This window comes from Triticum aestivum, chromosome 7D (assembly GCF_018294505.1).
Source record: "Triticum aestivum cultivar Chinese Spring chromosome 7D, IWGSC CS RefSeq v2.1, whole genome shotgun sequence".
Classification (NCBI taxonomy): domain Eukaryota; kingdom Viridiplantae; phylum Streptophyta; class Magnoliopsida; order Poales; family Poaceae; genus Triticum; species Triticum aestivum.
The window spans coordinates 30,905,966-30,978,054 of NC_057814.1; the positions used below are offsets into that span (position 1 = coordinate 30,905,966).

General features: G+C 44.6%; 1 long non-coding RNA gene and 1 pseudogene across 2 annotated transcripts; one reads left to right on the forward strand and one right to left on the reverse strand.

Annotated features, from left to right (window-relative positions):
• Positions 1-3,490: 3,490 nt before the first annotated feature.
• On the reverse strand, positions 3,491-6,094 carry LOC123166544 (uncharacterized). Of its 2 annotated transcripts, none has more exons than XR_006483580.1 (5): positions 5,658-6,085; positions 4,954-5,555; positions 4,781-4,869; positions 4,568-4,685; positions 3,491-3,653 (listed from the first exon to the last, which is right to left on the reverse strand). It is a non-coding gene; the product is annotated as an uncharacterized lncRNA (long non-coding RNA). The 2 variants fall into 2 exon arrangements; XR_006483579.1 differs by having other exon boundaries at positions 3,516-3,653; positions 4,283-4,685; positions 5,658-6,094.
• Positions 6,095-12,406: 6,312 nt separating this feature from the next.
• LOC123170687 (sucrose:sucrose 1-fructosyltransferase-like) lies at positions 12,407-33,748 on the forward strand (annotated as a pseudogene).
• The last annotated feature ends 38,341 nt before the right edge of the window (positions 33,749-72,089 follow it).

The following is a 72,089-nucleotide window of genomic DNA, read 5'->3' on the forward strand; positions in this document are numbered from 1 at the left end:
TTCCAACACAAGAATTCCACCCTACACCCTTCCCACTCGCTTTCTCTATAGCGTGACATTTTTTGCTGGAACCTGTCCATTAAAACCAAATGACGCATGTAGAAGATTATAGGATGCAACTCAATTGTATTCATGGGAGTCTGTTACAATATATAGAGGGGATGTCCCGCGAGCCAGGGAGGCGTCGGCGCTGTGGCAGACGCGGCGGCCGGGGCGGCGGCATGTTATGGTGTGGAACTCGGGCCAGGGGGAAATAGTGCATAAGCTAGAACACCACTCACTATTACCTATACCATATCCTCCATTAAGGAAGAACTCACTAAATGAAGGGGGGAGCACCACATCATACCAGAAAGCACGAAACTCTTGTTAGTGTAAAAAGGAAAATAACATATATACACACAGAAGAAATGACTTGAGAAAACTAACCAGATGAGTAGCCTACTGATCTGTAACTAATTATGCGTATTCTGTAGCATAATAGCTGATGTGTATTCTGTAGCATAATAGTACAACTCAGCAGGAAAACTTATAATCTGTATGCATTTTCTGTCAAAGTCGATGACCTGGTCATACCAATGCACTTGTCCATTATCTTCCTTGAATCGGATGCAACTATATATACACACATGTTGATGATTTAAGGAGTCAGTCAGAAGACAAGGGGGAAGTAAACGAGGATATGTCGAATCTGCCTGTGAACGAAAGTACTATTACCTTTTTTTCTTCTCAGATCCCATACTCCATTTACATAATCATAAACTCTGTAATTGAACGGATTAAAGAATAGGCTGCCATACAAACATTACAACAATGTTAGTAATGTAGCTCCTGTGACATTTCACAAAAACAGCATTTTTCTACACTATGAGAACAAGATTTCCTACAGAAGATTTGTGCTGAAGCTTGAAACCCGTAAAACAAAAGACAAGACAAGCAAATAAGGGTTAGAACTTAGAAACCAAAGCTCTAAGAACCAGAATTCAAGATGTGACAATCCTATGATGTTGAGCTGCACATCTTAGCACATTGGAAAGTGTCTCTCACTTGATGAATATAATTTCAAAACACGATTTTAGTCTACAAAACAATCAGAATCAGGTCAATGGAACAATGGCATCTGAGATTTTTTTTCGAGAATGCAGTGGCTCGAGACGGCATCTCAGTTCGGCCTAGGAAGCATGCGAGGCAGTGAACCTTGGTGAGGCGCAAATGCGCGAGCATCCGATCTAGGGTGTTCTCCCTCTCTATGTCAGTTGAGGCCGGCAGGCGGCCAATGATTCCACCATTTAGTACACAGTATATATAGTGTATTTAAAAGAATTTTTATCCACCATAACATATACTCCCTCCGTTCTAAATATAAGTCTTTCTATGGATTTCAATACAAACTACATACGAATGTATATAGACATATTTTAGAGTGTAGATTCACTCATTTTGCTTCGTATGTAGTCCGCAGTGGAATATCTAAAAAAGACTTATATTTAGAAACAGAGGGAGTAGTACTAATTATATTACCAGAAATTCAGTTAACAAATTTTAACACATCTACACATATTTATATTGAGCATTTTCGGCAGAATTTGAAACATCCTAGATGTCTCCTTACTAATCAACTCCCCTTTTTCGGTTTGATTATTCACGCCTCTATACAAATCAATTTGGTTTACTGTCCTTAACAGTATAAAGTTCAAATCACTTTCCTCCCAAATTATTTACTTTTTGCAATATTGGTATCTTCAGACCCAAATAACAAAATACTATTACTAAGTAAATTCAAGAGAGATAATGCACGTAGAAATACTAAGAAATTAAGTGCACCTTCATGCGTGGACTGGTAGTAGGTTTTTACAAAATAAAAATTACACTACATACATAGATATCAGAGAATTTAAATCTGACATGCATCCTAACAAGAGAAAAAATATCCCCAAACTCACATGGGTAAGCAAATTAATTGTGGATACGTAGATCCTTTTACGTGTGGATAGAAATAGCAATATAAATGAATCAACCAAGCCCCAACATGCTGACCTTATAGATGACTGCAAGGAATTGTTTCTCTTGTTTCATTGTGATAGTGGATAGGATCGTCTCCTTTCTAGTGCCTACAAAGCAAAGACCAATTGACATAAGATTGGAAAAAGGCTATGCCGCTGAAAAAGTGAGCTAGACGGGGTTGCTGACGGCAGAGACATGCTATATGTACCAAGTATGTAGACTGTAGTGAAGAAATGCATCATCTTTAACATCAGGACATGCTATGTATTAAGTTGACATTAATAATTTCCAGGCAGGCAAAATTTAAGAAAAATGCTGCGTGAATCTGAATTGCACACTAAATGATTCAGAATTGAATCTAAGAACAAAACTAAGAGTGCTCCTCCATCTAAACTATCCACAAGTACTCGTTAAACTGGAATTATTTATCACCTTCACTTAAACATAGTAATTCTGAAGACTGAATTTCAGAAACAACAATTCTAATAATCATTACAAGGGAAATTACCCATATTCTTGTTTGATGCTATCTGTAGTAAGACTGGCGGGTTTTCCTCTGTTTTCATTTCTTGGTGAAATCCGACAATCAACTCTCGATGAGGATAACTGGAAGTAGCTGACCAGCAGACTCGTAGCAACAACAATGTGAAGTTTATGGATATATGATATTTCACATTGCAATTAATGCCACTAAATTTATTGATCCATCAAAATCATGCATAAGTACAAAATAAAATGAATCTGAGTTGAGGGGAATAAGGATCAAACGAAAGAATGAATGGATCACGCACATACCATTCATAAGTTCTTCTCTTGTTGGAAATGGAACCCAGTACGTGTCGCTGCAGCATCCTTCTCTTCGGTGCCGAGGAACCCCATTTGGCCATTAACTCCGGTGCCACCCTCAACATCTTCTATAACATGTCCGTTTCCACCACTGACATTTTATTCGCCAGCTCAGTCACGAAGCCCTGTCCACCATGTTTCATTTGTATTACATTACTCTCACATATCACACATAGTACTATTCAACCATGCATATCAGTGAAAATATAGGAATGGATCTCTATTACAACAATAACAACACACTTTTTCCAGAGTGACTTATATATATGCTTGCTACAACTATCTTCTACGCACCACCCTTGCTGCAGAATCGGCTGCGGTATAAGGTTCCTTCTCCCACTAACCACCCGTGTCACAATTTTGGTGTGGTTATTCTGAATAGCTGTCGTTGTCTCCCTCTGAGACTTGTGCGTGAGAAGAGGCGACCCATTGAACACACATTGTTATACGCCAGGCAAGAAATCACCGCACTGCACCACGCACCGCCGACCACAATGTCAAGTCCGTGATCAAAATTAAGAGGTGTTCTTGGCTTCCAACCTTGGCCAAAAACTGCCACCAGAATGCCATGTGGTCTCTCAAGAGGCGGGAAAGATTCTGGGGAAGCACCAGGACATACCTTCTACATCTCAGTGGTCGTGATGGGTGGCGTTGATCTCATCGCCCCCTAGCAATGGCTCCATGGAGGGTTAGGGATTCTTCGGAGCGTGCTTTTATATTGGATGAGATGTGTGCCTCCCTCCTGTGAGCTTGCGACAATGCGCTCGTGACCGTCGTCCTCCACGCGTCATTGAAACACGAAACTGAATGAAGAAACAGTAAGCATATTGCTTCATGAAAAATCAAATACTATTGCAACTAAATATATAACACAGTAATGAGAGTGTCGAGGTTCTTGTGTGTATAGTCAGCCGGCAATACGGTACAAATATGTTCTTCTTTCATCAGTTTTATGTTTGTAGCAATGACAATACTTTTAAGCCACTGACTACTATAATCTATGAAAGAATGCTCCTGAGCAAACAAACTCGGGCCATATGAGTCTTTTTTTTGCAAGAAACCATGTAAAGTCCACTGATATTTGATAGTTGAAAAATTGGAAACTAAACATTAGCATATTCTAGGGGACCAGCACAAGTGAGATATGTGGCCAGCGGTAAGGAATATTGACCACTCACAACATAAACAAAATTGTTCAACCTGATGTACCAGGAAATTATCGGCGTGGACGAGGTCTATTCAAATTTTCCTAAAGCACAAATTCAAAGTCCCAGTTAAGTATATAGTATACTGCTTACTGGAGAAATCATAATATTAGATTATTCTATAATTAAGGCATGTAAAGGTTGGAACACGCTGAATAAATGTCACTTTAAAAATAGCCTTGAATTTTTCTATAGTTAATTGCCCGTGCGATGCAACAGAGACATACATATTTGAGTGGCTCAACGACAATCGTCCTGTAAATCTCCCCTCCCTCTCTGATCTTCCTCTCTCTACATATATGCCCATCTCCCTTCCTCCTATCTCCCTCTCTACATATATCCCCATCTTCCTTCCTCCGCTCTCCCTTCCTTCCACCCTCTCTCGCTCATTGTAGGCATCATAGGGGACAGACATTTTGTAGAGTACTAATAATTTCCAAGGACCATTGTTCGCCTACATCTATAGCACAGGCCTCTCTTCCTCCCACCCGCTCTTCCTAAGGTCTTCCTACCTTCCTAAGGTCTTCCCACGACAAATGAAAGGGAACAGAGAAGTAGCGGAGGTTTGCTTCGGATATTCTTCCATTGAGATACCATGCTGAACGGAAGCTTCTTCATCGATTCCTTCACCTATATAACAATCATTAAGCATATCAAATAGGGCTTGGTGTTCAGTAAGCAGCTGGAAAGGATTAAATGGAGTCCGCCTTTCACGAAGTCCCTACCAATGTATCCCGTCGGATGTCTCTGGCGTCAACTCTATAAAACACTTGTAACAAACTTCTTCCCTGCTCAATATATTGGAGCAACTATGCTGCATTTGTAGAAGAAAATGACTCACAAGGAACAATCATTTTCTCTAAATAAAACATAAGAAACAAGTTGTATGTTGACTTACTCCTTTTAATCAAACATGCTCCATGGCATGGCACAAGTCTTCATGTTCCTATCAAAACCGCAACCGAGTTGCAGAAGCACTTGGTCTTATCTCGTAATCTAGCAAACAATCAGAACTACCACCAAATGTGACTACCACGGTACCACATATGCTATGTCATGGTATCACATATCAATCTGTCACGAGTCATAAGACAAGAATAATACTATAGCCAAGATCTAAATGGGGCTTCACTGCAATCTACAACTGGATTTTCAAAGAAGCATAACTGAAGCATGTTGAATAAGTAAATATATTGTACAAACAGATTCTAATGGTGTATATCTGTATATGCAGCAAGTTGAAAAGTAAGAGATGCAGACAGCAAGCAATTGTCAGAGCACTTCAAAATATCATGATTAACCGGTGGCAAATAAATCATGAAACATGGGCTGTAACTTTCAACAAATAAACCAAACATCATAATGTCAGCACCCATCGGCATTGCAGGTGACGACCATGTTGCTGCCCTTGCCATTGTGGTTACGGTCATCCAAATCTTCCTCCTCGTCCTTCGATATAAATAATGCCCAGCATTGTGAACACCGCGACTCGGTTTTGACCTGCATCCATGCGAGTGAGATGGATCAGAGACTGATCTTGCATGAAAAGAAGAGGAAAACTATGGGAAAATAGAGGAACCCCAATGAATCTTGTTCACATACATTTGGTGTGTAGATGGATGGTTGCGACAGTGCAACAACAACACATGCCGGCATCACACGGAATATTTCTTACGACGATCGCTTGCAAGACTCGGTAGGGCAGAGGAGCCTTGGTGTAGATGGCTACGGTCTGTGTCAGCTACGTACTTTCCGTTAGAGCACGTACGTACGCAGTGGTCGCTAAATGTGCACATTCAGCTCAGAATTCAAGAATCAAGAAACAGTACACATTCCAATGGTGAACTACAAGGATGCTACTACAACAGAATCGCTATTAAATCGGAATTACAAAATACTGAAGAAATTACTGTTATAAGCACTCTTCGAAAGTTCAGAACCAGATACTTGCTAAACTTTGTAAGTTCTTAAACTGTATAAATCTAGGGTCCTAAATCTTTTTTCGTTGGCCAACACAAACAATCTGCAAACTTAATAGAAAAGAATGCAAAGAGAAGAAAAAAGGCAAACCTTATGTGTGAATCAATGGATTGTGTGCCCGGCGGCCAAGCCACAACCATCCACGCAGATGAGCCTCGTCCAAATTCTTATACCGTACATTATACGTCCGTTCCATCACGATTGGAACACCCAGACATCAAATAAACGCCAGCCTGCGAGATCCCTAGCCGCCGCCGAGCCAACTGTATCATCACTGTGATCCAGCCCAGGAGCCGCCATGCTTTGCAGGGGAAGGACGACGCCGACGCCATCGACGCAGATGAGCAGCGCGCGACCTGCCCCCACGGGTCCCATCGCAGAAGATGCCAACGGAAACAGGGAACTGGCCGACATCACCTCCATCATCCCGGACACGGTGTGCCCGGATGGCCGCCATGGGGAGTGGCTGCCACAACAGCGATTCATGCAGAGACGGAAGACGGGGCGCGACAGCGGAGTTGGGAGAGATAGAAGACCATGGGGCAGCCGGGGGAGGGGGCGGCAGCGACGATTATGCGTATCCCGGAGTTCGTCGACAGGGTTTGAAACCGCCCTGCCCTGGAGACTTGGCGCCGGCGATTCCCGGAGTTCGGTGGCGGTGGGATTGAAACCGCCCTGCCTTGCAGAGGCGGGGCGGGATTCAAACCGCCATACCTTGCAGCGGTGGCGGCGACGTCTCCCCCTTGGACGGCGGCGGCGGCGGCGGTGGCAACGATCGATGGGAGTGGGCAAGCAAGGATGGGGTTCGATGGAGTTTTTTCGCTCGGCGGCGGCGGAAACGATAGATGGGATCGGTGGGAGTGGGCAACGCATGATGGGGTCGATGGTTTTTTTTTGGGTGTGGGTTTTTTTGGATGGCTGCGTGGGAAGGGGTGGGGTGGGGGAGGTGACGAAAAAAAACCAGCGAAAAAAACCGTGCAGACTATTCACCAACTGCTCCATTAGGAGTAGAGATTTGTATCTGTACATAAATAGAAGTAGAAGCATTTTCACGATGAAATCGTCCTTTCAAAATACATCTGTGTATGATGTCTATCTTTTTTTTTGCGGAAAGTGTATGATGTCTATCAGTATACAAGGTCAAGGACAAACAATTATTTAGTTGGTTTTTATTTGTTTAATCATTATGGCATACTGATTCTGAACTGCAAGATTTTTACTGCTTGCATTTCAACCGTATTTGGCCTGCCGACAGGCTTCAGCATCATGGATGGCCGAACGAGTAAATTTTTCCGGAGCGTATGCATGAGCTCGAGTTCACTCACATTATAAATTTATTCCTAAATAGTTTCGTGGTTAGTTCCACTTTTTGATTTTTTTTCCTCAGATTTGTTCTTCTCCTCATAGCCTATCCCCTGTATTTATAATCTCATCTCTATATGGCTTCAAACCAGTATGATTGCTTTGCTTCCAGGATTGTTCTGGCCCTGTCTTGGCTCTCACTTAGTCTGCCACGAGTCGGTTCTTCAGCGAGATGCCCAGCTGCAGGTGGTTGTTTCACCAGTTATGAGGCAGAAGAGCACACCTTCTCTTTGGAAAAAGATCATCGACCATCCGCCAAATCAATACAGGGAAGAATTTAAATTGTTCTTATAAATATCACAGGGAAGATTTGACAAGAGAAGAATAGCCATGATATTATGGTGGAGATTAGAAGCGCCCTAGACCAATGGCGTATAGCTGACGCAAGTTGCATAGAAAGATAGTGAAGAATCTTTACCAACTGTTGTTCCAATATGGTGCAAATAAGGCCATGTAATATGTATGTAAGCATGAAAGAAAAAATTTCATCTAAGAGTATCAATGATTTCTGATTTATTATAGATTTTTGCCTTGATGTTTGACATAAGTTTGGTGGTCAAATAACATCCGAGGAGTTCTGTAAAAGATATTACTCAAAATGTATGTGCACTGTTTGAGCAGAATTTGTATTTTTTGTTGAACAGAACTCCTTGGATGTTTTTCGACCACCAAAATTTGCAAGCATCCATAATATTTGTTCATAATCATTCCTACGAAGTTTCGGATATTTTTCAAAATCGTTTGCTCTGTTTTTTTTTTGCGTGGGTGCATCGTGCTGGGGTTCTATGATTATGAACAAATAACTCACATGGCCTTGGTGATTTAACATTAACCACTTATTTCTATTGTAATGTGTATATAAAAAAGTTTTATGATTCTAGGAATACTTTTTGAGTGCATATGATTTTACATTTCTAATCTCAATAAAATAATAATTCACAGTCAAAGTTTAAGAAGTTCGATTGAAGGCGCATGCATAACACCACTTATTATGATACGATGGGAGTATTTTTCTTAACACACTAACACCAACAAGAGTGTGAACATTCTGAGATAGTTACTGTACATGAATGTTCAAATCCATATATACATATATTGGCATAAGCAATGTATTCAGCCACTACACATGTTCCTAAAACAAGGAAAACAAATTATGCATAAGGTTACCAACCATACATTAAATGATGTCGTGATTTCTAATTCCTGTTGTTCATATAGTGGAAACAGAAACAATCTAAAGACAGGTCAGCATGCTATCTTAAGATATATAGTTTTTTCCAATTTGCTTTATGATTAGTCAAACGTACCCACAAGTTATTCATAGAAATATATTCCCTTACAAATTAGTCCTGATGTCTCAGCTTCTGCAGGTTCTGATGGTATGTTGGTTCAATTTGGTCCTTCACAACATTGGTATAGGATTCTAAGATAATATATTTTTGGAAACTAGCCCGTGCGAATGCACGGGTTCACGACTAGTTGTACCTAAATTTCTAATAAAATAATGATTTATGTCATTTTTGGGCTTATTTTTGAGATTTCTGGACATATGTGCTAGTATTTATATAAATCAAAATATGTTCAAAATGTTCAGTGTTATCTGAAAAAATGATTAACATGCATTCAAAAAATGTTAAATGTGTGTCTGAAAAATGTTTTAAAATGTATTAAAAAAACTAAAGTGTATTAACAATTGTTCATACACAAAAAAAGCTCACCATGCATTAAAAATGGTAATGTAATGTAAAACAATTGTCCACGTAACTTTTAGAAAAAATGATATCATTCAAAAAAATGGTGCATCACACCTAAAAAATGTTCACTTGTTTCAAAAGTATGGTTGTGAATTTTTTTCCAAAAAATTATAAAATGTAATAAAAATCATATAATTTTGTGGAAAATGCTTTGTATCATTCAAAAAGTTGTGGCATTTAAAAATTTGTTTGTAACGCTTTAAAATGGTTTTGCAATTTTTTAAATAATCTTCAAGACATTTATTGAAATGGTCAATTGTGTCAAAAAAATATGCTCACCACGTATTTTAGAAGGTGAGTACTACGCGCCGGCAAACCGGCGCAAGGGTTTGGCCGGTCGTGCGCAGGTCGTCAGATTTGGCCTCCCGTAGCCACTCGATCTCCTGACCCCATGACATCCTATCTTCTTCCCCAAACCGTTTCATCCTGAATCAAAACAAGGCCTTTGTGAGTCCCGTGACTCGCCGCAGCTGCCACTGCCCTCTACTCATCGCGTGCAACCAACGCCGCGAGCAGGACCGCCGCTCCCGCAGCAGGTGGCGGTTGAAACATATCCTTCTTGGGTTTGCAAAAAAAGCTTTTCCTGCCAAGATTGCAACTCTGCTGTTGCTTGGTTCCAGCACGCAGGAACGGTGATAGCAGCGGCCCCGGTCCCAAAACTCCCCACACACCGATGGTCACAGACACCATGGATCAGCCTGTCGCAGCTCAGTGTCACAGTTGTAGCATCGCCAAAACAGTTGCAACTCTGGCATACGAGTATGTAGCTTGGGAAATGCTACACTTATGGGCTGTTTTGGCACGGAAGGAGTTACGGACTGAAGTGTAAATCTATCATTGGTTAGTGGTGGGGCCCTCAACGAAATTCTAGGGGGCGGGGGATTAATAAGGAGCGGGCACGTTGGTCCATAGCCTCTCTCCCGTGGCACATGCCCCGTAAGTGTAGGATTATTGATGTAGCTTCTGCGGTGTGAGGTTGAAGCATTTTGCGATGACGGCGTCCCCGGTTGCACCTCCGGCAACACGGTTATGGCATCACCACAAAATGGTTGCAACTCTAGCACACATGGATGTGGCTTCTTCAGTACACAGTTGAAGCCTTTTGTGATGACGGCGTCACGGTTACAGCTCCGGCGACATGGTTGTAGCATCGCCAAAACAGTTGTAGCTTTGACGCACGTTGATGTAGCTTATGTCGTACACGGTTGAAGCATTTGGCCGACAACGGCGTAGCCGGTTGTAGCTCGCGTGTGCATGGTTGTAGGCTTGTAGCATCGCCGAGAGCTGGTTGTAGCTCCCATGGTACACGGTTATAACATTTTCACCGATGACGACATCGGCGTGGTGTAGCCCCTGCTTGTACGGCAACGAAAAAAATAGCGCGCTACAAAATATAGCGAGGCCATTCTTCAAATGCTACACAAGTTATAGCGTGCTATATTTCAAAATAGCGTTTGCAAAAAATTTCAAATATATCTAGAAATAAAGTATTTAAGCAACTAAATTTTTGCTAGGAGCAAGCAATATATGCATAAGGGCCAAATCTAGGACATAAAAATTGTAAGTCTCAAACAGTTTCAAGATAAAAAGAGTGAGAAAGGTAGTGGTCGTGGGTTGGTTTTGGCCTGCTGGGCCTGCTGGGCTATGGTTGTTTAAATTTTGCATGGTCTGCACGTTAAAACGTGTAACGCTACAACGTTATAGCGTGTGTAGCGCGCTAATTACGCAATTAGCGCTGTAGCGGCCGATTTTGCCAAAACGTAACGTCTCCCTTCCGAATATGCTATAACCGCGCTATAACGGCGAAATAGCGTGCTATTTTTTTCGTTGTTGTACGGGTGTAGCTCCCGGTGCGCAAGGTTCCAGCATGCGGTCACCGCGGTTGCAGCTCCCAGTGTGCATGGTTCCAGCACGTGGTGATTGTGGTCGCAGCTCCGCCGTCGGGTGGTTTCAGCATACGGTCACCATGGTCGTAGCTTTTCCCATCACCACTTGTAGCTTTCTCTACGTCGGTTGCAGCTTCTGTCGGTGCCGGTTGTAGGCTTGTAGCTTCCGCCGTAGCCGTCGTAGCATTGGCCAACCCCCGTTCACGGTGCAGGCGGTCCGGCGAGGCGCGTTCTCCTGCGGTGAGGCCGTGCAACGCTAGCTTTGCCAGCACCGGTCCCTTGCGCGCAGCACTCCTCTTGTTTGCAGCAGCGGCGCCAACGCCTTGAGAGCTCATCCCATGGCGTCTCTTGGTTCTCAACACCGGCCCCTGCAGTAGGCTATGAGGAAGGTCTCACCGGTTGAGAAAGGCGGGGCAGGAGGTGTTCATCCATGGGCGCGGGAAAGAGAAAGCAAGAGAAAGATGTGCATGGATGGAGCGTTCCGATGGATTAAGGAAGACGATGATTGAGTGGCTAGGAGCGGCTGGGGAAAAGATAAGATTGGGTGTATTGTGGCCGCATGATTTCCCTTCATCGAACGAAGCGCGAGGGACGGGCGCAAGCTTCAGCCGGTCGTCCGGGTCAAAACGTTTCCCATCTTAGAATGGTCAATGTGCATTGGACAAAATGTTCAGCAAGTATTCAGCAAAATGTTCCACATGCATTTAACAAATGTTCCACGTGTATCTAAAAAATATTCGAACTAGAAAAAATTCTCAACGTGCAAATGTTCAACGTGCAATAGTTCATCCTATTATGCTTTGAGACAGTCTCTGGTCTGAAAATTAACTTCTCCAAAAGTGAGGTCCTGGTTGCTGGTGTTGATGATGCGGAGGCCTTGAGAGTGGCTAGGCTGCTTAATTATTCCCTGGGCTCCTTCCCTTTCAAATATCTGGGCCTTCCCATCTCTCCTGTTCTGTTACATTCAAAGGATTTTGCTCCGGCTGTTTCTAAGGTGGGAAACAGGGTTCTCCCCTGGAGAGATAGATATAACACCAATGCTGGCAAAGTTGCTTTGATTAACGCTTGCCTCTCCTCCCTCCCTATGTTCCTAATGGGCTTTTATCTTCTATCGGCTGGCATTCATGCCGGTTTTGACAAGCACAAGGGTGCGTTCTATTGGAATGCTGCTGACAACAAACGGAAATATAGGCTGGTTAAATGGAAGCTCATGTGCAGGCCTAAAAATCTTTGGGGGTTAGGGATTATTAACACGATGGTCATGAACAAATGTCTTTTAATCAAATGGTGGTGGAAAATCATGACCAGTGGGGCTGGTTCCTTGTGGTACTCTATTCTTAAAGCTAAATATTTCCCACACTCTAGCCCGATGTTTGCAGTGGCCCGGCGTGGTTCCCGATTCTGGAAAGACCTTATTAAAGTCAGACCTGTGTTCCTGGAACATGTTAAGTTCAATGTTGGTAACGGTACCTCGGTTCAGTTTTGGCATGATTGGTGGTGTGGTGATACTCCTCTGGCTGTTAGCTTTCCGGTTCTTTATTCGTATGGTCCTTAACCGGATATCTCCATCGCGGAGGTGGCGGCTAATAATTGGGATCTGGCTTTTCACCGCTCCTTGTCTCCTGAAGAGTTGGATGATTGGCAAAGCTCTCTGCCTTCTTCCCCTTGCTCTCGGAGACGCCGGATACGGTGGTCTGGCCTCATTCTTCCTCTGGCCGGTTTTCAGTTAAATCTTTGTACTCTAGGCTCATCGGAGGTGCCCCTTCGAATAGATTCTCTTGCATTTGGCGGTCCAGAGTTCCTCCTAAGATTAAAATCTTCCTCTGGCAGGCCTTCAGAGGCCGTCTTCCTGCGGCCGACCAAATTGGTAAGCGGAATGGGCCGGGCTCGGAATTCTGTGCTCTATGCGGTGCTGTGGAAAATACGAATCATATCTTTTTTTCATTGTGTGCTGGCTAAGTTGGTCTGGAGTTGTGTCCGTTCCTGGCTCCAGGTTACTTGGAATCCCTCCTCCTTTCCTGAGCTGAGAAACCTTGCCAACTCGCTGGTTGGGGTGACTAAGAGGGTTTTCTGGGTTGGCCTGGGTGCGATTTGCTGGTCTTTGTGGACGATTAGGAACAAATTTACGATCGAGCACGTCTTCTCATCTAAGGCTGCTGACGCTCTTTTTAAATCTTGTATCTTCTTGCAGCAGTGGAGATCATTGACTAAGGAGGACGACCGGGGAGCGCTGGACCTGCTCATTTCTAAAATTTGGGCCTCGGCGTCTTCTATTTCTGGGCAGGACCCTGGAGCCTGACCTTCCATGTCGATGTTTCTTCGTCTTCGATGCTGGCGATGTCTTTTCTCTTCCGGCCTGCGTGCCGTGTCTGGTAGGTTGCCATGTACCCCTAATACTTTCGTGATCCTGGTCCCTAGTACTGTTTTCGTGAATTATTGCTGGCTTCGCCTTATGTTCGTGTTTGGGCTTGTGACTCTGCCTTGTGGCTTTATTTATAAAGTTGGGCTATGGTCTTTTCTCTAAAAATAACAATTTGAACACATTATTTACCTGCAAAAAGGTTCAACATGTATTTGAAAAATGTTCAAAGAGAAAAAGCTTCAACGTGTATATGGGTCGACATGTCTTTGACAAAAAGAAGAAAAAAATAATAAAAGAGCAAACAAAAATACCAAAAAAAATCTGAATAAAGTTGATGCAGAAACACAAAGAACAAAAGAAAAAACGTGGAAATTTCAAAAATCGTTCCAGACCAGTCCATAGAAGCTTTCCCAAATCTGCTTGTAGGAAGTGATGGTACGCATGTTATTTGGCAGGCCTTCTTGTGGGCGCACTAGAGGAGAGTTGTCTTTCAGGGAGCTCCCCTTTAGCGCTTCGGGTGCCGCTGCCGTGCATTGCTCGCGCGGACGTTCTTAGGCCAAAGCCCTAATGGGAGTTCACCGCACACTGGTCGACGTACGGTCACTCGCTTGATCTTTTCCTTTGTCGCTCATTGGTTTAGAAGGAACAGCTACTATTTTCTAATGAATTTGAATCAATCACGAATTTTAGAAAATTCTTCACTGGTTTGAAGAATGTTTATGGATTCAAAAAACAATAAAAAATAAAATACTTACAAAATACCAAAAAATGATGAAATTAGAAAAATGACGAATTGGAAAATTTGTTCATAAATTTAAAAAGGTTCACATATTTGAAAAATGACCGTGAATTAAATATATATTCATGAATTTCTCAATAACATTCGTGGATTTGAATAATGTTCATGCATTTACAAAAAATGTTCACATCAAAGAAAAGAATTGCAGATTTTCGAAAAAAAAGTTGGTTCAATTTATTTCAGCCCTAAACTTGAACCCACTACTTAGCTATACCACTAATTTCAAAGACTGCTCAAATTTACCCCTCTACCATTTGGTTCCATTATATAAATGCCCTTCCGTGACATTTCCATCTGGCCAAAGGGGTTTGATTGTCTATGAGACGTTTTGTGCATAATTTCCCCCCTCCGTGTACGGGTCTATCTGTCTCTATGTGCTTTACCTTTTTTTTATTGAGAAATCTCTATGTGCTTAACTGGAACACAAACATGCATGCAGCTCCATGTACTACCGTGGACGGTGCCACTGCTTCTACCAGTACAACCCCACCAGAGTCATCTGGGGCAACATCACGTGGGGCCATGATGCATCGCGGGACATGGTCCACTGGCGCCACCTCCCGCTCGCCATGGTGCCCGACCAGTGGTACGACATCCACGGTGTCTTAACCGGCTCCGCCACGATACTCCCCAACGGCACGGTCATCGTGCTCTACACGGGCAAAACTGACACCTCTGCTCAAGTCCAGTGCCTCGCCCTTCCTGCCGACCCAGATAACCCCCTCCTTGTCAACTGGACCAAGCATCCTGCCAAACCGGTCATCCTCCCACCCCGGGATCGGCCTCCAGGACTTCCATGACCCCACCACCGCCTGGTTTGACCAGTCTGGCTAGACATGGCACACCCTCATCCGCTCCATGGACAACGGCCACGCCGGCATCGCCTTGATGTACAAGACCAAGGACTTCCTCAGGTACGAGCTCATCCCGGGGGTGCTCCACCGCGTCGAGGGCACTGACATGTGGGAGTATGTCGACTTCTACCTGGTCGGCGGGAGCAACAACTCCTCGGAGGAGGCGTTGTACGTGTTGAAGGCGAGCATGGACGATGAACGATGTTAGAATAAATCCGAGATACGCGGTCGATCCACCGAGGAACAAGCAATCACATCACATGACGACACCGAGATTTGTTAACGAGGTTCGGCGAACTCGCCTACTCCCCGGGGCAATGACTACGGGTGCTCCTCCCCGAGATACTGCAACACCGGCCACCCGGGCGCCGGCACAAGCCGCCAGCACCCCCTTGCGAACCTGTCGCTATCTAGTTGTCATAGGTTACAACGTGGGGTGCCTCCACATATATAAGAGGCCAAGGGTACAACGTGTCCGACTCCTATGCTACAAGTATCCTACCGACACTACTGCTGAAATTTGAGATGGGCTCTAGGCCCATATAGCAATTTCTGAAAAATCTCTAAGGGCCCATGTGGGTTATATGGCACTAGGTGTAGTGTGAAGTTTAGTCCCACCCCGGAAGTGGAAGAGGAGTTGGACCTCCTTATAAGGGTTTCTCTTCTACATGCTAATGGAGCTTGAGAAGAGAAGAGGCCCTCGCGCACTCCTCATCCGCCGCCCGCCTCACCACGCCACGCCACGCCACGCCGCGGGTTGCGGGATTGAGCCGAGCCGAGCTCACACCTATGCGCTTATTTTTGCCAGTCACTAATGGAGAGTTCTCTGACAGCTGGGGCACGATCTGAGACGTCGGATCGTGGGCTGTCACGGACTCGGACGTGGGTCGAGCCCACGTCTCTCCACGCGGCTGCGCCTATATAAGTGTGCGATGTCTTCTAACCCTAGACGCCATGAACAGATCACATCTGCTCCACGCGCACGGCCACCGTCGTTCCCTTGCTGCTGCTGCTGCGGCCGGTGACTCCATCCCGTCCGCCGCGTACACGGTCGACGCGAGAGCAGGTCTCCGAAACCACGCCCTTCTGGTTCCTGTACGGGGTGAGGGGCGAATAGGTTTTTGGGCAGCGATTACGCGACTGCTCACTTCCGATCGTCTACTTCCTCTACGTCTGCGTCGCCTTCATCATCACCATGTCCACCGACGCCGAACGTGCCATCGCCGAGAAAGCTGAAGCTGACAAGAAGGCCGCCAAGGACGCCGCTGGTGCCACCAAAGCCGCGGCCTCTGCATGGCCTACTGGAGGGTATAACTCGTTTATCCCGCTCCTACTGTTTTCTGTTTTAGTCATGCTAGCGTTATGCGTAGATCTTTCTGCAATTAGCGTAGTATGTGCTAGTTTGACTGAATATCAGTATGCGTTTATATGTGTCAATGCCATGCTAGTGATTTACTGGTGGATTAATTAATTGAGAAATTGCCTATTTACTCAACAATCCAAAAACATATTATGTGAGGGAATTTTTCGGCAAGTGGCTTTGCCGCTGCACTGAAACCGGATAAGTTTACCGGTACATACTTTAAGCGTTGGCAGACTAAGACAACGTTATGGCTCACAGCTATGAACGTGTTCTGGGTCACCGATGTCTCCACGGGAACGATTTCTCCTGAACAGGAGAAGGTGTTCAAGGAGGCTACCGTTGTGTTTCTCGGAGCAGTTCTTAGCGTGATCGGAGATAAACTGGTTGACGCATATTTACATGTGCATGTCGCCAAGGACTTGTGGGAGGCGCTCGAATCTAAGTTCGGGGCAGCCGATGCCGGAAGCGAGATGTATATTATAGAGCAGTTCCACGATTACAAGATGGTTGAAAACTGTCCTGTATTGGAGCAGGCTCATGAGATAATATGCATTGTTAAGGAGCTTGAACTTCTTAAGTGCGAGTTACCGGGCAAGTTTGTCGCGGGCTGCATAATCGCTAAGCTCCCTAATTCCTGGAGGAACTTTGCCACCACTCTGAAACATCAGAGGCGTGAATTCTCTGTGGAGGATGTCATTGGCCATCTGAGTGTTGAGCAGAATTCAAGGGCAAAGGACTCGCACGGAAAAGGTTCCGAAGGGACTTCTGTCGCCAACATGGTGAACCAGAAGAACTTCAACTCCCACAAGCCCAAGGGAAAGAACGGTGTCCAACACAATACCGACTTTAAGAAGAAGGGTAAGAAGACCTTCAAGAAGAACAAGAAGGACGAGGGCTGCTTTACTTGTGGTTCGGTTGAACATTGGGCCAACAAGTGCCCAAACAAGTACAAGAAGTCAGGACAGGACTCCAAGTCCGTCAACATGATTGTGGACAACAATGAGAATGGTGCACCTAGGTACGATAATTTATTTACTGTTTTTTCAGTGTTTCAGCCCACCGATTGGTGGGTGGACACAGGTGCAGGTGTACATGTGTGTGCTGACATGTCATTGTTCACTTCTTACCAGGTCACAGGCCACGGGTCCGTATTGATGGGGAATGGCGCGAGTGCTTCTGTTCATGGTGTTGGCACAGTCGATCTGAAGTTTACTTCGGGAAGGATCGTGCAGCTGAAGAACGTGCAGCATGCCCCCGCCATCAAGAAGAACCTCGTTAGTGGCTCCCTTCTATGTAGAGAAGGGTTTAGGTTGGTTTTTGAGTCTAATAAATTAGTTGTTATGAAATATGGACTCTTTGTTGGAAAAGGTTATGAGAGCGGAGGGATGTTCCGCCTTTCCCTCGCAGATTTTTGTAATAAAGTCGTGAACCATGTTCATTCGAATGATAATGAATCTGAAGTTTGGCATTCACGTCTTTGTCACATTAGTTTCGGTGTTATGACGCGGCTAGCCAAGTTGGATTTAATCCCGAGTTTTACTTTAGCCAAAGGTTCTAAGTGCCTTTCATGTGTGCAAGCTAAGCAACCTCGCAAGCCTCACAAGGCCGCGGAGGAGAGACACTTGGCACCATTAGAACTCATACATTCTGATCTTTGTGAGATGAATGGTGTGTTGACTAAAGGTGGAAAGAAATACTTCATGACATTGATAGATGATTCCACTAATATTGCTATGTGTATCTGTTAAATACTAAAGATGAGGCTCTACACTACTTTAAAATCTATAAGGCAGAAGTTGAGAATCAACTTGAAAAGAAAATTAAACGAGTCCGGTCAGATCGTGGTGGAGAGTACTTCTCGAGTGAGTTTGATTCCTTCTATGCGGAACACGGCATTTTTCATGAGAGGACGCCTACCTATTCACCCCAGTCAAACGGGGTTGCCGAGCCGAAAAACCGTACTCTAACTGATTTGGTTAACGCCATGTTAGATACATCGGGTTTATCCAAGGCATGGTGGGGGTGGCTGTAGGAGATATGCCCTAGAGGCAATAATAAATGTTATTGATTATCTCCTTGTTCATAATTATGTTTATGTTCCATGCTATAACTGCTGTGGTTCCCGAGCCCGTATATCCATAAAGGCTCTGGGGAGAACCCATATGCACGTGTGGAATAATAAACGGTAAAATGTATTCCTAGTCATGCCTCTAAGACTAGCTCAAGTGTTGCATGATGATTATGTTTTCCCAATCATGGGCATGTCTATGCCAAGCAACATTGAGGGCACAATGTCAGGAAGGACATTTGTGTTGAATCGACCCGAATTGATGTTATGCTATGAGATTCATTCGTCACAAGTTTATTGGTACATAACACAGAGATGGTTAACGTTTGCATGATTCCTTAGACCATGAGAGTATCGAGTTTCTTCATGCTTGCTTCATGAACTTTGGGGTTTGTTAAACGTCATCCGTAAATGGGTGGCTATTACGGCGGCTTACGGGTTCATGGAAAAGTGTGTCAAGTAACTTGATAGCTCAAGATTGGGATTTGCTCCTCCGACGATGGAGAGATATCTCTGGGCCCTCTCGGTGTTACGGTATCCATCATCGTCTGGCCAGACACTTTGTGATTTGATCACGGGGATGCCGGAATACGATAACGAGAAAAGAGAACAATACCGGTAACGAGGTAACTAGCATAGTGGACAAGTTGTTGATCCACGGGAATGCCAACATGTCTCACCTCGGGTATTTGTAACATATCACGAAGCAACAGGAATAGCACACGGCAACTGGAGGTTCACTCGAATATTTATTCGTGTGGGTATAGGGGTCAATATGGGTGTCCACGGCTCCGATGTTGATCATTGATCGGAAGGGGTTCCGGGTCATGTCTATACTTCACCGAACCTATAGGGTCACACGCTTAAGGGTCATCTATCTGCTGAATACTAGATAGGGAGTCTGAGAGAAAATCACCGAAAAATTTTCGGACACCGAAAAGTTTCGGACAGCGGAATCGTACCGCAGAGAGAGGTCATCGGATAAGTTTCGATGATACCGAAAAGTTGTTTCGGGATACACCATTAAGTCAAATTGGTTTCGGCACATGCCTGATAATTCTTGGAGGATGCCAGAATCATTCTGGAAGCTTTTTGGAATTTTCTGAGATAAAAACCGGAAATGTTCCGGAGCTGCCGGAGCCACTTCAGATGCGTTTCGCAGATGAAAATCACTAAAACCGGAATTGTTTCGGAACGCGTTGAAAATCATTTTAGTGGGTACTGGAAATGTTCTTAGCCCACATAAATATTTTCAGTTCGATCAGACGCTGAAAAATGTCGTCGTGAATAGTGAAAATCAGCTTTATGGTTACTTTATGAAAAGCCACCTTTTGGGGCTTTGCTCCAAAATATCTTGGGGATGACATGGATGGATAGGAGCCATTTTTTGGGCCCCTCATGGGGGTGTGGCCGGCCACATGGGGTATCCCCCCTTGGGGACCCTCTTGTTCCTTGGTTTCACTCCTAGGTCCTTGTGGAAGGACTTCATTCATGTGCATTTTGGGTTTTTTGTGAAACTACACTACCCCCTTGGGATTTCCTATAAATAGAGGTGGAGGGGCAGCCCTCCACACTCATCCCTTGCTCTCATACACATGCCATGCATTATCTGGCTTCTTCTCTCCCTCCCACGAAAAGAGTTTCGTAGAGCCGTAAGGCTGTCTGGGTTCCGGCAGGAACTAGTTCTGGACGGCGAAGCCCTGCCGGATAGATGACACCGTATGTGTGCAACTCTGTAGAGAGATCGTAGTTTCGGTCTTAGTTCGTGAGTGCCTCCCGAAGGGCTGTCCGTGTGACCGTCCGAGTTTCGAAGGTCCTCCCGAAGGGCTGTCAGAGTGACCGTTTGAGTTTCGAAGGTCCTCCCGAAGGGCTGTCCGCGACACCGTCCGGGGGGCTGTTCGACCGCCTCCCGGGGGGCTGTCTGAGGAGCAGATGAGGGTATACATCCTCGCGGTTGGGAGGTTGTAAATCCTAGCTGCGGGGATCTGCACCGCCGATCGTCATCGACTCTACTTCCCGCTGCGCTACGAGTCGGTAACGAAAAAGATCAAACCATGTATGCAGTCTCCATAGTGGTCCTGGGCTGGTGCGTAGGTCGGAAAATTTTTGTTTTCTGTCGCGTTCCCCTACAGTGGCATCAAGAGCCATGCTATGCGTAGATGCAGGTTTCGATCTAGAATACATGGAGATGTATGGTTATTGCATAATATAATTAGGTAGTAGATGAGATCTATTGCTGAAAATTATTTATGCGGGTGACAGATGAAATCTGTTACCCGAGGTTCTTGTTGCTTCCCTAGAATTTGCGTTTGCTCAATCTCGAGACAGCATGGTGGAATTTGACAAAGTTCTGGCAATCCGTGATCCTGATTTATCATGGAAGTGCTATCAGTTCTTTGGGTTCTGCCGTAGTCAAAAGAAAGATGAAATTCACAGATGAAAGGGCATTGCAGATATGATCTGCACGGGGGTCATGCGTATGACGAAGTTTAGTATGGGGCTCGAGATTTAATTATCCCGTGTTTCATACACCCCGAGATGTTAATCTAGCAACTTGAATAATCATACTTGATGATAAAACGTTGGTCGCTGCGGTTTAAGTCAAAACCTTAGAAGCCACGTAAAATAAATTTTGCATAAACCGATTAGAGGCATCTAACTTGGTTTTGCAGGATGTGCATATGATGTGGTATAGCAGTGCTCATACTAATTCGATTATGTATGAGATGACTATATGATGTAATTTGATTAACATGACCTGCGTCTCATGATTCGGCATGATGGTTGGAGCCATATGATTGCACTTTAATGACCTGCGTCTCAACCTTGTTGTAATGCATTATTTTGTTAGCTATAGAGATAGCAATATTATCTGGTGCATCGACAAGGTGGTGGCAATCTTCGCGAAGGTGAACACCGACGCGAATGCCGAAGACGAAGAAATGAAAGACTTCTCCGTCAGAAAGGGCTATACCATATCATGCTATTATGAATTGCCTAAGATGTTTATCCCTTATGATGCACCCTTCTTGATTGCGCGATAGTCGCTTTTATTAGGGTGATCTCTCACTTAAAATACCAAGTAGTTAGTGTTCTCCCAAGTGTAGCACCGTCACGGCACCTATCTTTTCGGGGTGCGCCGTGTCACACGGGTACGAACGATTAGAGAAGTGTGAGGCGGGTGAGTTGAGACCTCGCAGCGAGATCACTTGGTTGTCTTGACGTTCAGGCATGACCGTCATGAGCTCGGAACACACGCATCGAAAGATGAACAAGAGTCACATAGAGATGTGATTGGCAAGTTGGCCTACCGGTTGAGATTTTTCGTCATCAGTGGTGTTACACCAATGGCGAACAATTGAAATGTGGATCTTGTATCACTCACAATCAATTTTGAGAGATATTGATTTGAGTGGGAGCGCACTGTTGAATTAACATGTTTAATTCTTAGTGCAATTAATTATGAACATTGTCTAAGTGTTATATGCAAAATAGTTGTAGAATAATGGCTCGCGTTTCCACCTTCCCTGTTAAAATTGAATAGCTGTTAAATATTTGGTTAAAACTTTACGATTGGTACCGTAATATGAGGATTGTCCTCAAAAGTGCCGAGAAGGACTTTGTCCTATCGCATGCTTTCCGTATCCTCCCGCTAATGCTATGGATCATGTGACTCTTGTCCTTTGATCCAAAAGCTATAATTCCGTTTCAGTCAAGTGCAATATGTTTGCTTCCATGAAACCCAAACTTCGAAAGTTGGGATAGTTATATGATATTCATGGAACTGAAAATTATTTTCAGATACAAACAAAGCAATGTTTGTTTGCAAGTATTAGTAAAAGTGTTTACTATGCATTTGACTATTGGGAAAGGGATCCAGAAGAACGCCTGTCATATAATGAAAGGTGAATAAAACAATAACTTAAAGAGAAAGGAAGTGTCCAAAGGGTGTTAGTATGACTTACACGCCTAGGAAGTCCGGGGCTAACGCCACTCTTAAGTTGGGTGCTTCTTTTGCGAGTAGGAGAAATACTAAAAGTTAAACTGTTAGAAGTATAAAGGCAGAAAGAAAGATGACTGGAATATCCAGCTCATGTATGAATGTCATACAAGTTTTTGATGTATAGTAGGCTGTTCAAAGATATAGTTCTTGGGAATTATGGTTAAACATGTTAATCACTAATTCTTGGGTATTGTGAGTTAATCACAAAGATACCCGCTCGATTGCATTCAATTGCGAATCACTGTAACAGCTACTGTGGCCTAAAAAGACTAGCCAAAAATGAGGTTAAGGTATACACAGGGAACATAGTAAATGTTACTATACCTTCCATCGGTGTATTGCCGTCTGTATTTATTTTCATAATTCATTTAGAGTTTTACAAACTCTAGCCCATTGCATAAGGTATCTTGCAAGAAGGTTGTTCATAAGAGAACCTTTTATGTTCGATGTTATGAATAACACAAGGGCCATACTTTCATTATGAATGAGATGTATGTTATGAATATTGATAATAATACAATACCTCTGGGTTTACTTTCATAATTCATTTTAGAGTTTCATACACTCTAGCCCATTGCACAATGTTTGTTGCAAAAGAGTTGTTCATAAAAACAACAATTGTTGTTAAGTATTATGAATAACATGAAGGGCCATGCTTCCATCCAAGATGGGATGTATGTTATGAATATTGAGGGTAATATGATACATCCATTACACTGACGCTAAATGTCGCAAGACTAAAAGAATACCACACAAGTGTGGCACTACATTTGGTCACATTGGAGAAACCCGCATGGAAAATTCCATTATGATGGATTTTGAAGTCTTTTTGATTTTGAATCATCTGACACTTGCAAATTTCCTCCGAAAAGTGAAGTGACTAAAATACCGTTCACAGGCCATAAGGAACGAACAACAAACTTATTAGTGATCATACATTTGATGTGTGTAGTCCGATAAGTGTTGTTAGTGGTGGATTTATTTATCTTCAGAAATGACTCAAGTAGATATATGGATATTTACTTGATGAGACGTAAGTCTGGATCTTTTGAAATCATTCGAAAGTTTTTCAAAAATGAAGTAGAAGTTATTGTAACAAGAAAATTATGTTTCTGCAATTTGATTGCACAAAGGAATATTTGAGTTACATGTTTAGCGAATGTCTGATGAGTTGTGAAAGGGGTTTCATAACTTGCACCTCCCGGAACACCACTGCAAGTGAAAAGTCCGTGGAGATGTAATCTAACCATTTATGACATGGTAAGGTCAAAGATGACATAAATAAATTTGCCATTATCCTTTTTAAAGTGATGCTTTAGAGACTGCGGCTTTTACACTGAAAAGAGCTACATCGGGTCTGTTGAAATGAAGCCATGGTATGGTACGCCCAACCATGGTGTATCTTTTCTTAACATTTGGAATATGGGGCTTGTGTAAAAGGTTACAAACCTATTCCAAATCAGACAAGTGCTACTTTGTAGGTTATCCCAAGTCATTGGGTATTCCTCCCTCACTATACCGAGGCAAATAGGTTTGCCACAAAGAACGGTATGCTTTTAAAGAGAATGGTTCTTTCTAAAAGGTGAGTGGGAGAATAGTGCAACTCGACGAGATAAACAGTATCTTCATCAGATCAAAGGAAAGAGACCTTGGAAGTAATTCCAGAGTTTCCTACTGCGACTGATACGGAAGTCTCTACAATAAAATGTATGAACTTCGGTCGAACTTGCAGCTGAACCACGTAGGCAAGGCTCGTGCAAACCTCTCAGGTGCGCAAACGAGATATTGTTGTTAGACAACATTATACCTACGATACACAAGGAAGCGTTGATGGGCCCTGACACCAGAATTGGCTAAATGCCAATACAATCCGAGTTAGTTTCAACATAAGTGATTCAAGATTAAAACCTTGATACACCTTTCGGAAGACTTAGAGTCTAACGAATATTTATGGAACTTAAAACTGATACGGATAAAAATGTTTTATCCATAAAGCTCGACTTGTTGAAATAACAAGTTCAAGAGTTGACTACGATGAGTTTGTTTTCATCGTAGCGATGCTTAAAGTCAGTTCGGGTTGAACTAGCAATTAATACATATTTCAATCATGAGATATGAAACATGGATGATAAAAGGATTTCCATCTGATGGAAATGAAAGCTAGGACTTGTATATGATAAAGTCCAAAGTAATTTGTCGATCCAGAGGATGCTAGTAGGTATGCAAACTTCAGAGTTCCAGCAATGGACAGAAGAGAGCAAAATGGAGTTGGAATCTTCGTGTTTTGATGAAATGGTCAAAGGGGTTTTGACTTCATCAATGGGTAACGAAGATGCTTGTAATTCAAGAAAGTAAGTGGGAGCGTAATAATATTTCTAAAAACCTTATGTGCTTGGCACATTGGTAATTGGAAATAAATTTCTTGACACAAATTAGGACTTCATTTGAAAATAGTTTTTCGATGAAGTGCTTAGGCTAAATAGCCTCAATATTAGGCATGATGATCTATGGAGATAGATTTACCTAATGGGGCTAAGCAATGAATACATATTGACAAGATGCTAAAACCTTTTAGCATTTAAAACGCCAAGGAGTGATTCTTGCCAAAGTCACATGGAAAGAGTTTTTGCAAGACTCGGTGTCCCAAAACACTGATGAGTAAAATACATGATGCAGATTCCACACACTTTTGTGTTTGGATTAATCATGTATTCCATGGTATGTAAAACAACCAGATATGTCCGATACTCCCAAGGTGTTGCGAGTATGGATATCAAAGTGATCAAATTACTGATCATGGGACAACAGTGAAAGATGTCACAGAGTACTAGAGTAAGTACTGATGACATGGTTTTCTCGCAAGCAGAGATCATGAAGAGTTCGTTGTAAAATGTTACATCGATACAGTCTTCATCTTTTCTCCATGCGATTTTCGATTTAAATTAAGGGTTTTGTGTAACACACAATGTGGTGGCACAGTTAGTTGGAATTTGTTCAAGCTAGTTACTGTGGCGAATTCTATAACAAGGGCTAAGTATGTTGACGATTTAGAAGCGACAAAGAAGATGTTGAATCATATAGTTCATTCATGAACTTAGTATAGTTCCAAGATGGCTTTTGAAAATGGGACACTACTGCAGGTAGTTGCTCCATAACTCAGTCTGAGGAATCCAGGTTCGACCTGTGATTCACATACATACAAAGCCAAGTCCACACAAAGTACGAATTTTGTGAAAATGCGAGGACATGCAAAGATACACACGGAACTGAAGTCGTCAGATCCGTTGGACATCAGGCTATACCACAAGCGAAGCATATTTACACCGGTGTGCCACAGGTGTGAAGTGCATTAGCATAAGCTAGATTATTGTCTCTAGTGCAAGTGGGAGTCTGTAGGAGATATGCCCTAGAGGCAACAATAAATGTTATTGATTATCTCCTTGTTCATAATTATGTTTATGTTCCATGCTATAACTGCTGTGGTTCCCGAGCCCGTATATCCATAAAGGCTCTGGGGAGAACCCATATGCACGTGTGGAATAATAAACGGTAAAATGTATTCCTAGTCGTGCCTCTAAGACTAGCTCAAGTGTTGCATGATGATTATGTTTTCCCAATCATGGGCATGTCTATGCCAAGCAACTTTGAGGGCACAATGTCAGGAAGGACATTTGTGTTGAATCGACCCGAATTGATGTTATGCTATGAGATTCATTCGTCACAAGTTTATTGGTACATAACACAGAGATGGTTAACGTTTGCATGATTCCTTAGACCATGAGAGTATCGAGTTTCTTCATGCTTGCTTCATGAACTTTGGGGTTTGTTAAACGTCATCCGTAAATGGGTGGCTATTACGGCGGCTTACGGGTTCATGGAAAAGTGTGTCAAGTAACTTGATAGCTCAAGATTGGGATTTGCTCCTCCGACGATGGAGAGATATCTATGGGCCCTCTCGGTGTTATGGTATCCATCATCGTCTGGCCAGACACTTTGTGATTTGATCACGGGGATGCCGGAATACGATAACGAGAAAAGAGAACAATACCGGTAACGAGGTAACTAGCATAGTGGACAAGTTGTTGATCCACGGGAATGCCAACATGTCTCACCTCGGGTATTTGTAACATATCACGAAGCAACAGGAATAGCACACGGCAACTGGAGGTTCACTCGAATATTTATTCGTGTGGGTATAGGGGTCAATATGGGTGTCCACGGCTCCGATGTTGATCATTGATCGGAAGGGGTTCCGGGTCATGTCTATACTTCACCGAACCTATAGGGTCACACGCTTAAGGGTCATCTATCTGCTGAATACTAGACAGGGAGTCTGAGAGAAAATCACCGAAAAAGTTTCGGACACCGAAAAGTTTCGGACAGCGGAATCGTACCGCAGAGAGAGGTCATCGGATAAGTTTCGATGATACCGAAAAGTTGTTTCGGGATACACCATTAAGTCAAATTGGTTTCGGCACATGCCTGATAATTCTTGGAGGATGCCAGAATCATTCTGGAAGCTTTTTGGAATTTTCTGAGATAAAAACCGGAAATGTTCCGGAGCTGCCGGAGCCACTTCAGATGCGTTTCGCAGATGAAAATCACTAAAACCGGAATTGTTTCAGAACGCGTTGAAAATCATTTTAGTGGGTACTGGAAATGTTCTTAGCCCACATAAATATTTTTAGTTCGATCAGACGCTGAAAAATGTCGTCGTGAATAGTGAAAATCAGCTTTATGGTTACTTTATGGAAAGCCACCTTTTGGGGCTTTGCTCCAAAAGATCTTGGGGATGACATGGATGGATAGGAGCCATTTTTTGGGCCCCTCATGGGGGTGTGGCCGGCCACATGGGGTATCCCCCCTTGGGGACCCTCTTGTTCCTTGGTTTCACTCCTAGGTCCTTGTGGAAGGACTTCATTCATGTGCATTTTGGGTTTTTTGTGAAACTACCCTACCCCCTTGGGATTTCCTATAAATAGAGGTGGAGGGGCAGCCCTCCACACTCATCCCTTGCTCTCATACACATGCCATGCATTATCTGGCTTCTTCTCTCCCTCCCACGAAAAGAGTTTCGTAGAGCCGTAAGGCTGTCTGGGTTCCGGCAGGAACTAGTTCTGGACGGCGAAGCCCTGCCGGATAGATGACACCGTATGTGTGCAACTCTGTAGAGAGATCGTAGTTTCGGTCTTAGTTCGTGAGTGCCTCCCGAAGGGCTGTCCGTGTGACCGTCCGAGTTTCGAAGGTCCTCCCGAAGGGCTGTCCGAGTGACCGTTCGAGTTTCGAAGGTCCTCCCGAAGGGCTGTCCGCGACACCGTCCGGGGGGGCTGTTCGACCGCCTCCCGGAGGGCTGTCTGAGGAGCAGATGAGGGTATACATCCTCGCGGTTGGGAGGTTGTAAATCCTAGCTGCGGGGATCTGCACCGCCGATCGTCATCGACTCTACTTCCCGCTGCGCTACGAGTCGGTAACGAAAAAGATCAAACCATGTATGCAGTCTCCATAGTGGTCCTGGGCTGGTGCGTAGGTCGGAAAATTTTTGTTTTCTGTCGCGTTCCCCTACAGTGGCTATATTGACGGCATGTCATGTCCTGAATGAAGTTCCGACAAAGGATAATGAGATCACTCCCTATGAGAAATGGGCAAAGAGAAGGACAACACTCTCGTACTTGCGCACTTGGGGCTGTCTGGCGAAAGTCAATATGCCGATCCCCAAAAAGCGTAAGCTTGGACCCAAGACTGTGGACTGCGTTAATTTGGGCTACGCTAAGAACAGCGTTGGCTATAGATTTCTAGTAGTGATATCTGAGGTACCTGACCAGAAGGTCGGTACAATTATGGAGTCTAAGGATGCTACATTCTTCGAGGATATTTTTCCTATGAGAGATATGCAAAGCACTTCTAGACAGGAATCTGAGGAGACTCTTGAACCTGCCATCCCTATGGAATATTATGAACAAACACATTATGAAAATCCTGAGGAGGATGACGAGGAAACCCTTGGTAGGGGCAAGAGACAAAGGACTGCAAAGACCTTTGGTGATGATTTCTTCGTGTACCTCGTGGATGATGCTCCCACTTCTATTTCAGAAGTGTATGCCTCTCCAGAAGCTGACTACTGGAAGGATGCGGTCCGTAACGAGATGGATTCCATCATGGCTAACGGGACATGGGAGATCACTGAACGTCCCTACGGTTGCAAACCATTGGGATGTAAGTGGGTGTTCAAGAAGAAGCTTAGGCCCGATGGTACGATTGAAAAGTACAAGGCTAGGCTTGTGGCCAAGGGCTATGACCAGAAAGAAGAGGAAGATTTCTTCGACACTTATTCACCTGTGGCTAGACTGACCACCATTCGAGTATTACTCTCGTTGGCAACCTCGCATGGTCTTCTCGTCCACCAAATGGATGTTAAGACGGCTTTTCTGAATGGCGAGCTAAACGAGGAAATCTACATGCAACAGCCAGATGGCTTTGTGATAGATGGTCAGGAAAGAAAGGTGTGTAGGTTGCTGAAATCTTTATATGGCCTGAAGCAAGCACCTAAGCAATGGCATGATAAGTTTAATACAACTCTGACATCTGTTGGTTTCGTTGTTAATGAGGCTGACAAATGTGTATACTATCGCCATGGTGGGGGCGAAGGAGTTATACTGTGCTTGTATGTTGATGACATACTGATATTCGGAACCAATCTCAAAGTCATTGAGGAGGTCAAGTTGTTTCTGTCTCAGAACTTTGAGATGAAAAACCTTGGTGTGGCTAATGTTATCTTGAACATCAAGCTACTGAGAGATAATGAGGGTGGGATTACACTTCTGCAATCCCACTATGTTGAGAAGGTGTTGAGTCGTTTTGGATATTCGGATTGCACACCATCTCAAACACCATATGATCCTAGCGTGTAGATTCGAAAGTCCAAAGGCACGGCTATAGATCAATTGAGATACTCTCAAATCATTGGTTCACTGATGTACCTAGCGAGCGCAACGAGGCCCGACATCGCGTTTGCTGTGAGCAAACTGAGCCGGTTTGTTTCCAAACCGGGTGATGTACATTGGCATGCTGTTGAACGAGTTATGCGCTATCTGAAAGGTACTATGAACTATGGACTTCACTATACCGGAGACCCGTCGGTACTTGAAGGGTATAGTGATGCAAATTGGATCTCTGATGCTGATGAGATGAAGGCCACGACTGGGTATATGTTTACTCTTGGAGGTGGCGCTGTTTCCTGGAAGTCTTGCAAGCGAACGATCTTAACGAGATCGACAACAGAAGCAGAATTAACGGCATTAGACACATCTGGTGTTGAAGCGAGATGGCTTCGAGATCTTTTATTGGACTTGCCATTGGTTGATAAACCGGTTCCGGCTATCCTTATGAACTGTGACAATCAGACTGTCATCACCAAGGTGAAGAGTTCAAAGGACAACATGAAGTCCACCAAACACATAAGAATGAGATTAAAAGCTGTCAGAAAATTAAGAAACTCCGGAGTGATAGCGTTGGACTATGTCCATACGGCTAAGAATCTGGCAGATCCCTTTGCTAAAGCGCTATCACGTGTTGTGATAGATAATGCATCGAGGGAGATGGGTATGAGACCCACATGAGTTGCCATGGTAGTAACCCAACCTATGTGATCGGAGATCCCGTGAATTAGGACGTGGGAAAACAAGCCAGTGGTGAACTGAGGAGAGTAATTATACTAACCCACTCCGTTGGAGATGCAATACTCTTGATATTGTATGGTAGGATGACTACTGTTTTAATGTGTTCCGAAGCTTATATAAGCAAGATGCTATCCTACAGAGCGATCTTTGGAGGAACACACCTATATGAGCCCGACTGCTGGTCACAGTCTATGAGATTGGGGTGATCTCTAGTAAGCTCATGAATAGGCCAGGAGTGTGACTTATATGCTCCACCCGAGGGGTCAGCTTTCGGCAGCCCAGTACTAGTGAGGCATGTGGTGAAACTTCTTTACGCCAAACTGACAATTCAAGGCATAGTCCATTGTTCAGTTGTGAAGGAGTGTAGCTACTTGCTCTAGGTGAAGCTCAACCTTAATAGGTCTTCACTGAAACACTGGTATATCGAAACAGTAATTGGAACAGAGGACACAATGGGCCCTCGAGATCTGGTGGGGGATTGCTGAAATTTGAGATGGGCTCTAGGCCCATATAACAATTTCTGAAAAATCTCTAAGGTCCCATGTGGGTTATATAGCACTAGGTGTAGTGGGAAGTTTAGTCCCACCCCGGAAGTGGAAGAGGAGTTGGACCTCCTTATAAGGGTTTCTCTTCTACATGCTATTGGAGCTTAAGAAGAGAAGAGGCCCTCGCGCACTCCTCCTCCGCCGCCCGCCTCGTCACGACGCGCCGCGCCGCGGGTTGCGGGATTGAGCCGAGCCGAGCTCACACCTACGCGCTTATTTTTGCCAGTCACTAACGGAGAGTTCTCTGACAGCTGGGCCACGATCTGAGACGTCAGATCGTGGGCTGTCACGGACTCGGACGTGGGTCGAGCCCACGTCTCTCCACGCGGCTGCCCCTATATAAGTGTGCGATGTCTTCTAACCCTAGACGCCACGAACAGATCACATCTGCTCCACGCGCACGCCCATCGTCGTTCCCTTGCTGCTGCTGCCGCCGGTGACTCCATCCTGTCCGCCGCGTACACGGTCGACGGGAGAGCGGGTCTCCGAAACCACGCCCTTCTGGTTCCTGTACGGGGTGAGGGGCGAATAGGTTTTTGGGCAGCGATTACGCGACTGCTCACTTCCGATCGTCTACTTCCTCTACGTCCGCGTCGCCTTCATCATCACCATGTCCACCGACGCCGAACGTGCCGCCGCCGAGAAAGCTGAAGCTGACAAGAAGGCCGCCGAGGACGCCGCTGCTGCCACCAAAGCCGCGGCCTCTGCATGGCCTACTGGAGGGTATAACTCGTTTATCCCGCTCCTACTGTTTTCTGTTTTAGCCATGCTAGCGTTATACGTAGATCTTTCTGCAATTAGCGTAGTATATGCTAGTTTGACTGAATATCAGTATGCGTTTATATGTGTCAATGCCATGCTAGTGATTTACTCGTGGATTAATTTAATCGAGAAATTGCCTATTTAGTCAACAACTACAACACCAAGTCCAAACATAACCCAACTAGCACAAAATATTCGACACAAACCCAACAAACGACATGACTACTACGCGTTGGGGACGTATGATGCGGCGACCAAGATGTGGACGCCATTGGACCCAGAGCTGGATGTGGGGATCGGGCTGAGTTACGACTGAGGAAAGTTCTTTGCTGCCACCTCTTTCTACGACCCGGTGAAACGGCGGTGCGTGATGTGGGCTTATGTCGGCGAGACCGACTTCATGAGTGCCAACGTTGCCAAGGGATGGGCTTCGGTCCAGGTACAGTTAATCTGCATCCATATGATTCCTTTTTTACTTGTGTTTACCATCAACCATTAGTTTCATTCCTTCATTAGGCATGCTCATACTGCATCCATCATGTTTGTTCGGCATGCACAGGTATTCAGATCCTTATTATCTGACTATAACGAAGCTTGTGTTATATACCTCGGTCCAGGTTGATTTGTATTCGAACGAAGTTTCTTTTTCTTTTTTTTTTGCCGGAATTCGAACAAAGTTTCTAAACATATACTTTCAGTGTTGTAGGCCACATATTTGTTAGTCAAAATGAAAAATAAAAAACATGGGCTCGCCCTACAAAGCTAGATAAATGGAGTAGATAGACCATGGATCTCCTCTTGGATACTAAAATGCTTTGGTAAATTATTACTATTTACGTGCAATGAGTGTAATCGGTCTTCTCTGGTGTGCAATGCAACCTGCTTAAGATGCTCGTACGTGCTTGATGCTAAATTATTACTATTTACTTATTCATCACTGTCATCATCCTTTTGCATCTTCTTTTGGTGAGTCTGATCAATGTCCGTTTCCTTGTGTGATGGCTAATTAAGAAGTTTAGCTTAATGTGGAACCATCAGCCTATGGCTCAAATTGTCATGTACTGAACTTTTTTATAATGTGTTGTAGGAAACTAGCTTTAAAAACAGAGAAAGTAGGTTTAACTAACCAGAAAACGAATTAAATTTTGCTTGGAAAGCTAGATTAACAAAATCCATAGCAATGCCAAACGTGCCCGGCATAAATATGGTGGCCGTTGTGACTGAGGCACGGGTTAGCTTAATTTCTCCGGTCCTAACTAATCACACCAATCAGGACTTTCTTCATTCATTCCTATTTTGTTTGTGTGGTCACTTTTTGTATGGAATGGAGATTGCAAGACACTTTATTACCCTTTTCTTAAGTTATTAGTGTCTGTGCATTCATAATCAGAGGACTTGCCTATCTTACATGTGTGCAGACGATTCCGAGGACGGTAGTGTTGGATGAGAAGACCCGGACGAACCTCCTCCAATGGCCGGTAGAGGAGATTGAGACCCTCCGCTTCAACAGCACCGACTTTGGGGTCATCACTATCCACACTGGATCCATCATCCCTCTCTGCCTCCACCAAGCCACTCAGCTTGACATCGAGGCCTCCTTTCGCCTAGAAGCTTCCGCTATTGCCATCATCAATGAGGCTGACGTCAACTACAACTGCAGCACTAGTGGCGGAGCCTCAACCATGGGCACACTTGGTCCCTTCGGCCTCCTCATCCACGCCGCCGGCAGCAGTGGCAGCGAACAACTCGCGGTTTACTTCTATGTGTCGAGGGGCCTCGACGGGGCACTCCGAACCCACTTCTGCCATGACGAGTTACTGTCGTCCCGGGCGAATGATGTCATGAAGCATGTGGTGGGTAGCACCGTGCCGGTGCTCGATGGCAAGGCTCTATCTATGAGGGTGATCGTGGACCATTTCGATCGTGGAGAGCTTCGCGATGGGCGGGAGGTTGACGGCGACGTCACGGGTGTACCCGATGGAAGCCATCCATACGGCGGCGGGGGTATACCTTTTCAACAACGCCACCGGCTCCTCCATCGCTGTCGAGAAGCTTGTAGTTCATGAGATGGCCTCGGCATCTTACAACCAGACTTTCGTGGCCGACCACGACTGGTAGCTTCAGTAAGCTATATACTAATTTGGCAATGCGGTTAGGATCCTCTGCAGTAGTCCACCATGCAGTACGGTCACTGCCGGGTAGACCCGGCCCCACATGTCATCCGCACTACAGCATCATACAATACTGGAGAGGATCTCAACCCCTGGCAATGAGGGTCACTTGCCTCCAAACTATGACTCCTATGATAATAACGACGGCTAGTACCTATACTGGAGCGTTATGCGCGCCTTGCTGTGTGGTTTTTTCTGTTAGGTGTGTTTTTCCTTTTTTTAATCGATTATTATGCTAGGATGGTTCATTTTGGGCTCTATTTGTGTTGGCTTGCTTACAGTTTTATTGGTTTGGATGTCGTGCTTTATCGCTGCGGCTGTTGTGGGGGACATGCACTTAGCCGGTGTGTTGTGGGTCACATCGCACGTTTTAGCAAACATCATGATGTGCAGCGAGAAGCACGTCCATGTATACAACAATGCCCACCCAGCCACCACGAGTACCTGTGGATGAACCCAAGGGGCAAAACCAACAATGCAGACACATACATGTGGGTCCCTCTACGCATCACACACCCAGATTCACCATTAGGCTTTGTTGCGAGGGAGCATAGTGTTAAAAGGAGATTCATGTAAAAATACACATCTAGAGTGTTAGTTTGTTTTAGAACTCGCTGCCTTCGTAAGTTCATAATGTTTATAGACATAAAAAGACCATCAAGTGTTGCATGTGCCACACGTGATTTATAAATGAGAGAGAAACATAACATCGACTTTAAGTTATAAGCCTCTGTATCGCAAAAAGAGGTCCTAATGTTTGGTGCGTGAATATATCGCTTACAGAGAGAGAGAGAGAGAGAAGAGAGAGAGAGAGAGAGAGAGTGTGTGTGTGTGTTATTTTTGCTCTCAGGCTCCATGGAGTCTGAAATTTAAAAAACAACTTATTAGTTTTCTCAAACGCTGCAAATAAATAAATAAAGTACATATAGATGTATATAAGGCGTGTGTGGAATTTCATCACAAAATATGTTTCGATGTGATCTGTACAAAAAAAATAAAATCATGTACTTTTATAGTGAATAGTACATGTGTTAGAAATACATGATTTTGTCATTTTTATGGAGCTCTGACAAAAATGACTTTTTACATGAAATTTGCACACAAGTAGTATACAACATCCATATGTACACGTGTAACTATTTTAGATATTTTTTAAACTTAAATTTTGATTTTCGAATTTTTAAATTAAGGGCTCCATGGAGCTGGAGCTCCATTAGCAATTTCCTTTTTTTAGGCAGCGCTGCTACACGGACGACAGTTTTACAGCCGACGCCTGCACGATCCTACTTGGCAGCATCAAAAGCAAGCGTGCAGGCAGGAATCACTGTTGGGGAGGGATGCATCGTTCGCAGATCGTGCGTGTAGTGTCGTGTGTAAAGCAATTTCGTTTTTTAGGCTATCCATTAGCAACTTCGGTTAAAGCCATATCTATGAACACATCCTCTGGGCCAGGCCAAATAAGCGACACAAGCAGGACTAGCACTCCCATGAGCTAGTGCACGTCCACAGGTTTTTCTTTTGTTCTTTTATTTTATTTTTTATTTTATTTTCCATTTTTACTTCTGTTTATATATTGAAATGTTGAATATATATATATATATATATATATATATATATATATATTTCAGAAATTAATTAAGATAAATTTTGAACAAACATTTGCCGCGCGTTTAAAAATGGTAATGGAGCGTAAATATATGTTTTTGAAATAAAAATAATTTGCTTAATATTCTTAGAAAATTTCACCGCTTATAAAAAAATGTTCATACAATGTTAAAAATTGTCCATGCTATTTGTAAAGAAATTCATACCGGCTCCCGCGAGGAAGCGCGATCACGGCGGCCCACCTTCGGCTCGCTTCAGTGCCTATAATCGTCACTAGGGGGTCTGCGGATCTGGATGTATTTTTGAATATTTTTATGTTCACTCTACTATCCTGATTAAAGATGAATATATTGGAATTATTTCTCCAAACAAAATGGTTCATCACATAAGAAAATATTCACTTGTTTCAAAAGTATATTCGTGATTCTTTTAAATGTTTATACCATGTAAAAAACGCGTAATTTTGAAAAATGTTTCGTATCATTCAAAATATATCCTGCATGTAAAACAACCATTGACTGGGTTCTCAGTTTGCCACTAGGAATTTTAACCGCTCAAAAATGCCATCTCTTTGTTAGACACATGCTCAAAAATACCACTAGACATCATTATTGTGATCTCATATCTCTTTTGCCATGTTATAATGACACAAATACCTATGGAGCAACATGCCAGCTCTTCCTCTATCTCGCTACAATAAAGTGTGGGGCCTAATTGATCTAACATTGTTCTTATTTTCCTGTAAAATTATTCGCTTGGTTACTCCTGACAAGTGGTGACACACTTATTATTGAGAGATAGAGAGAACTGACATGTGGGTCTAGGCTTATTTTTGTCATATAACATGGTCAACGGTTTTGAAGTGAAAATAACAATGTCTAATGGCATTTTTTAGCAAATATCTAACGGAGCGATGGCATTTTTTAGATATCTAATGGCATTTTTGAGCAAGCATCTCACGAATTGATGGCATTTTTGAGTAGTTGTAACTTCTAATGGCAAAACTGAGTAGTGAGACACAACTAGTGGCATAAATGACAAAAACCCTTTTTTAGAATATCCATGATATTATTAAAACTGTTCAAACATTTTGAAGAAAATGCTCACTTTGTATTTGAAAATGTTCAGTGTGCATCGACAAAATGTTCAACATGTATTCAAAAAAATAGTTCCATGTGTATATGTCCAGTGTACATTTTATCCAAATACTTGTTGAACATTTGCAAAATCCGGGCCCTGTGCGAAACTAAAAAATGGGGCACTATTTCACTAGAAAAAATGAAATAACGAGCAATTATAATGTGTATGATATAATGTCAAACTCACCTAGATCTTTAACCAAGGAGGCAAGAACCGATCTCTAACGAAGTAATGATCCGTGTCAAAAGTTAATTAGGATTTAGAAATTAGAAGTAGGACGGTAGGAGCCGAAGTTAATCAGGAGGGCAAGCCAGCGGCAGCCGGCTACCTGTTTTGGCGAGAGGAACATGTCGACCAGACGAAGTTAATGGGAAGCAGCAGGCTCGTTGCCCCACCTATCGACGTGTCACCCGTCGCCAGCTCTGAATGCGATCGATTTTGACCTGGTCTACATGTGCCATACCACCTGGTCTGGATGCGATCGATATCTGCTGCCGTCTCGATGCGCCTACATACACGGTTTCCGATCGAGGCGCCCACACAGTTGCCACATATATGAATCAACAACACAATCAAGATATCGAAAATTGGATGTACAGTTCCCTGTATATAAGATCAGGGTTGAGAGTTTAATAGACAATACTCACTAATGCTATACCTTGAACAGTTGGCTTGACCATCAGAGAATTGGAGTGCGTATGAAGGATTTCCCAACGCGGAGCCGGTGTCCCTAGTTTTATCTGACTAAATCTAATCAGGAGTAGTGAGGCAAGAAGCAGCAGCAGCGGCCGGCAGCCTCCAATAACGTGTTAATCACGCCGGGGCTAAGCTATTCTTTTTTTCTTTTTAGACAACCTCGCGAAACTTTATTAACCCGTCACAATGTTTATAGAGACAAAGGGAAGATCTCCTGGATGGCCTAACCAAACATGGCGGCCCAATCCAAGAGTAAGAGAATGTTTTGCTAGGTTGTGAGCTTCAAAGTTTGAGCTTCTAAATTCATGAACTATAACACAAGAAATATATAAGAGGACGATCTATCTAACACCTCCTTCAAAACCACTCCATAAGAAGCGCGGCTGTCACGTTTTATGTCATCGACCACCACCTTGCAATCCGAGGCAATATGAGCGCGCCGAATATAAAGATCATCAGCAAGTGCCAGAGCTTCCCTTAGAGCCAACGCATCAAGTGTAGGGGGGTCTGTGATGTGATTGAATACCATCGCCGATGCTCCTAGAAAGAGACCATTCTGGTCCCTACAAATCGCTGCTGCTGTCCCGTGCCTCCCCCTTCTCGATACTGCGCCATCAACATTAATTTTAGGGTAACGTCGTGGCCTCATGGGCTCATGGGCTTTTTTTTCTTTTAGGGTAACGTCGTGGCCTCATGGGCTTTTTTTTCTTTGAGAAAGAGAAGGCCTCATGGGCTAGTGGTTAATGCATCGAGAGCAGAGCGGGCGTGGGTGCTCGGACTCAGCGCCCATGAGGACCAGCGGCCCACCGCCCAGGAATATACACATAGGCTTAAAAAAAATTGGGGCCCCAAAATTTTATAGGCCCTTTGTGGGCCGCACATTCTGCGCAATTGTGGCCCCGGCCCTGATTCATAATAAGAGGACTTAGAGTATCTACAGCCACACCTCCCTAATGATCCCTGGTACACCCGCGGACACGCCGGTCGGTGCACGGGGGCGTCCGTTTTGACCCCTCAGTTTTCCTGCAAAATAATCACAACTCCTACTTTGAACCCTCACTTTTGTTTCTACATGCAAACATTTGATCGAACACTCTATGTGCGGCACCGCCGGAGCATGCAGAAAGCACGCACAGCACAGCAACATCACCTCAAAAGCACACTGCAGCTCACGGACTTCCGGCCAGAGAACGCATCACGGAAGCACACGCTGCCTGGCCGGAGCGCCCACAGAGGCCACGGGTGCGAGCGGCCTCGGGCAGCACACGCGCAGCGCACAGGCAGAGCATGTACAGCCAGATTCAAAGCTAGCCAGACAGCCACCGATCGATACACGGGCAAGATGCCTCGGCCAGCCAGCCAGCCACACATGCCACGGACGCGAGATGCCTCGGACACGGACACGGGTGCGAGGCATAGTTTTCACTTTCGACGAAATTTCTTGAAATTTCGCTCATTTCGAGGGTCCTCGAAACATTTACGTTTCGTTTAAATTATTTCGGTATTTTAAACTTAAACGTATAAGAGAGAGCTGGAATCTAAGTTAGTTGTATTCATATGCTCAGCAGAGTGGTAGGCTAGTGTTATTGCACACTTTAGGGGGCCTTGGTTCGAATCCCAGGGGCGCAGATATTATTTTACTACTTTACTATTCCTGCTACACGAAAACTTAACAAAAAAATTATGTCACTCGGATTCAAACCAGGATCTACAATGACTGAAGTAGTGATTGCACCATTCAGATGGACGAGGTCTGGTGAAAAATTAGTGCTAAAAAGTTACTTAATCAACACTTTGTGTTCGAATTTATTCAAATTTAATTAAAAATTTCGTTAATTTGCTTGAAATGGTTTTCAAAATTTCGGTGCTTTCAAGGGTGAGCGAAAAAAAATTGGTTTCGAAAGTGAAAACTATGGTGCGAGCTGCCTTAGCCAGCACACCCGCAGCGCTCGGCCCGCTCGATGGCGGCGGCCAGCGCACGGCTGTTGGAACCAAAACCCTAAACCCTAGCTCGCTCTCTCTCTCTGCGTAGCTCTCTCACTCTCTGCGCGCGAACGACAGAAGAAGGAGGAAGAAGAAGATCAGAGGAGACAGTGGACACAGGAGATTTCCGGCGCACAAACGCCCCTTTCCTTTCCCTCGAGTACGAAGTCGACGTGTCAACCCGTTACAACGTCATCATGCGGCTTTATAGCCCCGAGCCGGCGCCCTGGGCACGCACCCACGCCTCCACTCGCCGGCGATCTCTTACACGCTCCGCACACGCGCACGTCTTGCGGTGAGCACCAACAGAATGTGCCCGATCGCTCCGCATGGCTCGCCAACAGACAACACACACACACACACACACACACACACACACACACACACACACACACACACACACACACACACACACACACACACACCTACGGTGTACCAGCCCACGGACACGCCCGTGCACTCCACACGCATTCACACACTCGACCCGCCGCGGACCCGCCACGTCCAACTCATCCGGCGCGCACCCATACACGCACTCGACACATTTGATGCATCGCCGCAGCTTATTTCCCAACACTTCACCTCCTAAGCCGCGGCTCAGAGCAGGCCAGTGTCCTCGACGTCGCCGTCTACCAGGAATGTGCGCTTCGCCGCCTGCGCCTTCCGCAGCTGAGGGCACTCCCTCTTGAAGTGGCCACGCTCGCCGCACTTGTAACAGCGCCCGCGTCGGTTGCCGTCGTTGCCTGACGCCATGCTCCTGCCGCCGTCGTCGTCGTCCCGAGCCCCGCCGTGCTGCCGCTCCCGCGCCCGCCACTGCGCCGCCTGTACATGAGCTGGCCATCAGCCCGCTCGCCGCCCGCCTGTCCACGCCGTCGCAGCCGCTTGTCGAACGCCTTCAGACGGCCCAACGCTTCCTCAAACGCCATCGTTGACACGTCGGGGAACTGCTCGATCCCGGCCACCGCCGCGTACAGGCGGTCCGGCACGGAGTCGAGCAGTCACTAGTAGAAAAGAGGGCTTTGATTCAGGCCGGGTCAGCCAATTAGTCCCGGTTCAGTCCAGAACCGGGACCCATGGGGGCACTGGTCCCGGTTCGTGAGGCTAGGGGCCTGCCGGGCCTCGTGGGGGCATTGGTCCCGGTTGGTGGGACGAACCGGGACCAATGGGCCTTGCTCCTGGCCCACCACCATTGGTCCCGGTTGGTGGCTTGAACATGGACCACAGGCTGCCCTTTAGTCCCGGTTCATGCCCTGAACCGGGACCAATGAGGTGCCTATATATACCCCTCGCCTGCGAGCAGAGCACTCCAGTGCTCTGTTTTTCTCTGCCCGGCGAGGGGAGGGCTTTGTGGTGCTCTAGCTCACCTCCTATGCACATGAGGTGTTCGATGAAATTCCCGAGCCACACTAGTTAAGCTTTCTCCTCTCGAAGCTCGACCTCAAAGCTCCATTTTCCTCGAGATTTGTCTAGGTTTAGCGGCCCGTCACGTCCCATTCCCGTCTTCACTGCCGTTGATCGCCCGCGCCGATCTCGTCGCCGGCACCACCGTGGTGAGCCTCTTGTTCTTATCTTCTTTCTGAAAGAAAAAAATTCTTACTTTAGATGTATGGTTTAAATAATTAGATGCTCTGGAGAGTTATATGTTGTTAGATGAGAACTATGTATATACTTTGGTTTTAATGTGATGATGAATTCTATTAATTTGGTCACTTAATTATCTATTCATGATGTTCTGTAATGGTTTTTGACACACTTAATTATATATAATGCACGCAGATGAACCGGCAATGGATGTACGGTGACAGACACACCTCCGAGTACATTAAGGGCGTGCATGATTTTCTCGAAGTGGCTGAGGCAAACAAGCATAATGGTTTTATGTGTTGTCCATGCCCTAAATGTGGGAATACGAAGTCTTACTCTGACCGGAAAATCCTTCACACCCACCTGCTTTACAAGTGTTTCATGCCACACTATAATGTTTGGACGAGGCACGGAGAAATAGGGGTTATGATGGAAGACGGCGAAGAAGAAGAGGACGATGACAACTATAGTTTCTTCACCAGCGCGGCGTCCTCCAGCGTTGATCTGAGCCCCGCGAAGCGCGCCGCCATGCCACCGAGCTTGCTGGCGAACCCATCCAGCGTGTCGCCCACCGCCATGCGCAGCAGCTCGAACTCCCCGCGGAGAGTGCCCAGCCGCGCCGACAAACCGCGCCTTCAGACTGGCCTAGACCTCCGCCGCCGCCTTCTTGGACGCCACCTGCAGCAGGAGATCATCCGCCAGTGCCCCGAGCTTGTCCATCTTGGCGATCACCACCGGCGCCGCGTCCTCCGGCACCACCATGACCTCCCACAGCCCAGTCGCATCGATATTGGCCTCGGCTTTGATTGCCCACGTGGTGTAGTTCTTACCGGTGATCGAGCATCAGCACCGGCTGCGGTAGTGAGCTACCCGATCCGCCAGCATACGAGACAAGGGACATCGTCGGCGAACTTCCCCCTGCACGTGGCTCTGTTGCCAATTGTTGGAACCAAAACCCGAAACCCTAGCTCTCTCTCTCTCTCTCTCTCTCTCTCTCTCTCTCTCTCTCTGCGTAGCTCTCTCACTCTCTGCGCGCGAACGACGGAAGAAGGAGGAAGAAGAAGATCAGAGGAGACAGTGGACACAAGAGATTTCCGCGCACGAACGCCCCTTTCCTTTCCCTCGAGCACGAACTCGATGTGTCAACCCGTTACAACGTCACCACGCGGCTTTATAGCCCCGAGCCAGCGCCCTGGGCACGCACCCACGCCTCCACTCGCCCGCGATCTCTTACACGCTCCGCACGCTCTGGCCGCGTCCGCTACATGCTCGCACACGCGCGCGTCTTGCGGTGAGCACCAATAGAATGTGCCCGATCGCCCCGCATGGCTCGCCAACAGACAACACACACCTATAGTGTACCAGCCCAAGGACATGCCCGTGCACTCCACACGCACGCACACACTCGACCCGCTGCGGACCCGACGCGTCGAACTCGTCCGATGCGCGCCCATACACTCGCCCGACGCATTCGATGCATCGCCGCGGCTTATTGCGCAACACTTCACCTCCTAAGCCGCGGCTCAGAGCAGGCCGGCGTCATCGACGTCGCTGTCTACCAGCAGTGCGCGCTCCGCCGCCGGCGCCTTCCCCAGCCGAGGGCACTCCCTCTTGAAGTGGCAACGCTTGCCGCACTAGTAACAACGCCCGCGTCGGTTGCCGACATTGCCTGACGCCACGATCCGGCCGTCGTCATCGTCGTCCCGAGCCCCCTGTGCTGCCGCTCCCGCACCCGCTGAGGGAGTCCTGGATTAGGGGGTCCCCGGGCGTCCCAAGTAATAGAAGTTGACATTCCAGGCTATCCAAAGCTCCAACACCGTTGGTGCATGAGGCATTTCGTGGCAAACTTTTACCGTGCATGCAAGAGTAAGGAGTTTTGCAAAGATCTTACTCATGTTTGTGTGGCATTCAACACCGACACATTCCAAAGCCGCTATGAAAAACTATTCAAGGCGTTGGAGAAGAAAAAAGGAGGGAGAGAATTCTTGAGAAGGCATCTTCCGAAGAAGCATAAGTGGTCACGTGCTTACGACGAAGGAGGTTTCCGATACGGCGACATGACAAGTAACATGGTGGAATGCTTCAACAATGTGCTCAAGGGTGTCCGTTCCTTGCCAGTCACTGCAATTGTGTAATATACCTTCTTCAATCTCAACGAGTATTTTTGGAGGCATTCCGAAGTGACGGCCAAATGGATAGGTGAGAAAATGGAATTTCCCTTCAAATTTGAGGATTGGTTGAAGCATCAAGCGCGCAAGTCTTGGCATCAACAAATCATTAGTTTCAATGAAAAAGAACAAATCTACCAAGTCGATGAGCCGGGTGGCACAACAAGGGACGACATGACGTATGATGGAGTAGCGTATGTGGTGCGCCTCAAGACCTGGTGATGTCAGCGCGAGAGACCTCACATGTATCATTGGCCTTGCTCGCATGTGATGACCACCGCAAGGTTCAGAAACTTGAACGTATCTGATGGTACCACCGTGTGGTTGCATGATTTCACATTGGAACGAACGAGGTTGACATGGGCTCCTAGGTTTCATCTCTTCCTCGATCAGTCTCAGTGGCATGAGTATGATAGGCCACACATCGTCCCCGACCCCAAACTCATGGTGCCTACAAAGGGAAGAAGATGAAAGAAGAGGTTTAGGGGTGACATGGATGATCTAGCTGGATACACACGAATGAAACAATTTGGTAGCGGCCATTTCATGGAGGCACCGGACATCAATAGTTGTGGTCAATGTGACGAGCCGGGACACAATGTTAGGAAATGCACAAAAAGGCCACAGACCGATGCCAACACTCCAGATCCCACTAGTCAAACTGGTGCCCGAAGAGGAGGTACCGGTGGCACACGAGGAGGTAGGAGTGGTAGTGGACGAGGAGGTAGGAGTGGTGCGCGTGGAGGACGGACGAATCTAGGCGGTAGTGGACGAGGATACATTATTAGAGGGCATGGGGGACGGTCGGGTACCGGTGGTCGTGGTCGTAGGACGAGAAGGGTTGATAAAGGAAGGCCTATTGACATCTTGCTTAACCCGGATGGTTGAAATAATGTGAACGGTACTTACATTTATTGGCTTCATTCGGTATTGTTATTTGTTTTTCTTCCATATATACATGTTATTTTACATTACTAACTACCAAATTTTTGTTTAGAGGCATGACTTCTTCCGTTTCCATGACGAGGCCCCCGTGTGCTAACCGCGAGGACATGCCGGACAAGTGGACAGACGCCGAGTTGGATAAGGTGAAGGACAAAGATATGAGAACTCCATCATGTTGGTGTGGAGATGTTTGCAAAGTTAAGGTATCCACCGACCGCAAGAAATCATTGACGGAAGGAAGAAGATATTTTGTTTGTCCCAACTATGCCTATGATCGTGCTCGTCTAGATCACACCTAGGATGTACCGCTGGTAAGTTGTTGAAGTTCAAAGAGTATTCAACCCTACAACTTGAACCTATCTTACTAATGACCACATTTGTTCTTTATTCGTACGTAGTCGCCGCCTCAACTTTGTAAGTACTTCACATGGATAGATCAAGATGTGCCAGAAGATGTTAAGAAAGATCAACATCGAGATTGTCTACGGAGGCAGCGGTTGTTTGAAGAAGCATTTCAGAGAGGCTTGGATGAAGAGCGTCGTGAAAAGGAGAGGATGGAGTGAAAGAAACGTGAGGAGGAGAGGGCACGCAAGGAGAAGATTGCTCGTCAAGAGGAGAGAGCAAGAAAGCTTGAAAGGACTCGTGAAGCCCAAGAGGAGGATGAGGCACGCGACAAGAAAGGAAAATGGCCTCGTGTGACCCAATAAGGCCTTCGTTTTGAAAAACTAGTCATGAACTATGCCTTCGATTCGAGAAACATGTGATGAACCGTGTCTTTGATTTGTGAAAAATGTGTTGAACAATGCACTTTATTTGCGAAACATGTCGTGAACTATGTCTTTGATTTCTGAAACTTGTGATGAAACTATGTAATGAACTACATCTGTTATGCTGCTGTTGCTGTCAATTGAAATGATGAACACGATGAAAAACAGAGCAAACTCTTGCTCTGCTTTGAACTCTACCGCCAGAAGCCTTGGGCGTAGGCAATGAAAGCCTACCGCCATAGGGCATGGCGGTAGGTTGCCGATCTGTCCTGGAACGCAAAATCTCCCCTGTTTTGCAGTAGGGTTGGCCATCCTACCGCCACGGCGGATGGCGGTAGGGTGGCCACCCAACTGCCTGCTCTGCTGCGTGTCCTGTGACCAAATCGGCCACATTTTTGGCGGTAGGGTTGGCCACCCTACCGCCACTGTTCTTGGCGGTAGGGTTGGTCACCCTACAGCCTGATCTACTGCCTCCTATGGCCAAATCGGCCACATTCCCGGCAGTAGGGTTGGCCACCCTACCACCAACCTGCATGGCGGTAGGCCCCTACCGCCAGGGTTCATGGCGGTAGGGTTGGCCACCCTACGACCATTTTTACTGTGACCAAATCGGCCAATTTTTTTACGGTAGGGTTGGCTAGCCTACCGCTGTTGCCCATGGCGGTAGGGTCCCCTGTCCCTTTGCCCATCTTTTTTAGCCCTTTGCCTTTCCATTTCTTACAAACTTCTATGAACTAAGTGTAGGAGATATGCCCTAGAGGCAATAATAAATGATATTATTTATCTCCGAGTTCATAATTATGTTTATGTTCCATGCTATAACTGCTATGGTTCTCGAGTCTGCAATAACCACGAGGCTCGGAGGAAGACTCATATGCACGTGTGGAATAATAAATGGTAAAATGTATTCCTAGTCTGGCCTCTAAGACTAGCTCAAGTGTTGCATGATGGTTATGTTTTCCTGATCATGGGCATGTCTATGTCACCAACCTTGAGGGCATAATGTTAAGAGAACATTTGTGTTGAATCGACCCGGCATGATGTTATGCTATGAGATTCATTCGTCACAATTTTATTGGTACATAACACAGAGATGGTTAACGTTTGCATGATTCCTTAGACCATGAGAGTATCGAGTTTCTTCATGCTTGCTTCATGAACTTTGGGGTTTGTTAAACGTCATCCGTAAATGGGTGGCTATTACGGCGGCTTACGGGTTCATGGAAAAGTGTGTCAAGTAACTTGATAGCTCAAGATTGGGATTTGCTCCTCCGACGATGGAGAGATATCTCTGGGCCCTCTCGGTGTTATGGTATCCATCATCGTCTGGCCAGACACTTTGTGATTTGATCACGGGGATGCCGGAACACGATAACGAGAAAAGAGAACAATACCGGTAACGAGGTAACTAGCATAGTGGACAAGTTGTTGATCCACGGGAATGCCAACATGTCTCACCTCGGGTATTTGTAACATATCGCGAAGCAACAGGAATAGCACACGGCAACTGGAGGTTCACTCGAATATTTATTCGTCTGGGTATAGGGGTCAATATGGGTGTCCACGGCTCCGATGTTGATCATTGATCGGAAGGGGTTCCGGGTCATGTCTATACTTCACTGAACCTATAGGGTCACACGCTTAAGGGTCATCTATGTGCCGAATACTAGACAGGGAGTCTGAGAGAAAATCACCGAAAAAGTTTCGGACACCGAAAAGTTTCGGACAGCGGAATCGTACCGCAGAGAGAGGTCATCGGATAAGTTTCGATGATACCGAAAAGTTGTTTCGGGATACACCATTAAGTCAAATTGGTTTCGGCACATGACTGATAATTCTTGGAGGATGCCAGAATCATTCTGGAAGCTTTTTGGAATTTTCTGAGATAAAAACCGGAAATGTTCCGGAGCTGCCGGAGCCACTTCAGATGCGTTTCGCAGATGAAAATCACTAAAACCGGAATTGTTTCGGAACGCGTTGAAAATCATTTTAGTGGGTACTGGAAATGTTCTTAGCCCACATAAATATTTTCAGTTCGATCAGACGCTGAAAAATGTCGTCGTGAATAGTGAAAATCAGCTTTATGGTTACTTTATGGAAAGCCACCTTTTGGGGCTTTGCTCCAAAAGATCTTGGGGATGACATGGATGGATATGAGCCATTTTTTGGGCCCCTCATGGGGGTGTGGCCAGCCACATGGGGTATCCCCCCTTGGGGACCCTCTTGTTCCTTGGTTTCACTCCTAGGTCCTTGTGGAAGGACTTCATTCATGTGCATTTTGGGTTTTTTGTGAAACTACCCTACCCCCTTGGGATTTCCTATAAATAGAGGTGGAGGGGCAGCCCTCCACACTCATCCGTTGCTCTCATACACATGCCATGCATTATCTGGCTTCTTCTCTCCCTCCCACGAAAAGAGTTTCGTAGAGCCGTAAGGCTGTCTGGGTTCCGGCAGGAACTAGTTCTGGACGGCGAAGCCCTGCCGGATAGATGACACCGTATGTGTGCAACTCTGTAGAGAGATCGTAGTTTCGGTCTTAGTTCGTGAGTGCCTCCCGAAGGGCTGTCCGTGTGACCGTCCGAGTTTCGAAGGTCCTCCCGAAGGGCTGTCCGAGTGACCGTTCGAGTTTCGAAGGTCCTCCCGAAGGGCTGTCCGCGACACCGTCCGGGGGGCTGTTCGACCGCCTCCTGGAGGGCTGTCTGAGGAGCAGATGAGGGTATACATCCTCGCGGTTGGGAGGTTGTAAATCCTAGCTGCGGGGATCTGCACCACCGATCGTCATCGACTCTACTTCCCGCTGCGCTACGAGTCGGTAACGAAAAAGATCAAACCTTGTATGCAGTCTCCATAGTGGTCCTGGGCTGGTGCGTAGGTCGGAAATTTTTTGTTTTCTGCTGCGTTCCCCTACAGTGGCATCAAGAGCCGTGCTATGCGTAGATGCAGGTTTCGATCTAGAATACATGGAGATGTATGCGTATTGCATAATATAATTAGGTAGTAGATGAGATCTATTGCTGAAAATTATTTATGCGGGTGACAGATGAAATCTGTTACCCGAGGTTCTTGTTGCTTCCCTAGAATTTGCGTTTGCTCAATCTCGAGACAGCATGGTGGAATTTGACAAAGTTCTGGCAATCCGTGATCCTGATTGATCATGGAAGTGCTATCAGTTCTTTGGGTTCTGCCGTAGTCAAAAGAAAGATGAAATTCGCAGATGAAAGGGCATTGCAGATATTATCTGCATGGGGGTCATGCGTATGACGAAGTTTAGTATGGGGCTCGAGATTTAATTATCTCGTGTTTCATACACCCCGAGATGTTAATCTAGCAACTTGAATAATCATACTTGATGATAAAACGTTGGTAGCTGCGGTTTAAGTCAAAACCTTAGAAGCCACGTAAAATAAAATTTTGCATAAACCTATTAGAGGCGTCTAACTTGGTTTTGCAGGATGTGCATGTGATGTGGTATAGCAGTGCTCATACTAATTCGATTATGTATGAGATGACTATATGATGTAATTTGATTAACATGACCTGCGTGTCATGATTCGGCATGATGGCTGGAGCCATATGATTGCACTTTAATGACCTGCGTGTCAACCTTGTTATAATGCATTATTTTGTTAGCTATAGAGATAGCAATATTATCTGGTGCATCGACAAGGTGGTGGCAATCTTCGCGAAGGTGAACACCGACGCGAATGCCGAAGACGAAGAAATGAAAGACTTCTCCGTCAGAAAGGGCTATACCATATCATGCTATTATGAATTGCCCGAGATGTTTATCCCTTATGATGCACCCTTCTTGATTGCGCGGTAGTCGCTTTTATTAGGGTGATCTCTCACTTAAAATACCAAGTAGTTAGTGTTCTCCCAAGTGTAGCACCGTCACGGCACCTATCTTTTCGGGGTGCGCCATGGATGCATGGGTACGAACGATTAGAGAAGTGTGAGGCGGGTGAGGTCAGACCTCGCAGCAAGATCACTTGGTTTTCTTGACGTTCATGGCAGGATCGTCCTGAGCTCGGAACACACGCATCGAATGAGCAAGAGTCACATAGCGATGTGATCGGCAAGTTGGCCTACCGATTAAAATTCCCGTTATGAGATGATGATTCTATGGCGATGAATTGAAGTCTGGATCTTGTATCACTCAAAATTAATTGTGAGAGATATTGATTTGAGTGGGAGCGCACTGTTGAATTAACATGTTTAATTCTCAGTGCAATTAATTATGAACACTGTCTAAGTGTTTCTTGCATAATAGTTGTAGAATAATGGCTCGCATTTCCACCTTCCCTATTAAAATTGAATAGCTGTTAAATATCTGGTTAAAACTTTACGATTGGTAACGTAATATGAGGATTGTCCTCAAAAGTGCCGAGAAGGACTTTGTCCTATCGCATGCTTTCCGTGTCCTCCCGCTAATGCTATGGATCATGTGACTCTCGTCCTTCGATCCAAAAGCTAGAATTCTGTTATGGTCAAGTGGAATATGTTTGCTTCCATGAAACCCAAACTTCGAAAGTTGGGATAGTTATATGATATTCATGGAACTGAAAATTATTTTCAGATACAAACAAAGCAATGTTTGTTTACAAGTATTAGTAAAAGTGTTTACTATGCATTTGACTGTTGGGAAAGGGATCCAGAAGAACGCCTGTCATATAATGAAAGGTGAATAAAACAACAACTTAAAGAGAAAGGAAGTGTCCAAAGGGTGTTAGTATGACTTACACGCCTAGGAAGTCCGGGGCTAATGCCACTCTTAAGTTGGGTGCTTCTTCTGAGAGTAGGAGAAATACTAAAAGTTAAACTGTTAGAAGTATAAAGGCAAAAGGAAAGAAGACTGGAATATCCAGCTCATGTATGAATGTCATACAAGTTTTTGATGTATAGAAGGCTGGTCAAAGATATAGTTCTTGCGAATTATGGTTAAACATGTTAATCACTAATTCTTGGGTATTGTGAGTTCATCACAAAATTGCCCGCTCGATTGCATTCTGTTGCAACTCGATGTAAGAACTACTATGGCCTGAAAGACTAGCTAGAAATGAGGTTAAGGTATACACAGGGAACATAGTAAATGTTACTATACCTTCCATCGGTGTATTGCCGTCTGTATTTATTTTCATAATTCATTTAGAGTTTTACAAACTCTATCCCATTGCATAAGGTATCTTGCAAGAAGGTTGTTCATAAGAGAACTTTTTATGTTCGATGTTATGAATAACACAAGGGCCATACTTTCATTATGAATGAGATGTATGTTATGAATATTGATAATAATACAATACCTCTGGGTTTACTTTCATAATTCATTTTAGAGTTTCATACACGCTAGCCCATTGCACAATGTTTGTTGCAAAAGAGTTGTTCATAAAAACAACAATTGTTGTTAAGTATTATGAATAACATGAAGGGCCATGCTTCCATCCAAGATGGCATGTATGTTATGAATATTGATGGAAATATGATACATCCATAACACTGACGCTAAATGTCGCAAGACTAAAAGAATACCACACAAGTGTGGCACTACATTTGGTCACATTGGAGAAACCCGCATGGAAAATTCCATTATGATGGATTTTGAAGTCTTTTTGATTTTGAATCATCTGACACTTGCAACTTTCCTCCGAAAGTGAAGTGACTAAAATACTGTTCACAGGCCATAGGAACGAACAACAAACTTATTAGTGATCATACATTTGATGTGTGTTGTCCGATAAGTGTTGTTAGTAGCGGATTTATTTATCTTCAGAAATGACTCAAGTAGATATATGGATATTTACTTGATGAGACGTAAGTCTGGATCTTTTGAAATCATTCAAAAGGTTTTCAAAAATGAAGTAGAAGTTATTGTAACAAGAAAATTATGTTTCTGCAATTTGATTGCACAAAGGAATATTTGAGTTACATGTTTAGCGAATGTCTGATGAGTTGTGAAAGGGGTTTCATAACTTGCACCTCCCGGAACACCACTGCAAGTGGAAAGTCTGTGGAGATGTAATCAAACCATTTATGACATGGTAAGGTCAAAGATGACATAAATAAATTTGCCATTATCCCTTTTAAAGTGATGCTTTAGAGACTGCGGCTTTTACACTGAAAAGAGTTACATCGGGTCTGTTGAAATGAAGCCATGGTATGGTACGCCCAACCATGTTATATCTTTTCTTAACATTTGGAATATGGGGCTTGTGTAAAAGGTTACAAACCTATTCCAAATCATACAAGTGCTACTTTGTAGGTTATACCAAAATGTTGGGTATTCCTCCCTCACTATACCAAGGCAAATAGTTTTGCCGCGAAACGGTGTGCTTTTAAAAAGAATGGTTCTTTCAAAAAGGTGAGTGGGAGAATAGTGCAACTCGACGAGATAAACAGTATCTAAGTCATCAGATCAAAGGAAAGAGACCTTGGAAGTAATTCCAGAGTTTCCTACTGCGACTGATACGGAAGTCTCTACAATAAAATGTATGAACTTCGGTCGAACTTGCAGCTGAACCACGTAGGCAAGGCTCGTGCAAACCTCTCAGGTGCGCAAACGAGATATGGTTGTTAGACAACATTATACCTACGATACACAAGGAAGCGTTGATGGGCCCTGACTCCGGAATTGGTTAAATGCCAATACAACCCAAGTTAGTTTCCATATAAGTGATTCAAGATTAAAACCTTGATACACCTTTCGGAAGACTTAGAGTCTAACGAATATTTATGGAACTTAAAACTGATATGGATAAAAATGTTTTATCCATAAAGCTCGACTTGTTGAAATAACAAGTTCAAGAGTTGACTACGATGAGGTTGTTTTCATCGTAGCGATGCTTAAAGTCGGTTCGGGTTGAACTAGCAATTAATACATATTTCAATCATGAGATCTGAAACATGGATGATAAAAGGATTTCCATCTGATGGAAATGAAAGCTAGGACTTGTATATGATACAATCCAAAGTAACTTGTCGATCCAGAGGATGCTAGTAGGTATGCAAACTTCAGAGTTCCAGCAATGGACAGAAGAGAGCAAAATGGAGTTGGAATCTTCGTGTTTTGATGAAATGGTCAAAGGGGTTTTGACTTCATCAATGGGTAACGAAGATGCTTGTAATTCAAGAAAGTAAGTGGGAGCGTAATAATATTTCTAAAAACCTTATGTGCTTGGCACATTGGTAATTGGAAATAAATTTCTTGACACGAGTTAGGACTTCATTTGAAAATAGTTTTTCGATGAAGTGCTTAGGCTAAATAGCCTCAATATTAGGCATGATGATCTATGGAGATAGATTTACCTAATGGGGCTAAGCAATGAATACATATTGACAAGATGCTAAAACCTTTTAGCATTTAAAACGCCAAGGAGTGATTCTTGCCAAAGTCACATGGAAAGAGTTTTTGCAAGACTCGGTGTCCCAAAATACTGATGAGTAAAATACATAATGCAGATTCCACACACTTTTGTGTTTGGATTAATCATGTATTCCATGGTATGTAAAACAACCAGATATGTCCGATACTCCCAAGGTGTTGCGAGTATGGATACTAAAGTGATCAAAGTACTGATCGTGGGACAACAGTGAAAGATGTCATTGAGTACTAGAGTAAGTACTGATGATATGTTTTCTTGCAAGCGGAGATCATGAAGAGTTCGTTGTAAAATGTTACATCGATAGTCTTCATCTTTTCACCGTGCGATTTTCGATTTAAGTTAAGGGTTTTGTGTAACACACAATGTGGTGGCACAGTTAGTTGGAACTTGTTCAAACTAGTTACTGTGGCGAATTCTATAACAAGGGCTAAGTATGTTGACGCTTTAGAAGCGACAAAGAAGATGTTGAATCATATAGTTCATTCATGAACTTAGTATAGTTCCAAGATGGCTTTTGACAATGGGACACTACTGCAGGTAGTTGCTCCATAACTCAGTCTGAGGAATCCAGGTTCGACCTGTGATTCACATACATACAAAGCCAAGTCCACACAAAATATGAATTTTTGTGAAAACGTGAAAACGCGAGGACATGCAAAGATACACACGGAACTGAAGTCGTCAGATCCGTTGGACATCAGGCTATACCACAAGCGAAGCATATTTACACCGGTGTGCCACAAGTGTGAAGTGCATTAGCATTAACTAGATTATTGACTCTAGTGCAAGTGGGAGTCTGTAGGAGATATGCCCTAGAGGCAATAATAAATGATATTATTTATCTCCGAGTTCATAATTATGTTTATGTTCCATGCTATAACTGCTATGGTTCTCGAGTCTGCAATAACCACGAGGCTCGGAGGAAGACTCATATGCACGTGTGGAATAATAAATGGTAAAATGTATTCCTAGTCTGGCCTCTAAGACTAGCTCAAGTGTTGCATGATGGTTATGCTTTCCTGATCATGGGCATGTCTATGTCACCAACCTTGAGGGCATAATGTTAAGAGAACATTTGTGTTGAATCGACCCGGCATGATGTTATGCTATGAGATTCATTCGTCACAATTTTATTGGTACATAACACAGAGATGGTTAACGTTTGCATGATTCCTTAGACCATGAGAGTATCGAGTTTCTTCATGCTTGCTTCATGAACTTTGGGGTTTGTTAAACGTCATCCGTAAATGGGTGGCTATTACGGCGGCTTACGGGTTCATGGAAAAGTGTGTCAAGTAACTTGATAGCTCAAGATTGGGATTTGCTCCTCCGACGATGGAGAGATATCTCTGGGCCCTCTCGGTGTTACGGTATCCATCATCGTCTGGCCAGACACTTTGTTATTTGTTCACGGGGATGCCGGAATACGATAACGAGAAAAGAGAACAATACCGGTAACGAGGTAACTAGCATAGTGGACAAGTTGTTGATCCACGGGAATGCCAACATGTCTCACCTCGGGTATTTGTAACATATCACGAAGCAACAGGAATAGCACACGGCAACTGGAGGTTCACTCGAATATTTATTCGTGTGGGTATAGGGGTCAATATGGGTGTCCACGGCTCCGATGTTGATCATTGATCGGAAGGGGTTCCGGGTCATGTCTATACTTCACCGAACCTATAGGGTCACACGCTTAAGGGTCATCTATCTGCTGAATACTAGACAGGGAGTCTGAGAGAAAATCACCGAAAAAGTTTCGGACACCGAAAAGTTTCGGACAGCGGAATCGTACCGCAGAGAGAGGTCATCGGATAAGTTTCGATGATACCGAAAAGTTGTTTCGGGATACACCATTAAGTCAAATTGGTTTCGGCACATGACTGATAATTCTTGGAGGATGCCAGAATCATTCTGGAAGCTTTTTGGAATTTTCTGAGATAAAAACCGGAAATGTTCCTGAGCTGCCGGAGCCACTTCAGATACGTTTCGCAAATGAAAATCACTAAAACCGGAATTGTTTCGGAACGCGTTGAAAATCATTTTAGTGGGTACTGGAAATGTTCTTAGCCCACATAAATATTTTCAGTTCGATCAGACGCTGAAAAATGTCGTCGTGAATAGTGAAAATCAGCTTTATGGTTACTTTATGGAAAGCCACCTTTTGGGGCTTTGCTCCAAAAGATCTTGGGGATGACATGGATGGATAGGAGCCATTTTTTGGGCCCCTCATGGGGGTGTGGCCAGCCACATGGGGTATCCCCCCTTGGGGACCCTCTTGTTCCTTGGTTTCACTCCTAGGTCCTTGTGGAAGGACTTCATTCATGTGCATTTTGGGTTTTTTGTGAAACTACCCTACCCCCTTGGGATTTCCTATAAATAGGAGGTGGAGGGGCAGCCCTCCACACTCATCCCTTGCTCTCATACACATGCCATGCATTATCTGGCTTCTTCTCTCCCTCCCACGAAAAGAGTTTCGTAGAGCCGTAAGGCTGTCTGGGTTCCGGCAGGAACTAGTTCTGGACGGCGAAGCCCTGCCGGATAGATGACACCGTATGTGTGCAATTCTGTAGAGAGATCGTAGTTTCGGTCTTAGTTCGTGAGTGCCTCCCGAAGGGCTGTCCGTGTGACCGTCCGAGTTTCGAAGGTCCTCCTGAAGGGCTGTCCGAGTGACCGTTCGAGTTTCGAAGGTCCTCCCGAAGGGCTGTCCGCGACACCGTCCGGGGGGCTGTTCGACCGCCTCCTAGAGGGCTGTCTGAGGAGCAGATGAGGGTATACATCCTCGCGGTTGGGAGGTTGTAAATCCTAGCTGCGGGGATCTGCACCACCGATCGTCATCGACTCTACTTCCCGCTGCGCTACGAGTCGGTAACGAAAAAGATCAAACCTTGTATGCAGTCTCCATAGTGGTCCTGGGCTGGTGCGTAGGTCGGAAATTTTTTGTTTTCTGCTGCGTTCCCCTACACTAAGCATCCATAAATGACATCCAGAAATGATCGAGTAGCAAAGACATACATAACTAAGCATAGTTCATTACATCCACAAATGACACTTGTTCAAATGACTTAAAACATCTAGCGATTCGAATGACATGAGTTCAAACTAGAAGCTCAAGCTCGAGCATACATTTTCTACAACGGAAAAATGATCTAAAACATATAAGACGTTCAATTTTTTTGTCACGGTCAGGATTAGCCTTCAGTTGAAAATCCGACGATCCCGCCCAATTCTCCAACACACCTTTCGTTTCGCCGAACCAGGCCCATCGAGCACGGCGTTCCGGAATCTCTGACATGCCTTGTGTGATTGCCATCCAATGACCTGTCCGGGTATTCTCAAGTCCAGCTCGCGGAAGTCTTCTTTGCTCACAGAGAAAAAGATCTCCTTTGCCAAAGAATGTTTGCAAGCATATTCCATCTCATGCAGCTCATTAAGTATCCTCTTTTTTTTCTTTCACAAGACTCCGGAAAACTTTTTTCTCCTTAAGATCATAAGGTTCCTCCATGAAAGGATACTTGTTGAAATCCATCATGGCAGCAATTATCTCATCATTGCTCTTGAACCATGCTTCAAGCTCCCTCTTGATACCAAGTTGCCGCTCCGCTACAATCTTCTCAGACGGTACCGCCAGACTCATAGATGCAATGTCACAACACTTCTCATATACTATCTTCATCTCCTCCAGGGTCCTGTTTTCCATGCTACATGAAATGGAACAAACCAAAACTCAAATCAAATGATACAATACAAACACAAAGCATAACTTATTTAGAATTACCCAGGTTACATAATGTTCTCACTGGTTCAAATGACATAGGTTACATAAATGATAAGGGTACATGCCATTACAGTCCAAATGACACTACAACATCATGTGTTTCAACCCCCTCTATTTGTCCATCAACAACACATCTTTGTCATACGGCCCCGGGTTGCAACAAATGATCTGGCCAGGGTTGTTAAAGTCCATCTCATTCAGTTCATCCCTTGTTCCACACAATGCAATTTGCCTTGCAAAAGCGCGTCTATGAATTTTCTCTTCCTTCTTGAGATTGCTTATGTTTTTCTCTTTATCTTGGTATAACTTTACTTTGTCATCGTCGCACTTAGACACATAATACTTTGAAAAATCTCTACAAGCCGCATTCAATGCATCAACAACTTTGACCCACAAGTCCATCTTTTCCTCAATGACTGCACATTCACGCTTCGCCGCCGCCTCTGCGGAAGTCTCAACAAAGATGATCGATCCCATCCTACAAGTCGAGCGATTATTATAATGGTCATCCAAGGAAAAAATCCTAACCGTCTCTTGACAAAAACTATAACCCTAGGACTGGATCGAGCTACAATTCGATAGGTAACTAATATAACGTTCGTGATATAGACATTTACTTAAGCATAACCTTAACCCTAACCATAACCTTAACCCTAACCATATCATTAAACCTAACCCTAACAAAACCCTAAATGATATTTCTTACTACCAAACAATGCTAGTGACACAATACATTGTCAAAGCACAAACATTACCCTAAATGCATCATATACATTGACTTCACCACAACAAAACCATGAACTAGAGTTTTCAACAAAATGAACAAAATGCATGATTTGAACCAACCAAATGAAGGGGTAATGGGAGAGGTACCTTGGGTGAGGTAAATGCCCATGATCCACCAGACAAATCTCAAGCAATGGAGGGGGATCTAGTGGGTGCTTGGGTGGGGGAGAAGACGGGGAGAGAGTGAGAGCTCGAAAGAGGAATGGGTGAATGAGTGGGTGGGGGAGCAGCACAACCCCAGCCCTCCCAACCATATCCAGGACCCTACCGCCAGATAACCCGGTGGTAGGTTTCAATAGCTTACCGCCAAGGTCCATGGCGGTAGGTCCCTTCGCCACGTGTCCACGGCCGTTAACTGGCAGACGACATCAGGGAACCTACCGCCACGAGGGGCGGCGGTAGCCTGTGGAACGCGACCGCCAGTTCCTCCGGCGGTAGCAAAAGGGTCAAATCTCGAAAAATTTCCAGGCCAGGGTCAGATCCTGATTTTATACGCCAAAAGGGTCAAAGCATGAAATTTTGCCTCATGAAGCGGGTGGTGGGTACCATCGTGCCCGTGTTCGACAGTGAGGCCCTATCGTGATGGTTCTTGTGGAACACTCGGTCATGGAGAGCTTCGTATGGGCGGGAGGTTGACGGTGACATCGCGGGTAATACCCGATAGAGGACATTCATGCGGTGGCGAGGGTGTACCTTGTCAACAATGTCATTGGCCCCTTCATCACGGTTGAGAAGCTCGTGGTGCACGAGATGGGATCGACATCCTACGGCCAGACCTTCGCGGCCGAGGATGACTGGAAACTTCAGTGAGCTACATACCGCCCTTGTAATGCAGGATCGCCTGCCTCCCAAGTATGACTGACATGATAATAATAATAATAATGGCTCGTATATTTATTCATACAGACAACATGTAGAATGTTAGTTTGTTTTTAGAAATCTCTTGTATTTATAAGTTGATACTGGTAATGTTCATAAACACATTTCTTCATGCTATGGTAGCTCATCTGCAGCTCCGGTGTGGTATTGAACGAGTAATCCGTCGACGCCATCATGTGGAACCAGGATAGCAGTGGTGCCCACTCCACCAACTTGGCCTACAACCTCCACCTCAACTGGTCACATGACCATGACCTGGAAGGGCGGCAAAGAGAAATGTTCTACGGGCTTATGCATCAGAATCGTCTATGGTGCAACGATCGATTGCAGAGGCGGGGCCTTTGGGGCTGTTTTTTTCTTTCAATTTTTCACTCTACTCCACTCCACTATCGCTTGATCTACGCCATGTTTTTCATGCGTTATCTACTAAATCAATGAATGCGAGCAAGCGTTGGAGCTTTCAGAAAAAACATACAAAGATCATAAAGTGCTGATGCACGTAACGTACCATACGTTTTCTTTGCTATTAGTTTTATCATTTTTGCAGACAAACTCTAGTAGAGTCGTCATAGACCCCTCGGCTTGTATAATTTATGGAGCATGCTTATATTCAGCCCATAAAGTTTTCATATCTTGGGGAAGGGCACATTGATATGGAGGGGCCTCCATCTTTAATTGCTCAAGCAGGAAGTATCAATCCGACATCTTTCATCGCAAAAAAAAAAGAAAAAAGAAAAAAAAAACCCGACATCTTCATTCCGCGTGCAGCTTGGCCAATAGTATTGTCATCCATACGACTACCAATTCCAACCCTCCCAATACCACACGCTTCCTCATGTGACAAACATAGCCAACCTTATTTGGCCGGTCCTGGCGATACATAGCAGTATAGCACTCATGCTATATTTTCTAGAAAAGAATGAAGTTACCGTTTATGGGATCAGGCCCCCTATTTTACGCTCAGCCAGCAAACGAACATGAGACACTTTGTGGGCCGGTGGCACATCTTGCTGGGGTGGTGCCGGAGGTGGGTGACGAACGTTGGTGTCAAGCTAAGAGATGTTCTGCTATCATTTCAATTTTATCATGTTGTTCTTTACGTGACTTATACTTTAATCTTTATGATATGAATAAGACATGTATTACCATGCAAAAAAGAAGTTTTTATGCAAGCAAGGGAAGGCATTCATTCACATTGGTTAAACATAGAGGGTGAAGTTTTGTTGTTGTTGCTGTCTCTCCCCTCCATAGACTGGAGATTCTCTTTCCTTGCACGAATCCAGAGCACCACCTCCGGAGATATTCCGACGATCAAGATAATCTTCCCTTGGACTTCAGAACGGATAAAAAGCCCTCATGCATGACTGCTGAGAAAAGATATCACTCTTATTCTCCCAGATTAATAAAATAATTAGCATTTTCTTAATTATGCGCACTAGTTAGTTTTTTTGCTTTGATGATTCCATGATAACGAGTTCGATTATGTACCACTTCGCAGCCGCACCCTCTATGAAGTTATTATTTTGACCTGTACCCTTTAGTTTGCACATATTTTTCTTATTTTTATTTATTTTTAAAACGAAGGCTTAAGAAGAGCCCGACTTTGAATTAACAAAGCCATCAACCGGCCAGTGATTGCACAAGGCCATCATTACAGCACTGCCGTCTAGACAACACCCAACACCACACACAAAGAAAAGAAACACAACAATGTCCCAAAGATACAGTGGAGCTGGGCACACAACTTACAATGCAACCCATTTTACAAGCAACTGAAAATGGAGGAATAAAACCTCTGCTTGCAAAATGAGAAACCCTACATATTTGAACATGGGTGGAGAAGAAGAACGCCAAGGGCAATGCCGGCCGACTAGGTAACGATCTGGCCGAACGCCGGCCCTGAGAACCAAAAAGGAACCACAACCCCTACACCCTCGCCAAAGGACCCTACCCCCTCATCCTGGCTCGAAGGATGCCGCACCGTCAAGCGAGGAATGTGTTCACCCTAGAACAGGAAAGATGTGGTCTTGAGGTCTCAGGAGCAGAGCAGATGCATGTGACTGAAGGAAATATGCCCTAGAGGCAATAATAAAGATGTTATTTATATTTCCTTATATCATGATAAATGTTTACTATTCATGCTAGAATTGTATTAAACATAAAGTTAGTACATGTGTGAATACATAGACAAACAGAGCGTCACTAGTATGCCTCTACTTGACTAGCTCGTTGAATCAAAGATGGTTAAGTTTCCCAGCCATAGACATGAGTTGTCATTTGATTAACGGGATCACATAATTATAGAATGATGTGATTGACTTGACCCATTCTGTTAGCTTAGCACTTGATCGATTAGTATGTTGCTATTGCTTTCTTCATGACTTATACATGTTCCTATAACTATAAGATTATGCAACTCCCGAATACCGGAGGAACACTTTGTGTGCTACAAAACATCACAACGTAACTGGGTGATTATAAAGGTGCTCTATAGGTGTCTCCGATGGTACTTGTTGAGTTGGCATAGATAGATATTAGGATTTCTCACTCCGATTGTCGGAGAGGTATCTCTGGACCCTCTCGGTAATGCACATCACTATAAGCCTTGCAAGCAATGCAACTAATGAGTTAGTTGCGGGATGATGTATTACGGAACGAGTAAAGAGACTTGCCGGTAACGAGGTTGAACTAGGTATTGAGATACCGACGATCGAATCTCAGGCAAGTAACATACCAATGACAAAGGGAACAACGTATGTTGTTATGCGGTTTGACCGATAAAGATCTTCATAGAATATGTGGGAGCCAATAGTAGCATCCAGGTTCCACTATTGGTTATTGCCCGGAGACGTGTCTCGGTCATGTCTACATGGTCCTCGGACCCGTAGGGTCCGCACGCTTAACGTTAGGTGACGATCGGTATTATGAGTTATGTGATTTGATGACCGAAGTTTGTTTGGAGTCCCGGTTGAGATCGGGGACATGACAAGGAGTCTCGAAATGGTCGAGACGTAAAGATCGATATATTGGAAGGCTATATTCGGACATCGGAAAGGTTTCGAGTGATTCAGGTATTTTTCGGAGTACCGGATAGTTACGGGAATTCGTATTGGGCCTTAATGGGCCATACGAGAAAGGAGAGAAAGGCCTCAAGGGTGGCCGCGCCCCTTCCCCATGAACTGGTTCGAATTGGACAAGGGAAAGGGGGCGCCCCCTTACTTCCTTTTCCTTCTCCCTTCCCCTTTTCCTATTCCATGTGGGAGGTGGAATCCTACTAGGACTAGGGAGTCCTAATAGGACTCCACACTTTGGGCGTGCCCTATGGGGGCCGGCCTCCTCCTCCCTCCATCCTTAGTACTCTTTGACAGATCCGTTGACTAAACTTATCTCACAAGCAAAACATGATCACACCTTAGTACTCTTTGAGTGTTAATCACATGGCGATGTGAACTAGATTACTGACTCTAGTAAACCCTTTGAGTGTTGGTCACATGGCGATGTGAACTATGGGTGTTAATCACATGATGATGTGAACTATTTGTGTTAAATCACATGGCGATGTGAACTAGATTATTGACTCTAGTGCAAGTGGGAGACTGAAGGAAATATTCCCTAGAGGCAATAATAAAGTTGTTATTTATATTTCCTTATATCATGATAAATGTTTATTATTCATGCTAGAATTGTATTAACCGGAAACTTAGTACATGTGTGAATACATAGACAAACAGAGTGTCACTAGTATGCCTCTAATTGACTAGCTCGTTGAATCAAAGATGGTTAAGTTTCCTAGCCATAGACATGAGTTGTCATTTGATTAACGGGATCACATAATTAGAGAATGATGTGATTGACTTGACCCATTCCGTTAGCTTAGCACTTGATCGTTTAGTGTGTTGCTATTGCTTTCTTCATGACTTATACATGTTCCTATAACTATGAGATTATGCAACTCCCGAATACCTAAGGAATACTTTGTGTGCTACCAAACATCACAACGTAACTGGGTGATTATAAAGGTGCTCTACAGGTGTCTCCGATGGTATTTGTTGAGTTGGCATAGATCGAGATTATGATTTGTCACTCCGATTGTCGGAGAGGTATCTCTGGGCCCTCTGAGTAATGCACATCACTATAAGCCTTGCAAGCAATGCAACTAATGAGTTAGTTGCGGGATGATGTATTACGGAACGAGTAAAGAGACTTGCCGGTAACGAGATTGAACTAGGTATTGAGATACCGACGATCGAATCTCGGGCAAGTAACATACTGATGACAAAGGGAACAACATATGTTGTTATGCGGATTGACCGATAAAGATCTTCGTAGAATATGTGGGAGCCAATATGAGCATCCAGGTTCCGATATTGGTTATTGACCGGAGACGTGTCTCGGTCATGTCTACATGGTTCCCGAACCCGTAGGGTCCGCACGCTTAACGTTAGGTGACAATCAGTATTATGAGTTATGTGATTTGATGACCGAAGTTCGTTCGAAGTCCCGGTTGAGATCGGGGACATGAAAGGAGTCTCGAAATGGTCGAGACGGAAAGAACGCTATATTTGAAGGCTATATTCGGACATCGGAAAGGTTCCGAGTGATTCGGGTATTTTTCGGAGTACCGGAGAGTTACGGGAATTCTTATTGGGCCTTAATGAGCCATACGGGAAAGGAGAGAAAGGCCTCAAGGGTCGCCGCGCCCCTTCCCAATGATCTGGTCCGAATTGGACTAGGGAAAGGGGGCACCCCCTTCCTTCCTTCTCCTTCTCCCTTCCCTTTTCCTATTCCATGTGGGAGGTGGAATCCTACTAGGACTAGGGAGTCCTAGTAGGACTCCACACTTTGGGCGCGCCCTATGGGGTCTGGCCTCCTCCTCCCTCCATCCTTTATATATGTGGCCAGGGGGCATCCCATAGACACACAAGTTGATTGTTCCAAGCCGTGTGCGGTGCCCCCTCCACCATAATCCACCTCGGTCATATCGTAACGGTGCTTAGGCGAAGCTTGGCGTCGGTAGCAACATCATCACCGTCATCACGCCGTCGTGTGGACGGAACTCTCCTGCGAGGCTCTGCTGGATCGGAATTCATGGGACGTCATTGAGCTGAACGTGTGCTGAACTCAGAGGTGCCGTGCGTTCGATGCTTGGATAGGTCGGATCGTGAGGACGTACGACTATATCAATCACGTTGTCATAACGCTTCCGCTTTCGGTCTACGAGGGTACGTGGACACACTCTCCCCTCTCGTTGCCATGCATCACCATGATCTTGCGTGTGCGTAGGAAATTTTTGAAATTACTACGTTCCCCAACACTGGTATCAGAGCCAGGTTTATGCGTAGATGTTATATGCACGAGTAGAACACAAGTGAGTTGTGGGCGATACTAGTCATACTGCTTACCAGCATGTCATACTTTGATTCAGCGGTATTGTTGGATGAAGCGACACGGACCGACATTACGCGTACGCTTACGCGAGACTGGTTCTACCGACGTACTTCGCAGACAGGTGGCTGGCGGGTGTCAGTTTCTCCAACTTTAATTGAATCGAGTGTGGCTACGCCCGGTCCTTGTGAAGGTTAAAACAACACATACTTGACGAAATATCGTTGTGGTTTTGATGCATAGGTAAGAACGGTTCTTGCTCAGCCCTTAGCAGCCACGTAAAACTTGCAACAACAAAGTAGAGGATGTCTAACTTGTTTTTGCAGGGCATGTTGTGATGTGATATGGTCAAGACATGATGCCAAGTTTTAATGTATGAGATGATCATGTTTTTGTAACAGAGTTATCGGCAACTGGCAGGAGCCATATGGTTGTCGCTTTATTGTATGAAATGCAATCGCCATGTAATTGCTTTACTTTATCACTAAGCGGTAGCGATAGTCGTAGAAGCAATAGTTGGCGAGACGACAACGATGCTACGATGGAGATCAAGGTGTCGCGCCGGTGATGATGGTGATCATAACGGTGCTTTGGAGATGGAGATCAAAGGCACAAGATGATGATGGCCATATCATATCACTTATATTGATTGCATGTGATGTTTATCCTTTATGCATCTTATTTTGCTTAGTTCGACAGTAGCATTATAAGATGATCTCTCACTAAATTTCAAGGTACAAGTGTTCTCCCTGAGTATGCACCGTTGCGACAGTTCTTCGTGCTGAGACACCACGTGATGATCGGGTGTGATAAGCTCTACGTTCACATACAACGGGTGCAAGCCAGTTTTGCACACGTAGAATATTCGGGTTAAACTTGATGAGCCCAGCATATGCAGATATGGCCTCGGAACACTGGAGACCAAACGGTCGAGCGTGAATCATATAGAAGATATGATCAACATAGTGATGTTCACCATTGAAAACTACATCTCACGTGATGATCGGACATGGTTTAGTTGATATGGATCACGTGATCACTTAGATGATTAGAGGGATGTCTATCTAAGTGGGAGTTCTTATGTACTATAATTAATTGAACTTTAATTTATCATGAACTTTGTCCTGGTAGTATTAGAATATCTATGTTGTAGATCAATAGCTCGCGTTTAGCTCCCCTGTTTTATTTTTGATATGTTCCTAGAAAAAACTAAGTTGAAAGATGTTAGTAGCAATGATGCGGATTGGATCCGTGATCCGAGGATTATCCTCATTGCTGCACAGAAGAATTTTGTCCTTGATGCACCGCTAGGTGACAGACTGATTGCAGGAGCAAATGCATACGTTATGAACGTTTGGCAAGCTCGATATGATGACTACTTGATAGTTTAGTGCACCATGCTTTACGGCTTAGAATCGGGGCTTCAAAGACGTTTTTGAAACGCCACGGAGCATGTGAGATGTTCCAAGAGTTGAAATTAGTATTTCAGACTCATGCCCAAGTCGAAAGGTATGAAACATTTGACAAGTACTTTGCCTACAAGATGGAGGAGAATAGCTCAGCTAGTGAGCATGTGCTCAGAATGTCTATGTAGTACAATCACTTGAATCAAGTGGGAGTTAATCTTCCAGATAAGATAGTGATTGACAGAGTTCTCTAGTCAATATCACTAAGTTATTAGAACTTCGTGATGAACTATAATATGCAAGGGATAACGGAAACGATTCCCAAGCTCTTCGTGATGCTGAAATCAGCGAAGGTAGAAATCAAAAAGGAGCATCAAGTGTTGATGGTTAACAAGACCACTAGTTTCAACAAAAGGGTAAAGGGATAGAAAGGGAACTTGAAGAAGAATGACAAGCACGTTGTCACTCCCGTGAAGAAACCCAAAGCTAGACTTGAGCCTGAAACTGAGTGCTTCTACTGCAAGGGATTAATCACTAGAAGCAGAACTACCCCAAATAATTGGTGGATAAGAAGGATGGCAAAGTGAACAAAAGTATATTTGATATACATGTTATTTATGTGTACTTTACTAGTGTTTTTAACAACCCCTCAGTATTTGATACTAGTTTTTGTTGCTAAGAGTAGTAACTCGAAACGGGAGTTGCACAATGAACATAGACTAGTTAAGGGTGAAGTGACGATGTGTGTTGGAAGTGGTTCCAAGATTGATATGATCATCATCGCACACTCCCTATACTTTCGAGATTAGTGTTGAACCTAAATAAATGTTATTTGGTGTTTGCGTTGAGCATGAATATGATTTGATCATGTTTATTGCAATACGGTTATTCATTTAAAGTCAGAGAATAATTGTTGTTCTGTTTACATGAATAAAACCTTCGATGGTCATACACCCAATGAAAATAGTTTGTTGGATCTTGATCGTAGTGATACACGTATTCATCATATTGAAGCCAAAAAGATGCAAAGTTAATAATGATAGTGCAACTTAATTGTGGCACTGTCGTTTAGGTCATATTGGTGTAAAACGCATGAAGAAACTCCATGCTGATGGGCTTTTGGAATCACTTGATTATGAATCACTTGATGCTTGCGAACCATGCCTTATGGGCAAGATGACTGAGAGTCCGTTCTCCGGAACAGTGGAGCGAGCAACAGACTTGTTGGAAATAATACATACTGATGTACGCGGTCCGATGAGTGTTGAGGCTCGTGGCGGGCATCGTTATTTTCTGACCTTCACAGATGATTTGAGCAGATATGGGTATATCTACTTGATGGAAACATAAGTCTGAAACATTTGAAAAGTTCAAAGAAATTCAGAGTGAAGTGGAAAATCATCGTAACAAGAAAATAAAGTTTATACGACCTGATCGCGGAGACGAATATTTGAGTTATGAGTTTGGTCTTCATTTGAAACAATGTGGAATAGTTTCGCAACTCACTCCACCTGGAACACCACAGCGTAATTGTGTGTCCGAACGTCATAATCGCACTTTATTAGATATGATGCGATCTATGATGTCTCTTACCAATTTACCACTATCGTTTTGGGGTTATGCATTAGAGACAACTGCATTCACGTTAAATAGGGCACCATATAAATCCGTTGAGACGACACCGTATGAACTGTGGTTTGGCAAGAAACCTAAGCTGTCGTTTCTTAAAAGTTTGGGGCGGCGATGCTTATGTGAAAAAGTTTCAACCTGATAAGCTCGAACCCAAATCGGAGAAGTGCATCTTCATAGGATACCAAAACGAAATTGTTGGGTACACCTTCTATCACAGATCCGAAGGCAAGATATTCGTTGCTAAGAATGGGTTCTTTCTAGAGAAGGAGTTTCTCTCGAAAGAAGTGAGTGGGAGGAAAGTAGAACTTGATGAGGTAATTATACCTCCTCCCGAATTGGAAAGAAGTTCATCACAGAAATCAGTTCTAGTGATGCCTACACCAATTACTGTGGAAGTTAATGATGATGATCATGAAACTTCAGATCAAGTTACTACCGAACCTCGTAGGTCAGCCAGAGTAAGGTCCGCACCAGAGTGGTACGGTAATCCTGTTCTGGAGGTCATGTTACTTGACTATGACGAACCTACGAACTACGAGGAAGCGATGGTGAGCCCAGATTCCACGAAATGGCTTGAGGCCATGAAATCTGAGATGGGATCCATGTATGAGAACAAACTGTGAACTTTGGTTGACTTGCCCAATGATCGGCAAGCCATAGAAAATAAATGGATCTTCAAGAGGAAGACGGGCGCTGATAGTAGTGTTACTATCTACAAAGCTGGACTTGTCGAAAAAGGTTTTTGACAAAGTTCAAGGTGTTGACTACGATGAGATTTTCCCACTCATAGCAATGCTTAAGTCTGTCCGAATCATGTTAGCAATTGCCACATTTTATGAAATCTGGCAAATGGATGTCAAAACTACATTCCTTAACAGATTTCTTAAAGAAGAGTTGTATATGATGCAACCAGAAGGTTTTGTCGATCCTAAAAGTGCTAACAAAATGTGCAAGCTCCAGCGATCCATCTATGGACTGGTGCAAGCATCTCGGAGTTGGAATATATGCTTTTATGAGTTGATCAAAGCATATGGTTTTATACATACTTGCAGTGAAGCCTGTATTTACAAGAAAGTGAGTGGGAGCACTACAACATTTCTGATAAGTATATGTGAATGACATATTGTTGATCGGAAATAATGTAGAATTTTCAGGAAAGCATAAAGGAGTATTTGAAAGGAGTTTTTCAAAGAAAGACCTCGGTGAAGCTGCTTACATATTGAGCATCAAGATCTATAGAGATAGATCAAGACGCTTGATAAGTTTTTTCAATGAGTACATACCTTGACAAGTTTTTGAAGTAGTTCAAAATGGAACAGTCAAAGAAAGAGTTCTTGCCTGTGTTGCAAGGTGTGAAATTGAGTAAGACTCAAAGCCCGACCACGGCAGAAAATAGAAAAAGAATGAAAGTCATTCCCTATGCCTCAGCCATAGGTTCTATAAAGTATGCCATGCTGTGTACCAGACCTATTGTATACCCTGCCCTGAGTTTGGCAAGGAAGTACAATTTTGATCTAGGAGTAGATCACTGGACAACGGTAAAAAATTATCCTTAGAGGACTAAGGAAATATTTCTCGGTTATGGAGGTGATAAGGAGTTCGTCGTAAAGAGTTACGTCGATGCAAGCTTTGACACCGATCTGGATGACTCTAAATCCAGATACATATTGAAAGTGGGAGCAATTAGCTAAAGTAGCTCCGTGCAGAGCATTGTACACATAGAAATTAGCAAAATACATACGGATCTGAATTTGACAGACCCGTTGACTAAACTTATCTCACAAGCAAAACATGATCACACCTTAGTACTCTTTGAGTGTTAATCACATGGCGATGTGAACTAGATTACTGACTCTAGTAAACCCTTTGAGTGTTGGTCACATGGCGATATGAACTATGGGTGTTAATCACATGGTGATGTGAACTATTTGTGTTAAATCACATGGCGATGGGAACTAGATTATTGACTCTAGTGCAAGTGGGAGACTGAAGGGAAATATGCCCTAGAGGCAATAATAAATTTGTTATTTATGTTTCCTTATATCATGATAAATGTTTATAATTCATGCTAGAATTGTATTAACCGGAAACTTAGTACATGTGTGAATACATAGACAAACAGAGTGTCACTAGTATGCCTCTACTTGGCTAGCTCGTTGAATCAAAGATGGTTAAGTTTCCTAGCCATAGACATGAGTTGTCATTTGATTAACGGGATCACATCATTAGAGAATGATGTGATTGACTTGACCCATTCCGTTAGTTTAGCACTTGATCGTTTAGTATGTTGTTATTGCTGTCTTCATGACTTATACATGTTCCTATAACTATGAGATTATGCAACTCCTGAATACCGGAGGAACACTTTGTGTGCTAGAAAACGTCACAACGTAACTGGGTGATTATAAAGGTGCTCTACAGGTGTCTCCGATGGTACTTGTTGAGTTGGCATAGATAGAGATTAGGATTTGTCACTCCGATTGTCGGAGAGGTATCTCTGGGCCCTCTCGGTAATGCACATCACTATAAGCCTTGCAAGCAATGCATCTAATGAGTTAGTTGCGGGATGATGTATTACAGAACGAGTAAAGAGACTTGCCGGTAACGAGATTGAACTAGGTATTGAGATACCGACGATAGAATCTCGGGCAAGTAACATACCGATGACAAAGGGAACAACGTATGTTGTTATGCGGTTTGACCGATAAAGATCTTCATAGAATATGTGTGAGCCAATATGAGCATCCAGGTTCCACTATTGGTTATTGACCGAAGACTTGTCTCGGTCATGTCTACATGGTTCTCGAACCCGTAGGGTCCGCACGCTTAACGTTAGGTGACGATCGGTATTATGAGTTATGTGATTTGATGAACGAAGTTTGTTTGGAGTCCCGGTTGAGATCGGGGACATGCCAAGGAGTCTCGAAATGGTCAAGACGTAAAGATTGATATATTGGAAGGCTATATTCGGACATCGGAAAGGTTTCGAGTGATTCAGGTATTTTTCGGAGTACCGGATAGTTACGGGAATTCGTATTGGGCCTTAATGGGCCATACGAGAAAGGAGAGAAAGGCCTCAAGGGTGGCCACGCCCCTTCCCCATGAACTGGTTCGAATTGGACTAGGGAAAGGGGGTGCCCCCTTCCTTCCTTCTCCTTCTCCCTTCCCCTTTTCCTATTCCATGTGGGAGGTGGAATCCTACTAGGACTAGGGAGTCCTAATAGGACTCCACACTTTGGGCGCGCCCTATGGGGGCCGGCCTCCTCCTCCCTCCATCCTTTATATACGTGGCCAGGGGGCACCCCATAGACACACAAGTTGATTGTTCCAAGCCGTGTGCGGTGCCCCCCTCCATCATAATCCACCCCGGTCATATCGTAGTCGGTAGCAACATCATCATCGTCATCACGCTGTCGTGCTGACGGAGCTCTCCTGTGAGGCTCTGCTGGATCGGAGTTCGTGGGACGTCATCGAGCTGAAGTGTGCTGAACTTGGAGGTGCAGTGCGTTCGGTACTTGGATCGATCGGATCGTGAAGACGTACGACTACATCGACCGCGTTGTCATAACGCTTCCGCTTTCGGTCTAGGAGGGTACGTGGACACACTCTCCCCTCTCGTTGCTATGCATCACCATGATCTTACGTGTGCGTAGGAAATTTTTGAAATTACTACGTTCCCCAACGGTCACCGCCACGTAGCAACGGGCAACCTTGTCGGGTGTGAAGAAGCATCCTTCCGAAGCCCGAACAAGAAGGGGATAACCTGCAAGAAGCAGTAAACAAATGTCGAAGGAGCAGCGGGGTCAAGGGGGATAGCAAGCAAACAACACAAGCACACCGACTGGAAGAAGGGCCAAGTAATCCAAGCCGCCTCGGTATGCGGATAGGGATGGCATGTACCATACTGAAGATAGCATCCTCAGCAGCGCTCCACACGAACCGTCGCTCGAACCTCACAATAGCCACCGTATTAAACCCAAGGCATCACACAAGGGAAATAACAAAGCAGAGCGCCGCCGCCAACGCATCCGCGATGGATAATAGGAATTAAACTTGGATCGGAGAAGAGGGGATGTGTAAGGGATCTCGTCGGTGCCTCCAAGGAGGTGAGCAGCGTCCGTAGGCGATGTCACCGATGTGGTCAGCCAAGACATCCAAAGGATCTCTTCCGATCCCGACTCACACCACCAAGCCCAGCTACCATCAGCCCGCCAAGACAGGTCACCGACACAAGATCTGGCGGGAAGTGGACCATAAGGACGAAGAAACAGACCTTCATATCTGACGCCAGAGGAACTGCCAAAGCCGCCTGCCGGCTACGAACCGCGCCCACCATCGATGCGCCGTCCACACGGCCAAGAATGTAGGTCCACTCCGGCGGACGCCCCTGCCGTACAAGCGGCATCCCCTAGCCTCCCGAGGCCGCCGCCTCGGAGTCCACAAGGCCTCCGTCCGGACCGGGAAGCAACTGAGGCCCCGCCGCAACCTTCAGCGATGGCCATGCGGGCGAGAAGGTGGCTGCCTCTAGCAGCGCCGAGGGAAATAGGGGATGGAAGGGGCTGGCATCGCTGAAACCCCGAGTCGCACTCGAGTCAACCGCGGGGTGATGCGAGGGCCTGGAGCATTTTTTCCACAGGACCTCACTTCGCACATATGTGACATGTGCCGGTTTCTGCTATTTGGGCAATAAAATATTGCCGGTAGGAAGGGCTGCATGATACTAATATGAAATTCATGCTGTCACACAACATATTGGTTTCAATTTCAAGGTCTTCAAAGTGGTGTGCAGAGACTGTAGGAAATAATTGGCCAACTTGTGTACACTAACAAGTGAGAACAGGAGAGAAGTACTCCCTCCATCCTTGAAAAAGTGTGCTTCCAACATTGTTGAAAAGTCAATCTTTTTTATGCTTAACCGTATTTATACAATAATACACCAAAATTTACGCCATCAAATTAGTGGCATTTGATTCATGATAAAATATATTTTCATCATATACCTATTTGGTTTCACAAACATTGATATATTTTTGCACAAACTCGGTCAAAATTTAAGATAGTTTGACCCACCAATAAAGTTGAAAGTATGCTCTTTGAAGGACGGAGGGAGTATGCTCCACCCTATCTTTATCCTTTCATCCAATTAGTAGTCATATTCATGTGTTTTGAATGAGATGGTGACCTGAAGCAAGCACGTTGTTTGCTTAACGCCTACCTAATTGCTTCAACAGCACCAAAGGAGTCGCTTTTCGTAGTTAAATTTGAGAAAGGTATCATCATTGATTGCCCTATACGTCCATTCGATGGCGTGCTTTTCTCTCGGCAAGTCTTACTCAAGGCCGCTCCCTTCTTCTGACTATATTGAATAATAATAATAATAATGATAATAATAATGATAATAATAATAATAATAATAATAATAATAATAATAATAATAATGGATCTTGTCTCTCTCTATTGATGATTTTGATAAAGGACATTTCCATTCAATCGCTATATCGAGTTGACAGAATCGCACTGAGCGAATGCCTGGCCTCTGCACAGCACAATGCACACAGGCAAAACGTCCAATGGATATATCTTGGTGATGCCGGTCCAGTGAAGATCATTTGGTACGGGTGAAGATGGCTGGTCACCGGCAGCAAACGGTCATGCGGGCGTTCACAAAACCACACGTGCTATGCCGCCTTGTAGATGAGTCCAGGGGTTTTAGTGTGCGGGTACAAAGAGTAGATAGGATATGACCCCATGCGCATTTAAAGCGGCTCACCATCACCGTTTAAACACTCCAGCTCTTGCAACAAATGATTATGTGACGTGCCAACCATGAGCTTGGATTTAATTCCACTGTCAGCATCAAGGGGTAGCACAACAGTTTTCTGATGTCAATACGGGACAAGAACGACGTCTGGCGTGTCCACCTCCAACCCGAGGATATGAATATGGTACAGCTGGGTATGAACTGAACATATAGTGTATTTTTTTCCATAGATGGACCACATCATTTAGTTTCTTGTTAGAAGATTGGTGAAATGGAGGCATTTTACTAATTATTGCCAACGGCAATGCAACTGGTGGCTAATTAATTCCCTGCCTTCAAGATACCACTAAGTATCTTTGAATTTGTGGCCATCCAGAAAAATGTACTAGCTTTTGTTGCTATTCTTGGCAGATCATGTCTCATATGTATCCGGCACTCAGCTACTCCCTCTGTAAAGAAATATAAAAGCGTTTAGGCTGACCATAGTGGTGGTGTCTTAGCTACTCCCTCCATCAATATATATATAGGACCTAATGCATTTTTTGAGATTACCTT